Source organism: Schistocerca nitens, chromosome 5 (assembly GCF_023898315.1).
Source record: "Schistocerca nitens isolate TAMUIC-IGC-003100 chromosome 5, iqSchNite1.1, whole genome shotgun sequence".
NCBI classification, from domain to species: domain Eukaryota; kingdom Metazoa; phylum Arthropoda; class Insecta; order Orthoptera; family Acrididae; genus Schistocerca; species Schistocerca nitens.
Window position 1 is genome coordinate 213,860,480 of NC_064618.1, and position 72,089 is coordinate 213,932,568.

General features: G+C 42.5%; 1 pseudogene; it reads left to right on the plus strand.

Moving 5' to 3' along the window:
* Window positions 1-28,155: 28,155 nt before the first annotated feature.
* LOC126261210 (5S ribosomal RNA) lies at window positions 28,156-28,273 on the plus strand (annotated as a pseudogene).
* Window positions 28,274-72,089: the final 43,816 nt, after the last annotated feature.

A 72,089-nucleotide genomic window follows, 5' to 3' on the forward strand; every position in this document is an offset into this window, starting at 1 on the left:
GAGTGGCAATCTGGCAACACTGTAATCACGTGTACGGTAAGTCCCTGTCAGCACTTATAAGGTGTGTTGTACCGTCGCTAAAGTGGAAAGTTTTTCGTTAGCATGCGGGACGTATAGGGTTCGATCCTTGGTTGAGGCATATGTTTCTTATTTGGTAAATGTATCCAGGTGGTACGGCATCTGGTATCTTAATCGTCAACAGCGACTGCAGCGTGGCCTCTAGAAAACATATGCACTTACATACCACAATCGTAGAAATGGAAGATTGTTCAGCTTTGAAAGAAGCCCTTTCCACGTCGTGGGCGTGAAGTTATTCTCCCCACTTCATCTACTAGATTCGAAACCTGTTTTCTTTGTACCCCCCTCCAATGGTCCCATTGATTAGTAGCAACTATTATTCTTGCCTCGTTCAGGTCCATTACATTTCGTTAGGACGTTACATTACTAGTAGGACTAGCAACGTGCTTCGCGAATAATGTCCAAATTCGGTTACTATTTGTACGTCTTATCACCACGATCCCACTAACAATGCCTCTCGACATTGCAACATTGAGTCTGGTAACCGCATGCTGTTCAGTATGTATGTCAATGCATTATTATTATTATTGTTATTATTATTATTACCTTTACTTTCTCAGACGTTAAGTCTGGTGAGGAATGGAGTGACGCGGACCTTTATCAAGCGTCACTTCCTTTTTGCTGTACGGTATATGTTATATTGCATTTAGGAACTTTCGGGTAATTGAACATGTATCAATAATTACGGATTTCTGTAATTGTATATATATGTTTGGATGTAGCTGTATTGCATTGATGTATTGGTGGATATTGTGTGGTATGACTCCTGTAGTTGATAGTATAATTGGTATGATGTCAACTTTATCCTGATGCCACATATCTTTGACTTCCTCAGCCAGTTGGATGTATTTTTCAATTTTTTCTCCTGTTTTCTTTTGTATATTTGTTGTATTGGGTATGGATATTTCGATTAGTTGTGTTAATTTCTTCTTTTTATTGGTGAGTATGATGTCAGGTTTGTTATGTGGCGTTGTTTTATCTGTTATAATGGTTCTGTTCCAGTATAATTTGTATTCATCATTCTCCAGTACATTTTGTGGTGCATACTTGTATGTAGGAACGTGTTGTTTTATAAGTTTATGTTGTAAGGCAAGCTGTTGATGTATTATTTTTGCGACATTGTCATGTCTTCTGGGGTATTCTGTATTTGCTAGTATTGTACATCCGCTTGTGATGTGATCTACTGTTTCTATTTGTTGTTTACAAAGTCTGCATTTATCTGTTGTGGTATTGGGATCTTTAATAATATGCTTGCTGAAATACCTGGTGTTTATTGTTTGATCCTGTATTGCAATCATGAATCCTTCTGTCTCACTGTATATATTGCCTTTTCTTAGCCATGTGTTGGATGCGTCTTGATCGATGTGTGGCTGTGTTAGATGATATGGGTGCTTGCCATGAAGTGTTTTCTTTTTCCAATTTGCTTTCTTCGTATCTGTTGATGTTATGTGATCTAAAGGGTTGTAGAAGTGGTTATGAAATTGCAGTGGTGTAGCCGATGTATTTATATGAGTGATTGCCTTGTGTATTTTGCTAGTTTCTGCTTGTTCTAGAAAGAATTTTCTTAAATTGTCTACCTGTCCATAATGTAGGTTTTTTATGTCAATAAATCCCCTTCCTCCTTCCTTTCTGCTTAATGTGAATCTTTCTGTTGCTGAATGTATGTGATGTATTCTATATTTGTGGCATTGTGATCGTGTAAGTGTATTGAGTGCTTCTAGGTCTGTGTTACTCCATTTCACTACTCCAAATGAGTAGGTCAATATTGGTATGGCATAAGTATTTATAGCTTTTGTCTTGTTTCTTGCTGTCAGTTCTGTTTTCAGTATTTTTGTTAGTCTTTGTCTATATTTTTCTGTTAGTTCTTCTTTAATATTTGTATTATCTATTCCTATTTTTTGCCTGTATCCTAGATATTTATAGGCATCCGTTTTTTCCATCGCTTCTATGCAGTCGCTGTTATCCAATATGTAATCTTCTTGTTTAGTGTGTTTTCCCTTGACTATGCTATTTTTCTTACATTTGTCTGTTCCAAAAGCCATACTTATATCATTGCTGAATCCTTCTGTTATCTTTAGTAATTGGTTGAGTTGTTGATTTGTTGCTGCCAGTAGTTTTAGATCATCCATGTATAGCAAATGTGTGATTTTGTGTGGGTATGTTCCAGTAATATTGTATCCATAATTTGTATTGTTTAGCATGTTGGATAGTGGGTTCAGAGCAAGGCAGAACCAGAAAGGACTTAATGAGTCTCCTTGGTATATTCCACGCTTAATCTGTATTGGCTGTGATGTGATATTATTAGAGTTTGTTTGGATATTAAGTGTGGTTTTCCAGTTTTTCATAACTATGTTTAGGAACTGCATCAATTTAGGATCTACTTTGTATATTTCCAATATCTGTAGTAACCATGAGTGGGGTACACTATCAAAAGCTTTTTGGTAATCAATGTATGCGTAGTGTAGAGACCTTTGTTTAGTTTTAGCTTGATATGTCACCTCTGCATCTATTATCAGTTGCTCTTTACATCCACGTGCTCCTTTGCAACAGCCTTTTTGTTCTTCATTTATAATTTTGTTCTGTGTTGTATGTGTCATTAATTTCTGTGTAATGACTGAAGTTAATATTTTGTAGATTGTTGGTAGGCATGTTATGGGGCGATATTTAGCTGGGTTTGCTGTGTCTGCTTGATCTTTAGGTTTCAGATAGGTTATTCCATGTGTAAGTGTATCAGGGAATGTGTATGGGTCTGCAATGTAACTGTTAAATAATTTAGTTAGATGTGAATGTGTTGAGGTGAACTTCTTTAGCCAGAAATTTGCTATTTTATCATTTCCAGGGGCTTTCCAATTGTGCGTAGAATTAATTGCTCGGGTGACTTCATGTTGCAAAATTATCACTTCAGGCATTTGTGGTATCATCTTGTATGAGTCTGTTTCTGCTTGTATCCACCGTGCATGCCTGTTATGTTGTACCGGGTTTGACCATATGTTGCTCCAGAAGTGTTCCATGTCTGTTATGTTTGGTGGATTGTCTATTTTAATGTGTGTGTTATCTATTGTCTGGTAAAATTTCTTTTGGTTTGTGTTGAATGTTTGGTTTTGTTTCCTTCTATTTTCACTTTTTTTGTATCTTCTAAGTCGTTTGGCCAATGCTTGTAACTTCTGCTTCTTTTCGTCTAATTGCTCTGTCGCTTCTTGTTGTGAGATTTTACCTAACCTTTTTCGTTTTTTGTCTGATATTTCATTTCTTATAAATTGTGTTAGCTGTCCGATATCTTTTCTCAGTTTTTCTATTCTGATCTGTAGCCTGTGTTGCCATGCTGGTTTTGTGGGTTTCTTCTGTGTGTTGGTTGGTTCTGATCTCTGCCTAGTGTGTATATTTAGTGTAGTGAGTGCTCCTACATAAACCAGTAGTTGTAACTCTTCCATTGTTGTATTTTCATTTATTTTGTTGTGTATGATTGTGTTGATAGTTGTTATTATTGTTTCGACTTGTGGGTTATTTGGTGGTCTATGCAAGAATGGTCTAATGTCTGTATTTGTGTCTTTGTATTCTATATATGTCAGCTGAAATTTCTCTTCTATATCTAACATGTGTGTCACTTCGTGTTCAATTTGTGCTTGTTCTGGTGGCTGTCTTAAGATGTCGTTTTCCTCTGATTGTTTAATTGATGTGTGTTGTTCTTTGTTTGTTTGCTCTGGGATGTTTGAGTCCATTACTGTATTTTCTTCTTCTTCTAATTGCACATTATTTTGTTCCAGTATTTGTTGTACTTGTTGTTTGATGTTTTCTAATTCTGACTGGGGTATCCTGTTATTTTTTATTATTACACGAATCTGATCAGCTAGACGTTGTTCTGTTAAAAATTTTAATTCTGGGTATCTGGTAATAAATGTTGTGTATACTTGTGATCTGTATCCAGTTGTGTTGGTTCCTAGGTTTGTTGCTTGGTAATAACAGAACATGAGGTGTCGATTAACTTCATCTGACCATCTCATCCTCTGTCTTTGTTTTCCTTCTAGGGTGGTTGCAGGAAGCATATCCTGCAAAACACCTCTATTTGGATTTAAATCATTTTCCAGTTGGCTAGCAGTGTCATTACCATTGTGGGCGGGCATAGGGTTCAAGCGCCGTCCCCGACCATGACGGCGCTTGTCCGAGGCTTCTTTAGTTCTGTCCTGAACCAAGTAATCACACTAAAAGGGGGGTTAGCCCTATTAGTGGTTTGTTCTTTTCGTCGCCTTTTACGACTGGCAGAACATTATTATTATTATTATTATTATTATTATTATTATTACCCTATCGATGGGATTGTGGAAACATGACGTCTATTACCGTTAGGGAAGCAGTGTAATTCGAAACCGAACATTTCACAATTAGCGGTGTTGGGATGAATCATGAAGAGGGATAATGCGCTGTAAGTGTAACAGCACGCAGGACTGATGGCATGTTTATACTGTATGCGCTGTCTATCAGACAGGGGCTAGTTGCGAGTGGAGTAACGCACCCGTGACGGACTCCAATGTAAATGCACACACATATCGAATTTTCTCATTGTAAACTTCTAAACTAGTGTTGCAGACGTATGGCATACACAAACGATGAATATGTGGATCTGCTTCTGGTCATTGGCGCATCCCATAACCGGGCAGCTGTTGCCGCTCGTGAATATGCTGCAAGATATCCTCTCGACACCATCCAGATAAAAACGTGTTTCGCCGTCTGGAGCTGTGCCTTCGGGAATCACCTTCTCTCCTTCCATCATCGCGCGACAGAGGTCGTCCAAGGACTCGCCGTATTCCAGCTACTGAGGAAGCTATTATGGAGGTCATCCACCAAGAACCTCAGCGAAGTACACGTAGCGTAGCAAGGCAGCTGCCTGTCTCGCAACACACGGTCATTAACGTGCTGCACATGCATGGGCTGCACTCCTATCGTTATGCTTTCACACAACACCCGCAACCTGCAGATCGCCATCAGAGGATGCAGTTCTGTGAACGGTTCCAACAACAACGGGAAGCCAACGAGAACTTCGTCGACGCCGTAATATGGTCGGATGAAGCAGCATTTACTCGTGAGGTGTCTTCAATATGTACAATGCCCACCATTGGTGTGAGGTTAACCCGCACGTCGCCCTCGACCATGGATATCAAGTTCGCTTTGGTATCAACGTCTGGGCAGGAATATTGGGCGGAAGGTGTTTGGGTCCCTACATGTTCCCTGTCTAGTTGACTGCACGAAGGTATCATGAATTCCTCTGTATCTGCCTGATGCGCTGGGTTCAAAAAAAATGGCTCTGAGCACTATGGGACTCAACTGCTGAGGTCATTAGTCCCCTAGAACTTAGAACTAGTTAAACCTAACTAACCTAAGGACATCACAAACATCCATGCCCGAGGCAGGATTCGAACCTGCGACCGTAGCGGTCTTGCGGTTCCAGGCTGCAGCGCCTTTAACCGCACGGCCACTTCGGCCGGCGATGCGCTGGGAGATGTTCCATTACATAATCAGCAGAGGATATGGTTCCGACACGATGGTGCATCTCCACACTCTGGAATTAATGTGCGACAGCATTTCGACAGAACATACGAGGTGCGGCTAGAAAAAAAACCGGACTGATGCTGGAAAAAACATTTATTTACAATTATTTACAATTTCATGTTATCTCCTTCAATGAATTCTCCTCCTCGGTCTCAACACCGCTCCATACGAATTTTCCACTGTTCATAGCAATGCTGCAGATCATTTTCGGGAAGTCCATACATTACTTCCGTCGCTTTTTCTTTTACTGCTTCAACAGTCTCAAATCTAGTTCCTTTCAAAGCTGACTTGACTTTAGGGAAAAGAAAAAAGTCACAGGGGGCCAAATCAGGTGAGTAGGGTGGATGATCTAAGATGGGAATGTTGTTTTTTGCCAAAAACGTCTTCACTGACAACGCACTGTGAGCTGGGGCATTGTCTTGGTGAAGGATCCATGACTTTTTTCTCCACAAATCGTTCCGTTTTCTCGGTACTCGCTCACGTAGGGTAGCCAGGACGCTAATGTAGTAATGCTGATTCACTGTTTGTCCCTCTGGTACCCAATCAATGTGCACAATCCCTTTGATGTCAAAAAAACAATCATCATTGCCTTGAATTTCGATTTTGACATTCGTGCTTTTTTTGTCGTGGAGAACCAGGAGTTTTCCAATGCATCGATTGGCGTTTAGTTTCGGGATCGTAAGTAAAAAACCACGATTCATCGCAAGTAATAACATTTTGTAAGAAGGTGGGATCACTTTCAATGTTTTCCAGGATGTCAGAACAAATCATTCTTCGGCGTTCCTTCTGTTCAATTGTGAGACACTTTGGAACCATTTTTGAACACACTTTGTTCATGTTGAAACTTTCATGAAGAATCTGCCTAACACTTTCCTTGTCAACTCCTGTTAACTCAGACACTGCTCTGATTGTTAAACGGCGATCTTGTCGAACAAGTTTACCGATTTTTTCAATGTTTGCATCAGTTTTTGCTGACAATGGTCTGCCAGTGCGAGTGTCATCACTGGTGTCTTCGCGGCCATCTTTAAATCGTTTAAACCACTCAAACACTTGTGTTCGCGATAAACAATCATCGCCGTACACTTGTTGTAACATTACAAACGTTTCACTTGCAGATTTTCCTAGTTTGAAACAAAATTTGATGTTAACACGCTGTTCTTTCTGTACACTCAACATTTTCCGACGCACAGACAAAACGTCAACTACTTAAAACAGACGCCACGGGCAGACTGAGTGCAGGAGGCAGATGAAACTCGAGCAGTAGGCGGAGCGAGAGGCACGTGACAGGCCACGCGACTTTCAGCCTTATTGCATTCGTTTTATTGTTTCACCAGTACTAGTCCGGTTTTTTTGTAGCCACACCTCGTATCCAGGGAAATGGCTCAGACGTGGAGGTGCTGTTGTACAGCTACCGCATTCACCTGACCTAAATCCCTTGGACTTCTTCCTGTGGGGACAAATGAAGGAGTACGTGTACTCTACCCGGCCGACGAATGTGCAAGAATGAATAGCGCGTGTTCATGCTGCTTTTGTTACTGTGGGTCCAGAGCTGTATGATCCAGCGGGTTGCCAATGTTTGGACGTGCAGGGCAGTCGCTTTGAGCGTGTGTTGTTCTGAAGACAATGTATTCTGTTGTCATGGTTATGCGGTCATTAATATGGACATTATTATTGCCACTGGTTGCTAATGTGCGACATCTGAGCACTAATAGCCGGCCGGAGTGGCCGAGCGGTTCTAGGCGCTACAGTCTGGAAACGCGCGACCGCTACGGTCGCAGGTTCGAATCCTGCCTCGGGCATGGACGTGTGTGATGTCCTTAGGCTAGTTATGTTTAAGTAGTTCTGAGTTCTAGGGGACTGATGACCTCAGATGTTAAGTCCCATAGTGCTCAGAGCCATTTTGAGCACTAATATTACATGTAGTATAAATGATAAGTAGATGTTGTGTTACTGTTCTGTGCCATCATCTTTAGCATCTCGAAATTGATATTGTTTTTGTAGCTATTCTGTCCTATGGCTGGTCATTTGTTTCAACTGTCTATTTCTTATTTTTTTAACCACGTATTTGTTATGTTCAGCATGGATGTGTGTGATGTCCTTAGGTTAGTTAGGTTTAATTAGTTCTAAGTTCTAGGCGACTGATGACCTCAGAAGTTAAGTCGCAAAGTGCTCAGAGCCATTTGAACCAATTGCACTAAGGCACAGTTTGCCAATAAACCAAAGAGGGACATTGTGGTTAGATTTAGTTGTTAACCGGTTCAGTTCTTGGATTGTAATTGCATTTCTCAGTCATTGCTTATAATCTGAACAACCTGTTGTATTAAGCTGTTCGTTTCTGTGTTTGAAAGACCAGGTGATTATTGGTGTGTTTTAGCTGGATCTTGTGTTTATGCCTACTGAGTTCTCTTGTAATAAGTGTTCACAAGTAATGTTTTAAGACGTTCCTTCAGAGCGGTCTTAATAACTGACAATCAGTTTAACTATGAAAATATTAACAGCCAACTGTCACCAGGGCTTTAGTCAAAATAAAATTGTCAGAAGGGACGGACTGGGATCCAGTCGCACCTTGGTTGCCGTTTGAAATTAAGAGGTTGGTTGCTTTGAAGTAAGCCTTATAATTGTCACATTGTTTGCTCATCTTTTTAACCTTTGAGCACATATGCACATCTTAACCCCGAACGTTTTGACATACAACTTTCAAATTAAAAGTTAAGTCACCTGCTTTAAGTAATTGAATCACTCTTGTTATCAATGGTTCTTATATAGTTTCCATGTGTTGCAGAAGGGCACTCAATAAGAGTAACTGTGTCCAACGCGGTAGTAAACACCGCTGTTTCACCCTATAACGGACGGGCTGCAGATCCGGCCGTCTTCTAGTCATTGTCATATTGTTTGCTGTTTTGCAATACAGCGCTTCAGAGTTCTTTTGCAGAGATTAAAAGCTTATTCAAGTTAAGGTTTTAGTCCAAAAGAGTTTTGCAGATTTGTTCATTTTGTTAAAGAAAATTTCATGGTTAAATGCTTCGATTATCTGTAAAACACAGTTTATATATTGTTAAATAACCAGGTTGTGTGGAAAGAAAGTTATATTGGTGGGTCCTCCCATCCACGTTTTCCTTAATTCGAGTAAGTACCACGTATCAGATACATGTGACCTAAGAAACTGTGTATATCACAGTATGAAATGTCACAATGAAATTAGCATCATCATCATCATCATTTAAGACTGATTATGCCTTTCAGCGTTCAGTCTGGAGCATAGCCCCCTTATAAAATTCCTCCACGATACCCTATTCAGTGCTAACATTGGTGCCTCTTCTGATGTTAAACCTATTACTTCAAAATCATTCTTAACCGAATCCAGGTACCTTCTCCTTGGTCTGCCCCGACTCCTCCTACCCTCTACTGCTGAACCCATGAGTCTCTTGGGTAACCTTGCTTCTCCCATGCGTGTAACATGACCCCACCATCTAAGCCTGTTCGCCCTGACTGCTACATCTATAGAGTTCATTCCCAGTTTTTCTTTGATTTCCTCATTGTGGACACCCTCCTGCCATTGTTCCCATCTACTAGTACCTGCAATCATCCTAGCTACTTTCATATCCGTAACCTCAACCTTGTTGATAAGGCAACCTGAATCTACCCAGCTTTCGCTCCCATACAACAATGTTCGTCGAAAGATTGAACGGTGCACAGATAACTTAGTCTTGGTTCTGACTTCCTTCTTGCAGAAGAGAGTAGATCGTAGCTGAGCGCTCACTGCATTAGCTTTGCTACACCTCGCTTCCAGTTCTTTCACTATGTTGCCATCCTGTGAGAATATGCATCCTAAGTACTTGAAACCATCCACCTGTTCTAACTTTGTTCCTCCTATTTGGCACTCAATCCGTTTATATTTCTTTCCCACTGACATTATTTTCGTTTTGGAGATGTTAATCTTCATACCAGTCCTTACATTTCTGATCTAGCTGTGAAATATTACTTTGCAAACTTTCAATCGAATCTGCCATCACAACTAAGTCATCCGCATATGCAAGACTGCTTATTTTGTGTTCACATATCTTAATCTCACCCAGCCAGTCTATTGTTTTCAACATATGATCCATAAATAATATGAACAACAGTGGAGACAGGTTGCAACCTTGTCTTACCCCTGAAACTACTCTGAACCATGAACTCAATTTACCGTCAACTCTAACTGCTGCCTGACTATCCATGTAAAGACCTTTAATTGCTTGCAAAAGTTTGCCTCCTATTCCATAATCTCGTAGAACAGACAATAATTTCCTCCTAGGAACCCGGTCATATGCCTTTTCTAGATCTACAAAGCATAGATACAATTCCCTGTTCCACTCATAACACTTCTCCATTATTTGCCGTAAGCTAAAGATCTGGTCCTGACAACCTCTAAGAGGCTTAAACCCACACTGATTTTCATCCAATTGGTCCTCAACTAATACTCGCACTTTCCTTTCAACAATACCTGAGAAGATTTTACCCACAACGCTGATTAAAGAGATACCTCTGTAGTTGTTACAATCTTTTCTGTTTCCATGTTTAAAGATTGGTGTGATTACTGCTTTTGTCCAGTCTGATGGAACCTGTCCCGACTCCCAGGCCATTTCAATTATCCTGTGCAGCCATTTAAGACCGGACATTCCACTGTATTTGATGAGTTCCGACTTAATTTCATCCACCCCAGCTGCTTTATTGCACCGCAATCTATTGACCATTTTCTCCACTTCCTCAAACGTGATCCTATTTCCATCATCATTGCTATACCATTCTACCTCGAAATCTGAAACATTACTGATCGTATTTTCACCCACATTGAGCAACTCTTCAAAATATTCCCTCCATCTGCCCAAGGCATCCACAGGATTCACCAGCAGTTTTCCTGACCTGTCCAAAATACTTGTCATTTCCTTCTTACCTCCCTTTCGAAGACTGCTAATTACACTCCAGAATGGTTTTCCAGCAGCTTGACCCATAGTCTCCAACCTGTTTCCAAAGTCTTCCCAAGATTTCTTCTTGGATGCTGCAATTATCTGTTTGGCTTTGTTTCTTTCTTCAACATAACTTTCTCTGTCTACCTGAGTTCTAGTATGTAGCCATTTTTGATACGCCTTCTTTTTCCTTTTACAGGCTGCCTTGACTGTGTCATTCCACCAAGCTGTTTGCTTCATCCTACTTTTACACATTACTGTTCCAAGACATTCTTTAGCCACTTCTAGTACTGTGTCCCTGTACCTTGTCCATTCATTTTCCAATGACTGTAATTGACTATATTCAACTAACTGGTACCTTTCTGAGATCGCTGTTATGTACTTGTGCCTGATTTCCTTATCCTGAAGTTTCTCCACTCTTATCCTCCTACATATGGACATGACCTCCTGCACTTTATGCCTCACAATCCCAATTTCACTGCAGATTAAATAATGATCAGTGTCATCAAAGAATCCCCTGAATACACGTGTGTCCCTCACAGCCTTCCTGAATTCCTGATCTGTTATTATATAGTCAATGACAGATCTGGTTCCCCTGCCTTCCCAAGTGTACCGGTGAATGTTCTTATGTTTAAAAAAGGAGTTTGTGATTACTAAGCCCATACTGGCACAGAAATCCAAGAGTTGTTTCCCGTTCCTGTTGCCCTCCATATCCTCTCCAAATTTACCCATAACCTTTTCATAACCAATGAAATTAGCTAATAAAAAAATTCGCCCCAACCCAGGATCGAAACCTCGACCACCTACATGCTAACCCAAAACTCTACCTACTCCACCAACTGTACAGCACGTCTAATATGTGGTAACAGAGGTAGTTACCATACATGTGGTTACAGTGTTGCCAGATTGCCACTCTTTAACGTCGTTTTTCTGTCGGATGTACTCGCTGAACGAAATTTTGTGGCATGTTAGCATGCTGACATGCGAAAGTCGCACTGTGAAGCCCGAGTATGTGTGAACGCTAAAGGCATTCCATTGATGGATACATAAACGGAAATGTGGTGTTCGTCTTTCAAGTGCTTCCGTTCCATAAACCTCTACTTACTTACTTACTTACTTCCTCGTCCGTGTCTTGGGCCTTAGTGACCATATGCCTGCTCCACACTTCTCCTACATCGTTCCCGGTTGCGAGCCTCCTGCCACCACTCGCTCGCTCCTAGTCCCATGTCCTCGGTGTCCCTGTCAATATTGTCCTTCCATCTTGTCCGCTGTCGTCCCCGATACCTCCTTCCAGCTACAGCTCCCAGAAACACATCATGGGGTATCCTCCCTTCATTCATCCTTGCTACATGTCCAACCCAGGTCAACCTTCTTATTATTCTTTTTCTAATGTCAGGCTGTGTGTAAAGCTCTTTTAGTTCTTGTTTTTTTTTTTCGAATTCTCCATTCCCCTGTTTGTGAATCTATCACAAGACCATATATCTTTCGGAGGATTTTTCGTGCGAAAACAAGTAGTTTCTCTTCAGTTTTTTTCCTAAAGGTGAGTCTTTCACAACCATACATAACCACTGGCATAATCATACTTTGGTACAGCCTGATCTTAAAACTTCTTGACAGGGATCTTTTCTTCAGCACATCCTGAGGGCTGAAGTATGCTCTGTTGACTCTGACAATTTTTGCATTTATTTCAATTTCACAATGGTTCTGATCACTGCAGAGATTACCAAGGTATTTGAAAGTATTTGACCTTTTGAATCGAAGACTGTCCGCCGTGAGCGGGTCCCATCTCTCGCTGACTTGCTCAGGACCATGTATTCTGTCTTACCTTCACTGACTCGCAGACCTGAACTACTGGCAATCTTGCAGTACGAGCCTGCCATTCTTCTGAGCTCTTCTCTACTACCGCTGATTAGGATTATATCATCCGCTTATGCCAGTCGAATCACTGACATGTGGTCTAGGGGTATTCCAATGGGGTCAGTTTTCATAAATTCCTGGTCTATTTTTCCTAGCACAAGGTTGAATAATATAGGGGACAGGGCGTCTCCCTGTCTGAGGCCGGTTCGAACTTCGAACTGTTCTGATAGGCCGGTACTTGTCTGCACTTTACAGAGTGTTTGTTCCAGACACATTGCCACCAAGTGGACTATTTTAGATGGAAACTGAAATTCCTTTAGTACTCTGATTATAGTACCCCTGTGTACGCTGTCATAGGCTTGTTTGAAGTCAATGAAGACCATGTGCATGTCTGTATTATATTCCCAGCATTTCTCCTTTGTCTGACATAGGGTAAATAGGTGGTCCACTGTTGATTTGTTGCGTCTAAACCCACATCGCTAGTCTCCTACACCTTCTTCAGCAAGTGGTAGTATCCTACTTTGGAGGCATAGAGATAGTACTTTGTAGCTGACATCTAGCAGAGATATTCCCCTATAATTGTTAAATATCAGGGGATCATTCTTTTTCAGTAATGGACAGATGATGACCATTTTCCAATCTTCTGGGAGACTTTCTTGCTCCCAGACATCCCGTATGAGGCTTGTCATGGTTCTTACAAGGTCATGTCCTTCATTTTTATGAGCTCTTGTTGCGTCTGCGTCTCCTTAGAGTTGACACGACTAGGTGGTGATGGTTGCTCCGGTCGGTATGACGTGGAACGGCGTCCGTCGCTCACGACATCGCCACTCTGTAACTCGTAGACAATCACTAACTCCTCGCGTGTCTTTCTTTTGTTTTGAGTCCGCGACAGACTTTTCAGTTTGCGCGAACTGGCTAACTGTAGTTCTTCTTTTTATTATGCCCGGTTAGATAATGGTTGTTGAATATTATTAATATAAAGTCTTGAATCTTCAATCCATCACCAATGGAATTGCGAGGATGTTAAGTTGATAAATTGTTATTCCGTCGTCAAGACGTCGGTACATCGTCAAGATGTCTCTGCGTCGCGTGTTCAATAACTACAGAAAAATGGTTCAAATGGCTCTGAGCACTATGGGACTCAACTGCTGTGGTCATAAGTCCCCTAGAACTTAGTACTACCTAAACCTAACTAACCTAAGGACATCACACACATCCATGCCCGAGGCAGGATTCGAACCTGCAACCGTAGCAGTCGCACGGTGCCGGACTGCGCGCCTAGAACCGCGAGACCACCGCGGCCGGCAATAACTACACGACGTAATTCCAGAGATAACATATACTTAAGCAATGTTCAGAATGCGTCGTAATCTTGGCACAAATCGATGATTGTTCGCTGTTAAATAATAATGGATTCACTTTTCACTTCATGATATTCTAATAGTCAATTAATTTTCACCAGTACACATGATAACGTCTATTCAGTTATGTAGGCGACAGTAAGAATTAAAGTTTGAATCCAATTTCATTGTTCCTTGTAATTAATTGTCCCTACGCTGAGCACGCACACAGATTTCTCACTCAGAGAATTGCTTCCGCTTGCATCAGTAATCCTGCCGTTGACGACAACTTCTGACAACTCGGCGCAGTTGTGCGTTCTTCGTGTTGGCGTTTGTATGTTACCTACTCGAGACTAACAATTGTTTTTCTGTCGACGATCTTTCCTTTTCAATGTCCTTGAATGGTCGTGCTTATTCAGTACCACGAAGGCTAAGTCCCATCACAAATCTCACACGATTTAACTTCGTCGCGAATCTCCGTGTCCCGTTATCTGACTAATGGCAAAGATGACTTTGCTTTAGTATGACTTCTGAATAATGCTTCAGTCTATATCGCAAAACTTTCAAATTTTCTGGTTAGCTTAAAACAATCTAGTAGTGCTTACATGCATGCTACGATCGCAATAGTACTACAGAGCGACTAGATAGCAACTGAAGCTAACATTTCCATTTCCGAGTTACATTGTAGTCACTTCGAACTTCCTTTTCGATGGTAAATGTTATTTTTGGCCAATTTATTTATTTATTTATTTATTTATTTATGCATTTATTTTACCTGGCAAGATTAGGGCCTTCAGGCCCTCTCTTACACCTAACCAGGCATACTCAGATTCAACAAATTTCAGTTTCTACAGAACATTAAGGACATATTAACATGTTATACAGTATTAATGTTAAGAAAAAAATAGAGATTATAAACGTAGTACAATGATAATTATAACAATCAAAAATTAATTATAATAATCAAGAATAATAATAATAGTAATAATAATAATAATGACTATGTATATGAAAGTAAACATATTTTTCTTTTATGAATGTCAGTCCTATTGCTAGTTGGGAATTTTCTCGTTATATTCTTGCAGCTTGTGAGTTATTCTCATCAAGCAGAGACATAAGACGATAGAATGGGGTGAAAGAGATATAGAAGAGGTAGATAGGTTAGAGGAAGAGAAATAGAATGGTAAAATTCGAAGCTATGATGGAGAGGAGAAAGAAAGAGATGAGAGGGGCCCAACAATGGTGGCTATACCGTCCCTAATATGTAAGTCTTGAGTTCACTCTTGAATGTTGAGTGGTTCCGGATAAGACGCAGATCACAGGGGAGCGCGTTCCATAGTCGTATGGCTGAGATGGAGAATGACATGGAGAAAGATTTTGTGTTATGTAAAGGTACAGCCAAGATGCTAGACGTATCCGATCTGGTATTGCGGTTGCGGAATGATGATAGGTGTTTAATGTGAGAAGATAAGTATTGGGGGCACCAGTGGCTAAGAAATCGATGAAGTAAGCACATCGTGTGGAGATCGCGTGCCTTATGTGGGCGTATCCAACCTAGCTGGGAGTATGAAGGACTGATATGATCATACAACCGTATATTGCGTACGTATCTAACGCAAGCGTTCATCACTAGCTCGAGGCGTCTCGAATTTTCACTATTTGTATTTACCATCTGGGCTTTAACATTCGTTATTAATTATTTTGCAATTCTTTCTTTGATGTTTTTGTTGTGTATCCTATCGTTATCGTATTCTTTCATTCAGTCTCTATTTCATGATAAATATTATTATTCACATAACAGTCCTGTTGATCAAATTATCACAAGTGTAAAAAAACCATCAGCAGCTGCCGTCACTGTCAGGATGACTAATTTTCCTACTTCTTTTACAACAAGGGGTTGTTTATTAGAGTTTCTGTAGTTGGGGTGTTACACTATGCAACAGTTTGGTCTTCCTCGGCCGCTTTGTTGTTTTTTAATTTTTTGAGTATTTGTGTAATTTCATATTCAGTGGGTGCAGTCACTTCTATGTCCACAGTTTGTGGGGACTCAAAAGGAAGAAGTTCTGTGCTGTCTTTGCAATGTAGGAGCTGGGAGAAATATTCTGCCCATCTTTGTCCTATCTCTTTTCCATTCACTAGTATTCTTCCCTTTTCATCTTTAATCGACTGTTCTTTCTTTGCATGCTTTTTAGTACATTTCTTCACGTTTTGATACATTCATCTAGTCCTGTGGTGAGTGAGATCCTCCTCCGCCTCGTTAAGTATGTCATTGTAATATTTCCTTTCTTCCTGTCTAAGAACTGTTGATGTTTCTTTCCTTATTTTCTAACCACTCCTTTCTAGCTCTCCTTCTTTCCTCAATTTTTCTTTCGCATATCTGGTTGAACACCTCTAAAGTGTTGCATATATAGAGACAGACATACACGCGCTTCTTGGACTACTGACTAAATACTAAGCGTCAAAGGTGCCCTTTTTCCAAACAAAGAAAAGATCAATCGTAGAAAGAAAGGTTAAGTGGTTATGATCTTAGTTTAATGTAGTTTTCCTCGGGTGTAAAGAGAGCTTGGTAAACTTCTGCTATGTTGTTAGATTTCAGTGCAGTTACCTGGAACTGAAACTTGAAACTGGAGCAGCAGGAATGTGAACTGTCAGAGCTAAACTTGTCGCCTCGTCTTTCCATTGTCCTTTGCTGTCACTGACACAACACGATGAAGCATTACTTCGACATCACGAGTACAGTTATTAAAAACAATACTCATTGTCAATTCAGTCATCAGGTATGCCCTCACGTTGAGAAAGAGGGGTGCTTCCCCGATCGTGCATTTGAAGATCACGTACGGTGTAAACCTTCAGCTTCTCATGATGGTCTGTTTTAATGCCTTATGGGCGTAAGGAGTAGATGTTTCATTAAGAGAGCGGTTCGCCGTCAGGAGACAACAATGTGCCTGAGAGCTGATCGTGTTGCGCATGCGCAGTGGCTCTCTGCCGTGTGAATAGCGCGCACGGCGGAGCAGGCAATAACACCCTCTCCCCACCCTCCCCCCCCCCCCGCTCGCCCACTCCATCCCCCTCCCTCCGGCTTTTCTGCGCAACTATTGGAGTCCAAGCGCTTTATTACGCCCATCCGCCGATATGAGCTGTGCATGCGGCGGTGATTTAAAATCGCAAAGGCGCCATGATGGGTGCATCGACCTACGCAGAGGTGTACTTCTGTAAAAGACAGCAGTGCTAATGTTACCGACAAGCGTGCCACTAAAGCGGATGTTTCCGGAATTATTTCTGCAAAGAAGATGCATTAAATACGCAGAATTCGAATGAAGAAATGAAGAACAGTTGACAATATCGGTAATTTGGAAGTAGACACCCACAGTGTAACGGAGCAGTTTAAGCCACCTAATGAAGGGAAGACTTTCAGTCCAGATTTAATACCAAACGGGCTCCTTTCGGAGTACGCTGATGAAATAACTCCAGTTTTAGCATACGCAACTGCTCGTTCGACGAAAGATCTGTACCTAAAGACTGGAAAGGTAAACAGGTCACATGAATACACAAAAAAGCAAGTGCAAGTAGTTCCTGAATTGTAGATCATTGCCATCGATCTGTAGTAAGATTTTGGAACTTGTAGTGTGTGAGGCTTCCTGGCAGATTAAAACTGTGTGTTTTTAGGGACTCGAACCCGAGATCTCCTGCTCACTTTCCTTTATGTCTCGCCCCCGAAACTAACGGTTTACCACGATTTTTTTTTAGAAAAGTTGAACGGAGCTCGAGCGAAGGATCCACTGATTACGGAGCTTGAACGCTGACCACTCTACTTTTTTTTTTTTTTTTTTTTTTTTTTTTTTTTTTTTTTGCGGCAGGGAAGAATGGCCACAGTCAGCCTCAGGCTGGATGGAGACAAGGTAGGCAGGGTTCGAATCCCGAGGCCTGGCCACGTGCCTCCCATCCCCCCCCCCCCCCCCACCACCACCACCACCCGCCAAGTCTCATATGTCTCTAAAGGAGAAAAAAAAATTCATTTCCTGTTGTTGGCTGCAACAATCTTTTGTTTTTACTAATTAAAAAAGACGAACAGGATCACAAAAATGACATAAATTGTGCAACAATACACTTAAAAGGGACCATGACAAAACTACCACGAGAACCGGTTTTCTGCTGAGCCATGCAAGAACGGCTCCCGACTGACGCTCATAGCTTTACTTCCGCTAATGCCTTATCTTCTACCTTGCAAAATTCATAGATATAAATTCATATAGATATAAATTCATAGATATAAAATTCCTGCATGCCCTTCTGGACCAGAGCTTCTGCAATAAAAGATACTAATAAGACATGATTTAGCCACAGCATAGCGGATTGTTTCTAGAATGAATTTTCATTCTGCAGCGGATCGTGCGCTGATCTGAAACTTCCTGGCAGATTAAGAAAGCGCGGGACCAGACCTCTAAACTGGGACCTTTTTTCTTCCACGGGCACGTGATCTACCGATTGTGTCTTTCAACATTATAAAATACTCAGAAAACTATATGTTAACACGTAAGCAATTATTCAGAAAATATCGTTCTTGTGAAACACAACTGGTTCTTTATATTTAGTAATATTTAGCTACCAACACTGGATCTACAGTAGATTCCATACTTATTGATTTCTGGATGGCTTTTGACACAGTTGCTCACAAGCGGAGTCTAAGTAAACTGCATGCCTGTCAATTACCATTTCACATGTCCGAACGGATTCGTAATTTCCTGTAACAAAGCTCTCTTTTCGTAATAATTGTTCTGAAGTCATCAAGTGAAATTGAAGTGATATCTGGGGTTCCCAAAGAAAACGTTATAGTCCTCTGCTATTCTTAACCCATATAAACGATTTAGGAGACAATCTCAGCAGTCGGCTTGAACTGTTTGAAATGATACCGTCGTTTACCGTATATTAAAGCAACCAGAAGATCAAAACAAATTAAAAAATCATATATTAAGGATATCTGCATAGAGTGAAAAGTGGAAATAGACCCTGAACAATAAAATGTGTGACGGCCTCCAAATTAGTACCAAAACACTCCGTAAAATTTCGGTTACGCGATAAACCACACAACTGTAAAGACTGTCGATTAAAAGTAAATAGATATTAAAGTTACGAAAATTTAAACTACTGCTGTCACAGCTGTTTGTTTGCTTACTACCATGAAGTTAAGCGCACGGGTTGTCTACATGCAAGGATAGGCTGCAGTTAGGTGAGCGGCGGGATGCATGTCGGCACACACACACACACACACACACACACACACACACACACACACAAAAGTAGCAATGGTTACGTTTAAGTTACGAAATTAAAACCTCACACATATGGTTCCATGAATGAAACTGTGAATGTGATCAGGACATTTAAAGGCCCATCAGAAAATTGTTTCTTCTTTATTATCTTCCATGCAATTAAAACCTCACACATATGGTTCCATGAATGAAACTGTGAATGTGATCAGGACATTTAAAGGCCCATCAGAAAATTGTTTCTTCTTTATTATCTTCCATGCTTCACTGTTTTATTACTTTTTATTCAAAACAATGCAGCCAGATAGAATAGAGAGCCATAAACAAGATACGATATTCGCCGAACCTTTAAGTGAATGTAGTTCATAAAATGAAATGTCATAAAGTAGGCCCTAACAACGCAAACGTCTCTAGAACGAAGTTCACATCGCTCGTTCTCACACGTATCACTACTTACGTTAAAAATTATGAATAAACTACGTATGGAATCCTCAAGTAGAAACTAATATTAACATGTAAATGCACGTACTTCTCAATCTAAAGCGAAATACATAATTTTTTACGTCACTGGTAAGTTAGGTGTCGATTAAAATTAAATTTAAAACGCCTGTATTATCGATTAAGAACACGTGAAGACAGTGACGCTACTGGTGTAACTTTAAGGTACACTTGGCTCCTAGAACACGATTGAGCAACCCTCAAGTTAAGTGTCACAATGATATTTCCACGTCTAAAACGTCCATATTATTTGTGTTACTCTACTGATCCGGAAGGTTTCTAAATTTGAATACAATTTTTTTTCCATATCAACTGTTACCCTCTTCATGTATCATTTCACTCATCCTTTGCAAGTTATCAAGTGCCTCAGACTGATGCTTTTTGTACTTTCTAAGTATCAATGGTTACCATGAGAAAAAGATTGAATAATCAACGAAGGGATAACGTTCTACGACTCGGGGCGTGGAATGTCAGAAGCTTGAACGTGGTAGGAAAACTAGAAAATCTGAAAAGGGAATGCAAAGGCAGAAGCTTGAACGTGGTAGGAAAACTAGAAAATCTGAAAAGGGAATGCAAAGGCTCAATCTAGATATAGTAGGGGTCAGTGAAGTGAAGTGGAAGGAAGAGAAGGATTTCTGGTCAGATGAGTATCGGGTAATATCAACATCAGCAGAAAATGGTATAACAGGTGTAGGATCCGTTATGAATAGGAAGGTAGGGCAGAGGGTGTGTTACTGTGAACAGTTCAGTGACCGGGTTGTTCAAATCAGAATCGACAGCAGACCAACACCGACAACGATAGTTCAGGTATACATGCCGACGTCGCAAGCTGATGATGAACAGATAGAGAAAGTGTATGAAGATATTGAAAGGGTAATGCAGTATGTAAAGGGGGACGAAAATCTAATAGTCATGGGCGACTGGAATGCAGTTGTAGGAGAAGGAGTAGAAGAAAAGGTTACAGGAGAATATGGGCTTGGGACAAGGAATGAAAGAGGAGAAAGACTAATTGAGTTATGTAACAAGTTTCAGCTAGTAATAGCGAATACCCTGTTCAAGAATCGCAAGAGGAGGAGGTATACTTGGAAAAGGCCGGGAGATACGGGAAGATTTCAATTAGGTTACCTCATGGTCAGACAGAGATTCCGAAATCAGATACTGGATTGTAAGGCGTACCCAGGAGCAGATATAGACTCAGATCACAATATAGTAGTGATGAAGAGTAGGCTGAAGTTGAAGACATTAGTCAGGAAGAATCAATACGCAAAGAAGTGGGATACGGAAGTACTAAGGAATGACGAGATACGTTTGAAGTTCTCTAACGCTATAGATACAGCAATAAGGAATAGCGCATTAGGAAGTACAGTTGAAGAGGAATGGACATCTCTAAAAAGGGCCATCACAGAAGTTGGGAAGGAAAACATAGGTACAAAGAAGGTAGCTGCGAAGAAACCATCAGTAACAGAAGAAATACTTCAGTTGATTGATGAAAGGAGGAAGTACAAACATGTTCCAGGAAAATCAGGAATACAGAAGTACAAGTCGCTGAGGAATGAAATAAATAGGAAGTGCAGGGAAGCTAAGAAGAAATGGCTGCAGGAAAAATGTGAAGACATCGAAAAAGATATGATTGTCGGAAGGACAGACTCAGCATACAGGAAAGTCAAAACAACCTTTGGTGACATTAAAAGCAACGGTGGTAACATTAAGAGTGCAACGGGAATTCCACTGTTAAATGCAGAGGAGAGAGCAGATAGGTGGAAAGAATACATTGAAAACCTCTATGAGGGTGAAGATTTGTCTGATGTGATAGAAGAAGAAACAGGAGTCGATTTAGAAGAGATAGGGGATCCAGTATTAGAATCGGAATTTAAAAGAGCTTTGGAGGACTTACGGCCAAATAAGGCAGAAGGGATAGATAACATTCCATCAGAATTTCTAAAATCATTGGGGGAAGTGGCAACAAAACGACTATTCACGTTGGTGTGTAGAATATATGAGTCTGGCGACATACCATCTGACTTTCGGAAAAGCATCATCCATACAATTCCGAAGACGGCAAGAGCTGACAAGTGCGAGAATTATCGCACAATCAGCTTAACAGCTCATGCATCGAAGCTGCTTACAAGAATAATATACAGAAGAATGGAAAAGAAAATTGAGAATGCGCTAGGTGACGATCAGTTTGGCTTTAGGAAAAGTACAGGGACGAGAGAGGCAATTCTGACGTTACGGATAATAATGGAAGCAAGGCTAAAGAAAAATCAAGACACTTTCATAGGATTTGTCGACCTGGAAAAAGCGTTCGACAATATAAAATGGTGCAAGCTGTTCGAGATTCTGAAAAAAGTAGGGGTAAGCTATAGGGAGAGACGGGTCATATACAATATGTACAACAACCAAGAGGGAATAATAAGAGTGGACGATCAGGAACGAAGTGCTCGTATTAAGAAGGGTGTAATACAAGGCTGTAGCCTTTCGCCCCTACTCTTCAATCTGTACATCGAGGAAGCAATGATGGAAATAAAAGAAATGTTCAGGAGTGGAATTAAAATACAAGGTGAAAGAATATCAATGATACGATTCGCTGATGACATTGCTATCCTGAGTGAAAGTGAAGAAGAATTAAATGATCTGCTGAACGGAATGAACAGTCTAATGAGTACACAGTATGGTTTGAGAGTAAATCGGAGAAATACGAAGGTAATGAGAAGTAGTAGAAATGAGAACAGCGAGAAACTTAACATCAGGATTGATGGTCACGAAGTCAATGAAGTTAAGGAATTCTGCTACCTAGGCAGTAAAATAACCAATGACGGACGGAGCAAGGAGGACATCAAAAGCAGACTCGCTATGGCAAAAAAGGCATTTCTGGCCAAGAGAAGTCTACTAATATCAAATACCGGCCTTAATTTGAGGAAGAAATTTCTGAGGCTGTACGGTTCAAATGGCTCTGAGAACTATGGGACTCAACTGCTGAGGTCATTAGTCCCCTAGAACTTAGAACTAGTTAAACCTAACTAACCTAAGGACATCACACACATCCATGCCCGAGGCAGGATTCGAACCTGCGACCGTAGCGGTCTCGCGGTTCCAGACTGCAGCGCCAGAACCGCGCGGCCACTTCGGCCGGCTCTGAGGCTGTACGTCTGGAGTACAGCATTGTATGGTAGTGAAACATGGACTGTGGGAAAACCGGAACAGAAGAGAAACGAAGCATTTGAGATGTGGTGCTATAGACGAATGTTGAAAATTAGGTGGACTGATAAGGTAAGGAATGAGGAGGTTCTACGCAGAATCGGAGAGGAAAGGAATATGTGGAAAACACTGATAAGGAGAAGGGACAGGATGATAGGACATCTGCTAAGACATGAGGGAATGACTTCCATGGTACTAGAGGGAGCTGTAGAGGGCAAAAAATGTAGAGGAAGTCAGAGATTGGAGTAAGTCAAGCAAATAATTGAGGACGTAGGTTGCAAGTGCTACTCTGAGATGAAGAGGTTGGCACAGGAAAGGAATTCGTGGCGGGCCGCATCAAACCAGTCAGTAGACTGATGACAAAAAAAAAGTATCAATGTTGCTACAAGCATTGAAATGTGAATGCATTTTGTCAGATTAATTGACTTCTTACTATTAAAGAAAACCGCAGAGGCTGTAGAAGGGAATTTTCAGAGGAAATAAAATAAATAACATTACTGTATTATATGTTTTATCGCCGTGCAAGGAATCAGTTACAAATCAAATTTTATGTGTTATGAGTTTTTATTTTCATACAATAAACAACTTACAAATCACCTTCGATGTTTTTACATTTTCACTCTCACACACACTCTCACTCTCTCTCTCTCTTTCTCTCTCTCTCTCTCTCTCTCTCTCTCTCTCGAACACACACACACACACACACACACACACACACACACACACACACACACAGTCACACACTCTCACTCACTAATAAAACTGTTTTGCAACTGGTTGGCTGATTCTTTTTTTTTTTTTTCATTCTCTTCAGATTTACATAGTTCCTGTTTCGCAGAGATGTTTAACACTTTGAAATTCACCGGAGCTACAATTTACCGAATCCCCCACACTTGCGCAACCGCATGAGCAAAAGCCTATCTTGTCACCAGGCGAATACCTAAAAGACAAGGTGCAGCTCGCAAAGTCGAGAACTAATCCATCTTTCTGAATAAAATCACCCCCGAGCAACAAATTGAGAGCTAGATATTTAGCAAGCAAGAGCGTAAAAGGCCACGAGAAATTACAAATGGACAAACTACCGTGCACCTCGCCAACCAGAGACAACTCTTGCCCGTTGGCCACACGATGTCTCTTGAAGGCAGGGGGTACAGACGATAATTTACACAAATGCCCAAACTCCAAATACCAATTATAAGTCGACACGGATATACCAGAATCCAATAGCGCCCACAATGGTTCTTGTCCTAGACCACTAGACGGGTACAGATAAGAGAGAGGGTGGATCGGGGGGGGGGGGGGGGGGGGGGAGCTTGAATGCCCGCGCATCATGGCGCGCGCCTCCAACGGAAACAATACCCCCTCCCTAGCCCCTTTTTCACCCGACATCATTTGGCAGGCCTAGGAGTTCTTGCTAAGGGACTCACCAAGTGATCGAGGGCGCCGCACCGGAAACAACCTTGACACAGTATTGAGTTCCAAAACCGACATACTAAGAGCCAAGGCGGCTAGGCGCTCTCGCTCGACTTACTGGCTCAGCTGTTCAAATGATACTTGCATCCGCTAGAAATATTTGCGTTCAAGCTTATTCTGCATCCGCAGCGAGAACTTCGTATCAAAAATCAGTCCCCTTAGTTGTCCTATTGAGCCCTGCCACTTCAGGACTTCAGATACAAAATCAATCAGAATACCTTCCGTCATGAGGTAAAGTAATGTTAATATCACATGGTGAGGCGCCCCCAAGGCACCCGCATAAAATTCAAATTGTACCAACAGCCACAAAGAGGTATTGCGTGAAAGCTCTGAAATACCGATGAACAGGCACATAATTGGATTGAGTAGAGGGCTACCTAAACCTTGGGCCCCGAATACCTGAACAAAGAACTGATTTGTGCGGGTATCTGCTGGACTTACTTCAACTTCCTGACTTTCCAAGCTTAAGGACGCTACTAGGACACGCAAATCCCTCGCTCGATCAATCAACTGCCCCAACCTGGCACCATGTTAACTTCAGACTGGCTAAGTCTGTGCTGGGTGGGCGTGAACTCTACCATTTTGCCTAACAGTAGGTTGACTGTCCTGCAGAAAGGACAGGTTCCGCCGCACCTCATACAACGCCAAGGAAATATTATCGAGAGAAACACCTACCCACCCAGTGGTGCTCGCAGAAACTCAAAAGGGGTGCCCAACGCCGCGCGCAACCTGCATCCAAAGCAGGCTAGCTCCGTGCGAACAACGGGATAAATTAATACAATGTTCGATAGACAGTAAGGGATCCTTACGCACTAAGGAAATGATTACAAGAAACGACAAGTGACCAGAAAAAGGGTAGACAATTCTAACCACCACCACCCCTCCCTGCCTACAGAACGCAATCACGCTCTGCTACCAGCTGAAAACTACAATTACGGATAAAGGAATGTAACGCGAAAGGTTAGGGCCCATGTACCATCATCTGTCATTTCCTGTTACTGCCTTGTTGACATAAATACTTCTGTAGCAGGTGGGCATTTTGGCAGTTACGATTTCCGTTCATTACAACACATATTGAGTAAGATTTCAGATCTCAATAACAGGTCAACAAAAACTGGTAGGTCTTGATTATAAGAGTTTCAGCTAACCCAAATTATGAAACAGCTCTTAATGTAATTAATAGGGAACGTGCAGGCCTTCAATAATAACAGCTTCAGTTAAGTAAAAAAATGGCTCTAAGCACTATGGAACTTAACATCTGAGGTCATCAGTACCCTAGATTTAGAACTACATAAATCTGACTAACCTAAGGACATCACAGACATCCATGCCCGAGGCACGATTCGAACCTGCGACCATAGCAGCAGCACGGTTCCGGACTGAAACGCCTAGTACCGCTCGGCCACAGCGGCAGGCAGTTAAGTAAAATTAACAAATATAAAATCTTCGTTAATAACTGTTTCAGTTAAGAAAATTACCAAATAGAAGACAGGCAGACCTTCAGTGATCAGTTAAGTAAAATTAATCAATACCAACAGGCAGGATTTCAATAATAACAGGTTCAGTTAAGTAAAATTACCAAAATAGAAAACAAACAGGCCTTCTTTAATAACAGCGAGAGTTAAGTAAGACTACCAAACAGAAAACAACCACGCCTTCATGAATAACTGTTTCAGCGTAGTAACCAAGAGTTTGAATTGTCTCCTCAGAATGGATGCACCAGAAGGCATATACACAAGGAGCACAAGACTACACCAAATAGAAAGACTAAGAAAGGTTACAATGCAAGAACCGGCCTTCCAAGGCCCCTTTTTATTGGGTACATATCGGCAAAAGAAATATTAGCACAGCAATGTTAATCACTTGACAGCAACAATAACTAGCCGAACGGTGTACCCGCGTCAGTGCAAAATATCGCTAAAACGTCTTTATTTAAATGAGTGTGGCAGTACTTACATTGCTGAATGACTGAGACCCACAATATCCTAGCGCAACTCAGTCTGACTGTTCAAAAAAAAGACAACCTGTCTTTGAGTAATTAATTCAAAAGAACAGCCCTGACTAAAAAGAAATCCTAACAATAACCTACACATTTCATTAAGCACATACTTCATAAAAATCTTCATTACACGAACTACTGCAATACAGCGAGCGTCAATACTGCCAGCTAAATAAAAGATTCTAACTACTACAGTCACTAACTACTAATAGGCATGTAGTTAGCAAAGGAAAGATTTTGTAGCAAACCAAATAACGTATTTTTTTTTTACCTTAACAATGTGACATCCAGTTCAGACACGAATATAAATCGTCATTGACATCTAGTACAATGTATATAATCATGAATAATATTCAGTCCCCAAGTCGAACATGTACAGATCGTTAGCCTGCGCTAACACTTCAGACCTCTACCCTCCATCAGTGCTAACTTCTCACATCTAACATCCATCACTGCTGGCTGTTCACCTCCAACTGCCCAACATCCATCACAGCTGGCGACTAACTTCCAATTGCCCAACAGTACTGGCGATTAACTTCCAACAACGAGTCCGACCGGCCACAGAGTCTGTTACAAAGTGCAGTCAGAGATCCAATGCCAAGCGCTACACAGCGCTGCCAACACAGAAGCAGCCCATTTACACCACCTCTACAACGACGGCGAAACGTCTGAAAGAGAGCTAGGCTGACAAACCCAGTTACGTAGTCCCAGCAATTGCAAATTTTGGGACTCAAGCACTTGAAATCAGCCACGGATTCAAATCGGCCCACAAATATGGCCAGCAATCACTCGCGAGGCTGTGTGCCAAAGACGCTTGAGCAAGTGCTCGCCTTATTTGCCGGGCGGACCTCTTACACAGTCGTCCTCGCTCTGTTACCACTCCCCAACTCTCCGGGCCACAACATGCCCCGTCCCCATCAACAACCTCGAGCAAAGGTCTTAGTGGACGCAAACCAGAGGGACAACACACGACAGATCGAGCTAGTGACGCTAGGAATTCGAAAGGCGACGCCAACAACCCCGCCACGGCTCCCTTAATATGCTAGCATATTCCAAATATTTCCAGAATGAGACTTTCACTCTGCAGCGGAGTGTGCGCTGATATGAAACTTCCTGGCAGATTAAAACTGTGTGCCCGACCGAGACTCGAACTCGGGACCTTTGCCTTTCGCGGGCAAGTGCTCTACCAACTGAGCTACCGAAGCACGACTCACGCCCGGTACTCACAGCTTTACTTCTGCCAGTATCTCGTCTCCTACCTTCCAAACTTTACAGAAGCTCTCCTGCGAAACTTGCAGGACTAGCACTCCTGAAAGAAAGGATATAGCGGAGACATGGCTTAGCCACAGCCTGGGGGATGTTTCCAGAATGAGACTTTCACTCTGCAGCGGAGTGTGCGCTGATATGAAACTTCCTGGCAGAAGTAAAGCTGTGAGTACCGGGCGTGAGTCGTGCTTCGGTAGCTCAGTTGGTAGAGCACTTGCCCGCGAAAGGCAAAGGTCCCGAGTTCGAGTCTCGGTCGGGCACACAGTTTTAATCTGCCAGGAAGTTTCATATTCCAAATATTTAGACATATGTTCTGTATGCATATCAACATGATACAAACTGGTTCGAATATACCACTTGAAACAGGCACAGTCTTTTGAGTCAAAATTTCTTACTGCTTACTTTTTGCATAAAGCCCTTTGTGCATAAAACCCTTTATTTTCACTTACATTAACGTGCAGTTGAAATATTTACTTCGAAGCCCAACCAGAATCTATCTCTTTAAAAGCCTGAAGTTCCTTTAAAAGTTCGTCACTAGCAGTGATTCAGTATCGTTCTTGAGTATCATTCATCACTAACTTCTGACAGCAATAAAATTGCATTTTCTGTATTTATGCAAATTTCTTTTACTACTGTGAAAAGTTGATTTGAAGAGATTGGTTAATTTTATGCACTCTGTTCTCGACGACACCAACGACCTCGCCGCAGTGATAACACCGGTTCCCGTCAGATCACCGAAGTTAAGCGCTGTCGGGCTGGGCTAGCACTTGGATGGGTGACCATCCGGTCTGCCGAGCGCTGTTGGCAAACGGGGTGCACTCAGCCCTTGTGAGGCAAACTGAGGAGCTACTTGATCGAGAAGTAGCGACTCCGGTCTCGGAAACTGACACACAGGTGTGCTAACCGCGTGCCCCTCCTTATCCGCATCCAGTGACGCCTGGGGGCTGAGGATGACACAGTGGCCGGTTGGTACCGCTGGGCCTTCGAAGGCCTGTTCATTATCTAGAACCCTTAAACTCAACCTGATATGCAGGGTGATTATAATTAAAGTTAAACTTTTAAACCTCTGTAGAAATAACACCACTGGTCAGAATGACGTCAAATTGGAAAGGAATACAGGGTGATTCAAAAAGAATACCACAACTTTAGGAATTTAAAACTCTGCAACGACAAAAGGCAGAGCTAAGCACTATCTGTCGGCGAATTAAGGGAGCTATAAAGTTTCATTTAGTTGTACATTTGTTCGCTTGAGGCGCTGTTGACTAGGCGTCAGCGTCAGTTGATGCTAAGATGGCGACCGCTCAACAGAAAGCTTTTTGTGTTATTGAGTACGGCAGAAGTGAATCGACGACAGTTGTTCAGCGTGCATTTCGAACGAAGTATGGTGTTAAACCTCCTGATAGGTGGTGTATTAAACGTTGGTATTTCAGCCAATAAAGTTTTTGGTCCCTTTTTCTTCGAAGGTGCTACTGTAACTGGACTACAGTATCTGGAGATGTTAGAGAATTGGCTGTTCCCTCAGCTCGAACAAGAAGCACAACAATTCATATTTCAGCAGGATGGAGCGCCACCACATTGGCACTTATCTGTCCGTAACTACCTGAACGTCAACTACCCGAGGCGATGGATCGGCCGCCAGGCAGCCCGTGACAGAGCACTTCATCACTGGCCTCCAAGAAGCCCTGATCTTACCCCCTGCGATTTTTTCTTATGGGGGTATGTTAAGGATATGGTGTTTCGGCCACCTCTCCCAGCCACCATTGATGATTTGAAACGAGAAATAACAGCAGCTATCCAAACTGTTACGCCTGATATGCTACAGAGAGTGTGGAACGAGTTGGAGTATCGGGTTGATATTGCTCGAGTGTCTGGAGGGGGCCATATTGAACATCTCTGAACTTGTTTTTGACTGAAAAAAAAACTTTTTAAATACTCTTTGTAATGATGTATAACAGAAGGTTATATTATGTTTCTTTCATTAAATACACATTTTTAAAGTTGTGGTATTCTTTTTGAATCACCCTGTATTATCGGAGAAGGGGGAAAACGTATGGCAGAAGAAAAATAAATAGTTACAAAATGTAGCAATACATAGTGCTCTAAGCATCATAATTTAATAATGAATGACGAATGAATCATACAACAATGCCTTATGTTTGACGTTAAACAAACTATACTACTCAGTGTGCTTGGGCATACAGGTGTGATACCATCAGTTACGTAAGCCCATCCACCACGGCGAGGTCATATCACATCGGATGGGAAAAATCGGTTTTTAATTGTACTGAGGTCAAAAACCGCATAAAAAGCATCAATCAAAATCAAATTGGATTACTACTTTCCGTGTGATTCGCGCAAAACATGTTCAATTTGCTGTCCACCGTTTTCAGCAACAAGTTGAAATCGAGAAACAGCATGTTTCACAACTGATCGAAGTGTTTGCGGGTCACTTTCAGAATGTGTTGCGCAGTGCGTGCCTTCAGTGCAGCTAAGTTTGCAGTCGGAACACTGAACACAACATCTTTCAGATAGCCCCACAGCCAGAAGTCACGCGGATTAAGATCAGGCAATCGGGACGGCCAGGCTGCAGGGGAATGGCGGATGATAAATCTAACATTTCCGAAATGGCGCTTCAGTAGCTGCTTAACTGGGTTTGCAATCTGCAGAGGTGCGCCATCTTGCATAAAAATTATCCCATCCACACATCCACGCATTTGGAGAGCTGGAATGATGTGATTGCGCTAAAGACACTCATAGCGCTTATTAGTGACGGTACAGGTAACAGGACCGGAAGCACCTGCTCTTCGAAAAAATATGGCCCTATGGTAAATGATGCCGTAAACCCGAACCGCACAGTGACCTTTTCAGGATGAAGTGGTACTGGTTGATTTGCGTGTGGATTTTTGGTTGCCCATATTCGAAATTCTGTGTATTGATATATCCTGTCAGATGGAATTAAGCTTCGCCTGCCCACTAAATCTTCCACGACCAATCATTGCCCACTTCCATGCGAGCAAGAAATTCTAAAGCAAAGGTCTCTCTTTCTGGCAGGTCAACAGGAAGCAATGATTGGTCTCCCTGTTTCATCAAGGTAGACTTGACTGTATTCAGATTAAATCTGTAGACACCTGCAATGTGGAGAGTATCTACGAAATTCCTCTTGGGTCTTAAAGATCACAGTCTTGTCACCACTCTGGAGTACTGCTTCAATTCCAACGTTGCACAGACCTTGCCTACAACGTCGATGACGTTTCTCGCATAAGGTAAGCGGGCAACAGCAAGAAGTTCTTGTGTTACCTCATCTTTTTTATCTTCACTGTACCTCACAGTTCATCATATGTTCTTGATGCTCTATCCAGTCGCACTGAATGTTATCTCGACCTCGTTCAGTTCGTGATGGACGTTGTCAGTGTCAAGAATCCTATGAATTCGGACTGTCAGCGTACGTAGCGCACCGTTATTTCGTGCTAGATGGTGGTGCGACTCATCCAGCAGGTATCTGTTGATTTGCATCAGTTTCCTGTACAGTTCATATCCAAGTTTGCCACTAGTTGCTATGTGTACTTTTACGTCCAGAAAGGAATCGCTCTGTTATTTTCCATTCCTAGCGTCAACTCTGTTTGTTTATGTAAGCTGTTGAGATGCTTATGATTTGCAGAACTACCGAGATTTCATCAGCGCCTTAACAGCTGACATAAACACAGACAATTCACGCTAGGAATGGAAAATAAAGGAGCGATTCATTTCTTGGATGTAGGAGTCTACGGAATATGTAGTGGCAAACTAGGACATGAAGTGTACAGAAAACAGATGTACACCAAAAACAATTCTGCATGTGAGTCGCACCACCAGCCAGCACAAAAGAACGCTGCCCTACGTGCGCTGACAGCCCAAGCTCAATAAACTAGTGACACTGACATCCTCCAGCATGAGATGAATGAGTTCCAGACTATAGCCCTTGCGAAAGAAGAAACCTACAAGAGCATACAATGAGTTACGAGGTACAGTGAAGGAAAAATAGGGAACGTAACAGAAGAACTTCTTCCTGTTGCTCGGTTACATTATTAGAGTAGCATAAGCGACCACATAAGCAAGATGCTGTGCTGCAGAGGTTTGAAACCAATATTTCATAATGACAGTAAGGTCTGAGATTAATGAAATGCCAGAACAGAGAGGATGGCTACCAACTACTAACGACCTGGTTGCCAGTGATCTCAACAGTTCGGGGCCCATGTGTTTACCAGTCAGGTGCTCCGCCAACGCCACGTACCCGGGTTCAACAGCATAAAGAAGCAGCCACAACAGAACTGTCATGCTGCATCAACGTCTTGCTGAAGGAAAACACTATCCCTGAATACAAGCTGCCCATTCACGAATGCCAAAGTAGCGCAGGCTTACCGTAACATACAGCCAACCCTCCATTGCAATCCTTGTTTTGGATTATCCAGTGGCATATTAGATGTAGCTTTCATCAGAATCCAACAGTTAGTAACTCTGAAGGTGACCGCTGCAAAGTGAAGAAAACCATCTGAATTCTAATTGTGTTTCATTATGACACAGCCTAGATCACCAAATGATTTTATTGAAATTTATTAGCATAGCTCACACAAACAGAATTGCTGAAATGCAGTGCAACACCTCAAAAAGTTTGACTCTTTGCTGAGATCAGTAACTCGAGCAAGGTGGATTCATTGTAGCTTCGTAACATACACGCATCAAAAAAATAGTTTTGCATCGCCTCGGTTCCGAGAGTTCTGGAACCTGTACAGAAAACTGGAATAGAGATCAACATAAACATCTCTTCCGCCCTTTTTATTGCTCATAAAAATCACACATTGCATGTTGTAGCACCATATAGCAAGACCTTCAGAGGTCGTGGTCCAGATTACTGCACATACAGGTACTTCTAATACCAAGTAGCACGTCCTCTTGCATTGATGCATGCCTGTATTCTTCGTGGCATACTATCCACAAGTTCATCAAGGCACTGTTGCTTCAGATTGTCCCACTCCTCGACGACGATGCGGCGTAGATCCCTCAGAATCGTTGGTGGGTCACGTCGTCCATAAACAGCCCTTTTCACTCTATCCCAGGCATGTTCGATAGGGTTCATGTCTGGAGAACATGTTGGCCACTCTAGTCGAGCTATTTCGTTATCCTGAAGGATACGCCCTACATCATGCTACAAAGTAAATATCTTTGTCACAAAGAGGCCTTAGATACATCATCAGCACCAGAACAAAAATTTCGGTGACATGTGAATGCTTTTTCAAATAATACATAAGCCGTATTTTTCAGAATTTAAATAATGCACTACATTTTACAAGATGTACATATATACATACATAACTACGAACCTGCAAAGCTTTTGTAGCTAACACTGACATCAGTTCTGTGATCCATCAAGATTCTCGTGCTCAGCAGTATTTAAGAAAAGATGAAAGGAAAGGCACGTTTATTACGACAACCTATAAGGAGCATCATACGTGTCATCATGAGGTAATGTTAAACGGTTGGAATGCCGCTCATAGATTAAAATGGAGTGCGGCGCAGATATTTCCCATATTCCTCAGGGATTTGTAACTCAGATATTTCTATTATTTTTCAGACATTTGTTATCCTTACCAAAGTGAAAAAATGCATGGGTTCTTCTATGGAATAAAACAATTTAAATTCAACTACTTAACAATTCAGACCAAGGTGATACCTATTAGATGTTAACTGAATAAATATTTGCAGAATTAATGTCATGAATTAAAAATGACATGACATTACATAATTTTTACAGATTAGATGATGAGTTCGTATCAGTATGTTACTGGTAGCTAAATGGTGGCCATAGCAGTTGCGACTCAAGCTAACGAAGGTATAAGGAATAAATCGCATCAAGACTAGTTGGCCGACTACAGTTGAGGCAGAGGGATGGGTTGTTTGGGGCAGGAGACCAGAGATTGAGGTCATCGATCTCATCGGATTAGGGAAGGACAGGGAAAGAAGTCGGCCGAGCCCTTTCAAAGGAACCATTCCGGCATTTGCCTGAAGCGATTTAGGGAAATCACGGAAAACCTAAATCAGGATAGCCGGACGCGGGATTGAACTGTCGTCCTCCCGAATGCGAGTCCAGTGTGCTAGCCACTGCGCCATCTCGCTCGGTAAATCACATCAAGAACATGGGCTGTAAAATGTTATAAAAGCATATAAAAAGCAAAATAGTCACCCTGTGACATCATAATAATTCACATTGAGATGACAGAGGTCATGGGATAGCGATATGCACATAATATACAGACGGTGGTAGTATACCGTACGCAAGGTATAAAAGGGCAGTGCAGAGCCGTCATTTGTACTCATGTGATTCATGTGAAAAGGCTTCCGACGTGATTACGGCAGCACGACGGGAATTGAAAGACTTTGAACGCTGAATGGTAGGTGGAGCCAGACCTGCGGACCACTTCATTTCGGAAATCGTTAGGGAATTCAGTATTCCGAGATGCACAGTGACAAGTGTACGCCGAGGATACCAAATTTCAGGCATCACTTCTCACCTCGGGCAACGCAGTGGCCGACGGTCTTCACTTAACGACCGAGAGCAGCTGCGTTTGCATAGAGTTTTCAGTGGTAACAGCCAAGAACACTGGTTGAAATAATCGGACAGTGCGACGAAATGTGGCGTTAATAGGCTTTGGGAACAGAAGACCGAAGCGAGTGCCTTAGCTAACATCACGACATTCGCCTCCACCGCCTCTCCTGGACTCGTGACCTTGTCGGTTCGAACCCAGACGATTGGAAAACCGTGGCCTAGTCGGATGAGTCCCGATTTCAGTTGATAAGAACTAATAGCAGCGTTCGAGAATGAAGCAGACCCCACGAGGCCTTGGACTCAAGCTCTAAACAAGGCACTGTGTAAGCTGGTTGTGGATTCGTAACGGTGTGGTCTGTGTTTACATGGAATGGGCTGGGTCCTCTGATCCAACAGAACCGGTCACTGACTGGAAATGTTTATTTTCGGCTACTTGGACACCATTTGCATTCATGGAGTTCATGTTCCCAAATAACTATGCCACCAGGACGCAATTCTTCGTGATTTATTTGAAGAACATTCTGGACAATTCGAGCAAATAGTTTAGCAATCCAGATCATCCGACATGAATCTCATCGAATTTTATAGGATATAATCGAGAGGTCATTTCGTACACAAAATCCTGAACCGGCAACACGTTCGCAGTTATGGACGGCTATATTTTTGCAGGGTACTTCCAACGACTTTTTGAGTCCATGCCATGTCGGGTTGTTCCACTACGACTGTCACGATATTAGGAGGTAACCCCTTACTTTTGTCACATCAGCTTATGCCTTCCAGTGATAACGGTGCAATTAGAGTAGTAAAAGCCAAGGAATTGCGTTGTGTATGTCACATGTGGGAGTATTAATTTCAAAATACAAAACACCGGTACGTAGCTTGTGGGAAGAAAATTAAGTGTGAGGCACGTGAAACAACACGCCCCTGATACGCCAACAAACCTAACCAATGTACGGTTCATACGAGGAAATATTCACGTTCAGCATCCCGATAATAAACAGACTATCCCACAGCAACAATTATTGTTGGATGTTGGGCTCTATAAGGTCCCCTTTCTGTGCAGCGACCGTGGAATATAAAATTATAAAGAATTTAGCAACCAGTAGCAGAAACATAATTTATTTATATTGTTGCAAATCGATTTCGACTGTTATCAGACATCATCGGTGCTAAAACAAATAGCAGAGACAGGGCATAAACAACAACTGCTTTAACAAATGAAGAAATTGACAATAAAACATAGTTACATCAATTACAAAATATACAGAGGTCTGAAATTAAAATTCAAAGTCATAAAATACCATTTTTCTAACCGACACATGCCGTAAGTAGAAGTGCTGTCGTTGGCAGATTTCTATTATGAAATGACACACCATAGGTCAACACTACAACAAGACAACATGAGGTGGCCCCACGCTGCAATAAGCGCCCTCTATGTAAAATACCAAATTAATGTAAAATACAAGCAATAAGGAATATATCACATTGCAAGAAAATTATTATTACAGTGAAGGTAATTGATAACATCAATTGAAATAATTACAAGTAAAAATATCTGACACATTGTTTCTCAGATGATAATAACAAATTAAATATATACGTCAAAAATACGATCATCAAAATTTTAATGTCAGACATCTGTATATGTTGTAATTGATGTAACTATGTTTTATTGTCAATTTTTTCGTTTGTTAAAGTAGTTGTTGTTTATACCCTGTCTCTTGTATTTGTTTTAGCACCGATTATGACTGATATCAGGCGAAATCTATTTGCAACAAGATAAATAAATTATGTTTCCGCGACTGGTTGCTACATTCTTTATAATTATTGTTGGTGCTCGCAACGACACCTACAAGCCACACTTCTTCTCCACAAAACCGCGCGCGGACAGAGCAGCGCGGCCGGCCGCGGTGGTCTCGCGGTTCTAGGCGCGCAGTCCGGAACCGTGCGACTGCTACGGTCGCAGGTTCGAATCCTGCCTCGGGCATGGCTGTGTCTGATGTCCTTAGGTTAGTTAGGTTTAAGTAGTTCTAAGTTCTAGGGGACTGATGACCACAGCAGTTGAGTCCCATAGTGCTCAGAGCCATTTGAACCATTTTGAACCAGAGCAGCGCGCCACGACACAACACATCCCGCTCAATGTTCAAAAGCCAAACAGTTGACAATGGAATAAAAGTATAGTTCACAGTTCGAAAAACAAAAACAGAACATCGTACGTGAAAATTTAATTGCAATACATGTAAAATAATACGTACCTTGAATAATCTGTCTTCGTTTTAACCTAGCCTTCACTTCTCAAAGATCTGAGGAGTGACCAGAAACAACAAGTACGTTGCTCGGATTCCCCTTTAAATAGTACGTCCCCTTTCCCCGGTCAGATGACTGAGGTAGGTTAGAGACACGGAAGTCGCCGAAGCAGCTTTCAATAGAACTATTTCCACCTATCCACTGAGCCACATGAAATTATTATTATTCTCTACATACATAATTAGGTTTGTATGGATCCCTCAGAGCGCGAGGTCAACTCGCACTTGTCCGGTTTTTAGCATTCCGTACCTCAGTCGGTAAAAATGGAAGCCTTATAGAATCACTTCGTTGTCCGTCTGTCTGTCCATCTGTCTGTCTGTCTGTCGGACTGTTAAGTCCCTTTGTCTCAGGAGCGGGTAGAGATATTAAGTTAAAATGCATGTCAAATACTAAGGACTACGGTCTCTTGGCGTGTAAATAATTGTAGCTTCTAAGTCAACGCCATGAAATGATACGGCCACATATGAAACAGCTTTGATACTCGCAGACTCACTCATCAAAACTTATAGGATACTTCCCGTTGACCTAGAATCATAAAATTTAACAAGAAAAAAGGTTTCAAGTCAAATAACGAAAATATGTATAATTTTTAATTTGTAATTCCATCACACACAAAAATAGTTTTTCTCATTTTTTGTCCGTCTGTCTATCTGTCCGCCTGGTAAAACCTCTTTTTCTCAGGAATGGACGTAGATATGAAATGATATTTGTTTAAGGTACTGGGGCATACGATCCCTTGGCGTTGTACGGTCTTTAAGCTTCGAAGTCAGCAACAAAAGATACGCCTATTTATGTCACTTATTTTGATACATGCAAACTCACCCATCAAAACCTATCGGTTATTTCCCCCTCACCTATAATTATAAAACTGGAGGACTCACCAGAACCAACATGTGGTTCGGACCCCAAGTTAAACTACAGGACTCCTTATTCGGTTTTTAATACATATCGTTAATACTCTAAATTTTTATTTAATTAATTTATAATAGGTACATATCAGTTTGAAATGTTCAGTACTACAGCTCAGACTCTTTTATTCTTTAGAACAGACCAGCATTTTATGACTTTGTTGAGCAGCGCGGGATTAGCCGAGCGGTCTGGGCGCTGCATTCCTGGGCTATGCGGCTGGTCCCGGCGGAGGTTCGAGTCCTCTCTCGGGCATGGGTGTGTGTGTGTGTGTGTGTGTGTGTGTGTGTGTGTGATTGTCCTTAGGATAATTTAGGTTAAGTAGTGTGTAGGCTTAGGGACTGATGACCTTAGCAGTTAAGTCCCATAAGATTTCACACACATTTGAACATTTTTGACTTTGTTGAGGATAGCAAATGTCTGAAAAATAAACGAAGCAATTGTGGTACAAATTCCTGAGGAATATGGGATATACACAACTGGCCATTAAAATTGCTACACCACGAAGATTACGTGCTACAGACGCGAAATTTAACCGACAGGAAGAAGATGCTGTGATATGCAAATGATTAGCTTTTCAGAGCATTCACACAAGCTTGGCGTCGGTGGCGACACCTACAACGTGCTGACACGAGGAAAGTTTCCAACCGACTTCTCATACACAAACAGCAGTTGACCGGCGTTGCCTGGTGAAACGTTGATGTGATTCCTCGTGTAAGGAGGAGAAATGCGTACCATCACGTCTCCGACTTTGATAAAGGTCTCGATCCCTGAGTCAACAAATGGGGACATTTGCAAGACAACAACCATCTGCACGAACAGTTCGACGACGTTTGCAGCAGCATGGACTATCAGCTGGGAGACCATGGCTGCGGTTCCCCTTGACGCTGCATCACAGACAGGTGCGCCTGCGATGGTGTACTCAACGACGAACCTGGGTGCACAAATGGCAAAATGTCATTTTTTCGGATGAATCCAGGTTTTGTTTACAGCATCATGATGATCGCATCCGTGTTTGGCGACATCGCGGTGAACGTACATTGGAAGTGTGTATTCGTCACCGCCATACTGGTGTATCACCAGGCGTGATGGTATGGGGTGCCATTGGTTACACGTCTCGGTCACCTCTTGTTCGCATTGACGCCACTCTGAACAGTGGACGTTACATTTCAGATGTGTTACGACCCGTGGCTCTGCTCTTCATTGCAACCCCTGCGAAACCCTTCATTTCAGCAGGATAATGCAGGACCGCATGTTGCAGGTCCTGTACGGGCCTTTCTGGATACAGAAAATGTTCGACTACTGCCCTGGCCAGCACATCTCTCACCAATTGAAAACATCTGGTCAATGGTGGCCGAGCAACTGGCTCATCACAATACACCAGTCACTACTCTTGATGAACTGTGGTCTCGTGTTGAAGCTGCATGGGCAGCTGTACCTGTACACACCATCCAAGCTCTGTTTGACTCAATGCCCAGGCATATCAAGGCCGTTATTACGGCCAGAGGTGGTTGTTCTGGGTACTGATTTCTCAGGATCTATGCACCCAAATTGCGTGAAAATGTAATCACATGTCAGTTCTAGTACAATATATTTATCCAATGAATACCCGTTTATCATCTGCATTTCTTCTTGGTGTAGCAATTTTAATGGCCAGTAGTGTATCTGCGCCGCACTCCATCAAAATCTATGAGTGGCGTCCCAGCAGCTTTACTCATAATAACACTTATAATGCCCCCTATCTATTGTAATAAATGTTTCTGTTCCCTTCTTATTTAGTCAAAATTGGCTATATACGTGAGCATCTTGGTGGCTCGACAAAGCACTGTATTTTCAAACAGCTACAGTTAATGTTAGTTACACATTTGGGTAGATCCTTATGTATGTGTTTACGCAAAGACTGAAAAATGAAGTGCATTACTTAAATGCTGTAGAACACATAATTCCGATCTAGATATTATTTGGCAGACGATTCACATGTCACCGATATCTTTTTAGTTTTGTGTAAGATGATACCTCTGATGCCACCTTATGATAAGGATATTTAATTTGTAACTATGTAAGGAATGAGCCAGTTTCGGCTTTGGTGGTAGTAAAGAATGTTCACGATTGACTAGATAGTGTGTATCGATTCAGGTACGTACCTCAACTTCCTGCGTCGTTGTACAGAGAATTGTTCTCCGCCTTATCTCATAATTTTGAGTCACACATCTAGTGATGGTGATATCGCAACACGTGGTAAGCAGTGAAATAAAAGAAATATTTTAGAGACCAAGACAAAAGTAATTTATTAGTGAGAAACATCATCTCTTAAATGGTTTGTTGTCTGAAGTTATGAACGGCGTTTTTTGTTGCGGCAAGATCTTTTCACGAAATTACAATTTTAAACTTTCACCTCAGAGTGTCAAAATATTTCGTTGATACGTACATACGTACGGTGCACTGACCATCGTGATAAAATAAAAGAAACCAGCATTCGAACGAAAAGATTTATGTGTTCAATTTTTTCACGTACTTTTCGAGAGCGAAACGAAAGGAATAGTCTTAATGTGGTTCATTGAATTGCTGGTCAGTCATGTAGATGTAGATGTAGATGTAGATGTAGATGCAGAAGAGGAAGACTGCATTGCCTTTGCGGTTCCCGCGGGGAGTCTATTGTCTCACTCCCAAACTTCCTCCATCAGTACATTTCTGTTGGTTATTCATGCCGTCCTAGATTCTAATAACTGGATGTTTGGCCAAGTTGTTGTTGTAGTCTCCAGCCCGGAAATTGATTTGCTGCAGCTCTGCCAGCCTCTTCATCTCTGCATAACTCATATAACCAACATCCATTTGAACTCGCTTGCGGCACTGAAGCTATGATCTACACCCACCATACCTACTTCTATTAGTGAATTAACTATTTCGTTACGCCACAGGTTGTGTTCTACCTCCTTATACGCTACCAAAGTAAAGCTAATTTTTCCTTGATTTGTTTTGGTACCCATTCTACAGTCATGAAATATTCATCGTTCTTCTATAACAATACTTCGAATGTCTAGATTCTGTACTGCTTTCCACGCTTCACTTCCATACAATGCTAAACTCCGTCAAAAATGCACAAATTTTAACACTAAAAGGCTTTTATACACAAACAAATGTCACATATAATTACAAGCTATGTAGGAAAGTTAATCCAACAGCAATAGAGAGTTTTTTAAACCCCGTCAAGGAACAAGTGTGGCAGGATATTTATGGTTCAGATAACATAGATGACAAACATAATGCTTTCCTTAACACATTTCTCATGTTCTTTGAGAGTTGCTTTCCAGTAGACCGTTCTAAACGGGGTACTAGCAGTATAAGGCAGCCCGGGTGGCTGACTAGTGGGATAAAGATATCATGTAGAACAAAGCAGGAATTATATCAAAATGTTAGAAGTAGTCACAATCAAGCTACAGTAACCCATTACACACAGTACTGTAAGATGCTTAAAAATGTTATTTGGAAAGCAAAGAGTTAGTGATGTGCAAATAGTATAGCTAATTCACAGGATAAAATTAGAACTATATGGTCAGTTGTGGAGGAAGTGTCTGGTCAGCAGCACAAGGTCGACGATATTAAGCCAGTTCGGGGTAAAAATACTTCTGCTACTGAAAAATCAGATATATGTACAGTATTTAACAATCGTTTTCTGAGCATCGCTGGTGAATTAAATAAAAATTTAGTTTCTACATGGAATCATATAACTGTCTTGGCAAAAGCCTTTCCGATATTGATGTCTGAATCACTCCTCTGTGATACAAACAACGAGGAGATTGAGTCAATAATTAAATCACTGAAAACTAAGAACTCTCATGGATATGATGGAGTACCTAGCAGAATATTAAAGTACTGCACTGCACTTGTTAGACCTGTATTTGGCCATATTTGTAATCTTTCCTGAATGATTAAAGTACTCAGTATTAAATCCGCTTTATAAAAAGGGAGAAAAGGATAATGTAGATAATTTAGAACTATTTCTATGCCATCAGTGTTTAGTAAAGTTATTGAAAAGGCTGTGTATGTAAAGATAATTGATCATTTTATATCACACGATTTGCTATCAAATGTACAGTTCGGCTTTAGAAGTCGGTTAACAAGTTAAAATGCTATATTCTCTTTTCTCTGTGAGATACTGGATGGATTAAACAAAAGGTTTAGAACACTAGGCATATTTTTTTGATTTAGCTAAGGCGTTTGATTGTGTTGATCACAAATTATTGCTGCAGTAGTTGGGCCATTACGGAATACAGAGAGAAAAAGATCATTATTCACAATGTTGAGAATGGCTGTGATGTGGCGTCTGAGTGGATTACTGTCAAGTGGGGGAACCACAGGGATCAGTGTTGGCGCCACCCCCGTTACTTATTTATATAAATGATATGCCCTCTAGTATTATTTCTGTTTGCTGATGACACTAGCTTGGTAGTAAAGCATGGTGTGAGCAACATTGGCTCTGTTTCAAATAGTGCAGTTCATGACGTAAGTTCACTGTTTGTAGAAAATAAACTAACAATAAATCACAGTAAGACTCCGTTTTTACAGTTTCTAACACACAATTCAACAAAACCTGACGTTTTAATTTCACAGCATGGGCATATGATTAGTGAAACCGAACAGTTAAAATTTCTAGGTGTTCAGATAGATAGTAAACTGTCGTGGAAATCCCACGTTCCGGATCTTGTTCAAATACTTATGCTGCCATTTTTACTGTTCGAACGGTATCGGAAGTGAGTGTTCGTTCGACACGAAAATTAGTCTACTTTGCTTATTTTCATTCGCTTATGTCGTATGGTATTATATTTTGGGGTAACTCTTCCGATTCTAAAATTATAATTTTGGCTCAGAAACGGGCGGTTCGGGCAATAAGCGGTGTAAGTTCACAAAACTCTTGTCGACCCCTCTTCACGAGTCTGGGTATTTTGACATTGGCCTCTCAATATATATATTCCTTACTGTCATTTCTTGTTAACAATATTAGCTTATTCCCCAGGGTACGCAGCTTTCACTCGGGTAATACTCGGCAGAACTGAAACCTGCATTTGGATTGGACTTCCTTAACTCTTGTGAAGAAAGGTGTGCAGTATACTACTGCATCCATTTTCAGTAAGCTACCACTAGAACTCAAAAATCTTAGCAGTAATCCACGCGCTTTCAAATCGAAACTGAAGAGTTTCCTCATGGGTCACTCCTACTATTCTGCCGAGGAGTTCCTTGAAAAATTAAGGTAGCTCTTGTTGTATTGTTGACTGAGTTTACTCAAACTAATGACTTGACTTTTTTCGGGTTTATAAACATTTTATTTTTATCTCTTATTATTTTTATGTCGTAATTTCATGTACAGACACGTTCCATGACCTTGGGGATTTGCTCCTCAGTTTGGTCCTACGGAACTTGACATGTGAATAATATATAAAAATCTTGCAGAAAGTTTCCTGTTCATAACCAATGTACCTTGTTAAGCAGCAGATGATCTCCGTACCCACTTCCATTATCTCTGAGCATTCTTCAAATCGGTGATGAGTAACAGATGCAGTACTGTACGTGTGCTCCCGCACGTGGTATTATGTGGGAAAGCCACAGAGGCCAAAGGGCCATAAGTGGCTCGCGAGCCGCAATTTGCCGACCGCAGTCCTACACGAACTTCGCAAAAGGGGCACTGAACAACAACGGAATATTGATGAACTCATACAAAAATTACTGTAGAATATGGATAAACCTATTATCATTAAGTTACAAAGAGATAAAGAGGTAAGTTTATCTGTTGCTGCTGTCCGCACTGTGCTTAATGAAATACAAAACAGTGGCGTTGTATCTTGTTCTAATCCAACTAGTATTCAGGTCCGGAGGCTGAAAGCTAGTCTACATCATCGTGAGTAAAGCTCAGAGGACTTTGAAGGCCTGGCTGTTGTTGACATTGATAAATTTCAATCACAAATATCGGAACTTACTGGCTAGGCCGGGTTGCTGCTTCACCCAAGAAAGCGAGTGATACTACCAAAGCGGAGCCTTTGGGCAGCGTACTCTTCAACGGTAGAAGTATGTTTGCCAAATTATCTAAACCCTAGCAAGCGTACTTGTCAAAATGCGGGACCATCTCATGTCATTCCACCGCAGAGATAGTTAAGTTATTGTATGTATGACCTGCAAGACCAAACACACGAAGCTGGAATGACTGAGCATGACCTATTACGAATTTTATCATTAAAATAATAGGATCTGTGTCAGATTCGGCCTTATAAGCTGTTCAGCAAGAATATGGGATCAATGAGTGACGATTCATACTTTGCAAGAATATACCACCCCGAGCGTTATGAGAATTAGTATATTCTCGATAAGGCCATGAACAGAGTACGGCGGAAACAGTTGCTAGTTGTGACGACATAATAAGAAAGAGAGCACGGCCATTGTGCCTAACGTGTACCGAGAAAGAAATTGTGCAGAGTCTACTCGATGGGTTACAACCAGAATATAGGCAGGGGACAGTCTATCGTAAAGCACTAAAGAATTTTAAAGAATTGAATAGTTTAGTATGTCATGTAAAGCGGACAACGTATGTGGATAAGAAATGAGGTAAAGGCTTACGATAGCGCCATCTAACATGCTGATGACACAAACGTAATTTCTGGCTACTGTAGTTTTTTTTTTTTTTTTTTTTTTTTTTTACGGTAGTGCTGTTAACAAGTTGACTCTACCGGCACTGTGGCCTTTTTTTATAACATATTTCAAAGAGATGCCACAAAGCTAAGCTGAATTTGTGAATATTTTTGTTGGTGTCACTATGGCTTCATTATATTAGGATAGGTTGTAGAACAAGTATGCCTCGTCATATTTTAAGCCCATGTTTCTACATCTATGAAAGTCTACTTCTCATTATGGCATATTTTATTGTTTCAATATGTAAACTACCCACTAGTTGTATTTCATTTTCCCATGTTTTGCTGCAGATCTGAAGATGGTCTTTGCTGACAGAAACCGGTCTCTAAGATTCAAAATGGCTCTGAGCACTATGGGACTTAACTGCTGAGGTCATCAGTCCCCTAGTCTTAGAACTACTTAAACCTAACCAACCTAAGGACATCACACACATCCATGCCCGAGGCAGGATTCGAACCTGCGACCGTAGCAGCCACGTGGTTCCGGACTGAAGCGCCTAGAACCGCTCGGCCACAGCGGTCAGCCCGTACCTGCATCTGCATAATAATGACATTAAAGCTTTGGAACATCTGTATAAATACTGCATTCCCAAATGATCGACTATGTGGCGTTCAGCAGAATAAGACATAAACAGCTAAACAAACACCGTCCAAACAGGCCTTGAAGCCCAACGGAACCGACCGGTCGCCATGGCATCCTTAGCTCATCCGCGCCACCGGATGCTGATACGAAGGGGCACATGGTCAGCACACCACTCTCCCATGTCAGTTTTCGTGACTGCTGCCGCCACTTCTCAATCAAGTGGTTCCTCAAGTGGGCTAACGAAGGCTGAGTGGACCCCACTTGTCAACAGCACTCGGCAGGCCGGATGGGCACCCATCCAAGTTTTAGCCAAGCCCGACAGCAATTAACTTCGGTGATCCGAAGGTAACCGGGGTTACCACTGCAGAAAGAGCGGTCGCAAGAGTAAGAAATGGCCTGGAAAATTTAATTTACAATCAGTCGTCGTGTGTTTACTTTAGACCCAATATATAAAATACAGAATGGTTCTGGGGACATGTTTCAGCCGCAACTTTCACATGAGCATAGAGAACGGAAAGAAACAGATACGTTTCATTAAAAACCTATCAGGTGGCCAAGGTTAATTTAAAATTTGATATATATGAAGTAGAGACAAACAAAGGACCTCTGATTTGGGAGTCAGGTACTTAAAGGCCTAAGCCACTTGACTAAGCAATGAATTTCAAATATGTAAAAGAGTTTATAACTGTATAAATTAATAATCGTATAAATTAAGACCGAAGACTCTAACCTTCAGTATCTATCTGGGACATCTACTTAATGGAGCAGTTTTTCATCTACAAACCTCCTTCCAGTTCCGTACTTTCATTGCAACTACAATTCTATGGTGCACAGTTCAAGAGATAACGTTTGATGTTCAAATTTAACTGCAAGTCCTGCATTCGCACTAACAGTGAGTAGTTATACCGATCTCACAGCTTTCTATTACTATAATCTGCTTATCAACAGTCGAAATTCACTCTTTTTGCAACATGTTTTTTGTGCTCGCTGAAAATGCTAGACTTTTGTTACTTATTTTCTAATATAAAGTCTCTAAATGACATCTGAGAAATATGTCATGTGGACTTGCGACATGTAGTACAGAAGGCTAGTTGCATTTCATCAGAACAATCAGAAACGGCCGGCCGGGGTGGCCGAGCGGTTCTAGGCACTACAGTCTGGAACCCCGCGACCGCTACGGTCGCAGGCTCGAATCCTGCCTCGGGCATGGATGAGTGTGATGTCCTTAGGTTGGTTAGGTTAAAGTAGTTCTAAGTTCTAGGGGACTGATGACCTGAGACGTTAAGTCTCATAGTGCTCAGAGCCATTTGAACCAATCAGAACCGTCATACAAATCGGATATCATTGTACATGTCCACTTTTGACGAGCCATGACCTCTTCTTTTCAAATCGCAATTTTTACATTTTAACAAACCCATTAGAACCACTGCCCACACAACCCTAAGCACTAGTGACTCGGTTACGACTCACTGGTACTCTAGCACGTGCAGCACACCTCCCCGGCTGCAGAACGCGGAAATGTGTTCGTCTCTGATTGGCTGTTTCTAGTGGTGGCCAATACGAGTTGTATCTGCTCTCATACAACTACTAAAATCCCCCAACGGGCGAGTCATAATCCTTAAGTGGAATTTATGTTAATTATCAAAACATTATTTCTAAAATGATAAAGGAACTTCGTATAACTATTTTTATTCATCTCATGCACTAGTGTAAGGATATTGCTTTTCCTATAATTTTACCAATCGGTTTCACAATGTTCCTGTCACTCTGTTGTGACATTACTGTCACATATTAATAAACAACATCAATTCATTTTTCGTTCATTAGTGTGCAGTCACATTTTGCTGGTACAGAAGAAGTGCACTCAGTGAGGATGCTTTGCGCCCTCCTTTTTTATGGTAGAGGTGGGCCCCAGTATGGTCTTGGTCTCCTTTGTCGGCAAATGATAGTGTGTGAATCACATTAGGTTAAGCACGCCATCCTAGAGTGTTGAGCAACTTTCTTGAAAGCCTCAGTTGGCATTGTGCGAACATGACCGGCGCCAGTCCACGAACTAGACAGTGAATGGCATTCTCAGCTTGCCACCCCATGGAGATATGAGCACGACATTCATCCTTTTCTGAGCTATTTCAGAGGCGCAGCCTTCGTGATGCCTCTCAGCGAGCTTGCTACCTTCGGTTCCGTGTCACTCCGAAAATTTGGTTTATCTAATCAGATTGTGTCACCCCATCCAACACTTGGCATGCACAGGCTGACCAATCAGAGTAACACTGCTTCAGCTTAGCACCAATCTTGTAAAATTCCGGTTTGTACGTCACAACTGGGAAGTATGCTTTCTTGCTCCTATTTTTCGAAAATGTTGTTACTTTACTCGTCTATCAGATTGGCAATAGCTTGGAGTCCTCCCTTCTATGTTGAATTTGTAGAAAATTGAGCAGGAAGGAGGTATTCCTTTTGCATTTGGGTACGAATGGTGAAAAAGTCGGAAGGGATTCAGGCGCAGAGCGTCGGAGGCGGCGGTAGCTGATGGCCATTTGGGCCTGCTTGGCACACGTCGCTGTTCTTGAGGCAATGTAAGTTTTTCCTATTCATAGCAGCGCAGTCCTTAGTGTGAGAAGTTTGTTTTTCTTACAATTTTGGTATGTAACGTGTTCCTGATTTAGTTAAAATTTTTATTGTTTTACGATAATGTCGTACCTGCGAGTGAACACATAGGGATATCTTAGCTCTTCTTTCTCCATCCAGTTTCATTTCATTTGGTACCTTCCACTTTTTCTTAACTCAATTCTTAATTCAATTAACTTTATTTATTTGATATATTTTGATTAACTTTCCCGTACATAAGGGTAAAAAAAAATTCTGTTAAAGGCAGACTTGACTTCCGTTTCAAGATCGTAAAATTGCTCTTCAAGTTTGCCATTTAGACGACCCATTAAAAAATAAATATAACTGAGTACACAACCAAGTTGTGCTTTGCTGTCTTCACGTTGTTCTTGCATGTAGTGACCAAGTACAAGAAGAATTCATCTATTACATGCATCAAAAAAAGTTTTGCGTCACCTCGGTTCCGAGAGTTCCGGAACCTGTACACAAAATTCGAATAGAGATCAACATAAACATCATTTCCACCCTTTCTATTGCTCACGAAAACCACACATTGCATGTTGTACCACCATACAGAGAGACCTTCATAGGTGATAGTCGAGACTGCTGTGTGCACCGGTACCTCTAATACCCACTAGCACGTCCTCTTGCATTGAGGCATGCCTGTATTCGTCGTGGCATACTACCCACAAGTTCATCAAGGCACTGTTAGTCCAAATTATCCCATTCCTCATCGGTGATTGGTGTAGATCCTTCGGAGTGGTTTGTGGGTCACGTTGTCCATAAACAACCCTTTTCAATCTATCCCAGGTATGTTCGATAGGGTTCATGTCTGGAGAACATGCTGGTCGCTCTAGTCGAGCGATGTCATTATCCCGAAGGAAGTCATTCACAGGTTGTGCACGTTGGGGGCGCGAATTGTCGTCCATGAAGACGAATCCCTCGCCAATATGCTGCCGATATGGTTGCACTGTTGGTCGGATGATGGCATTCACGTATCGTACAGCCGTTACAGCGCCTTCCGTGACCATCAGCGGCGTACGTCGGTCCCACATAATGCCACCCCATAACAGCAGGGAACTTCCACCTTGCTGCACTCGCTCGTCAGTGTGTCTAAGGCGTTCAGCCTGACCGGGTTGCCTCCAAACACGTCTCCGACCATTTTTTGGTTGAAGGCATATGCGACACTCATCGGTTAAGAGCACGTGACGCCAATCCTGAGCGGTCCATTCGGCATGTTGTTGGGCCCATCTGCACCGCGCTGCATGGTGTCGTGGTTGCAAAGATGGACCTCGCCATAGACGTCGGGAGTGAAGTTGCGCATCATGCAGCCTATTGCGCACTGATTGTGTCGTAACAGGACGTCCTGTGGCTGCACGAAAAGCATTATTCAACATGGTGGCGTTGCTGTCAGGATTCCTCCGAGCCATAATCCTTAGGTAGCGGTCATCCACAGAAGTAGTAGCCCTTGAGCAACCTGAGCGACGCATGTCATCGACAGTTCCTGTCTCTCTATATCTCCTCCATGTCCGAACAACATCGCTTTGGTTCACTCCGAGACTCCTGGACACTTCCCTTGTCGAGGGCCCTTCCTGGCACAAAGTAACAATGCGGACGGGATTGAACCACGATATTGACCGTTTAGGCATGGTTGAACTACAGACAACACGAGCCGTGTACCTCCTCCCTGATGGGATGACTGGAACTGATCGGCTGTTGGACCCCCTCCGTCTAATAGTTGCTGCTCATGCATGGTTGTTTACATCTTTGTGCGAGTGTAGTGACATCTCTGAACAGTCAAAGGGACTGTGTCTGTGATACAAAATCTACAGTCAACGTCCATCTTCAGGAGTTCTGGGAACCGGGGTGATGCAAAACTTTTTTGCTTTTGAAAAAGCAGCGAGCATTGCACACGCTCGGATTAGTTAGCACAACGCAGGTCCTAGCACTTACAAGACTTAGATACTTTCAGAGCGTACAAGGCCCATTGCACTACTGCATAACATTATTTCACACACTCGGAAAGTTCCTATAAAAATAATTCTTTTCACTTGATTTTCGGCTGTACTGGCTCGGTTGGTTGGTTGTAACTTCGCTGTTTCTATGTTTGGTTGACTTGGTACATTTCGATCTGCGAGGGAATCCAAATATATCTGCCTGTGAGAACATAACAAGAATTTGGCCCTGTTTTACCCACAATTCATTGATAGACTTCTTTAAATAAAAATGAGTTGGTTCGAGGAGTGCTCTTGGGTGAAATATTCATTTAACAAAGTGTTTTTAAATTATCTGATATACTGTTACTTGTACGAAGTTCATGTTGCAACACTCATTAACATTGACAACGGGCAACATTGGTATCAAATTCTTATCTCACAAAAGTCAGACAAATAATTGATAAACATGAAAACTACCTTACAGTGAAAATTACTCGAACTTTAATGAAAAATCTAAACGTCCCTGATATGGATGTCTCATTCAACAATGATTCTAACTACTTGCGACTGCAGCGCTAATTTAAAAAAATTACCTACATTCCTCTTCATACTCTTTTCATTCCAATCACTAATCAAATATTTCTCCTGTGTTTCACAATATTCAAACACATATCATTTTACTTAAACACAGATGCACTTAATCTTACGTCTACGTCGCCACGAGTCCTCTGCTCGACGTCTCTGTCTCACTAATACATTAACTATAGAACTCCCGCGTTCCTCGCTGCCAAGCAGCGACGACAGAACAAATACATCATCCAGCGGCAGAGCTACTTTGACCAAAGACTGCGCGCGAATGATAAGCGATTCAAAATAGTCGCTTAGCGTTTCAAACATCCAAAGTATTTACAGATTCCAGAAATGAAAATAACAAATTCCCAATACAGTTATTTCAACTCAAAAATTCTTAACTGTTCACATTATCAAAATTCTTTCCAAACACGTAGGCTACTTTCCATTCATTTCGCACACACACCAATAATATGAAAACTGTAACTCGTTTTAATAACTGAAATTATGTGTTTTCTGTGAATTTCCATTTCTTAAAAATTATGAAAGATATTGTATTGAAATTTATATGGTGAACTTGTATTTCTATGTAAAATCATTTTGTAAAGTTTCATTAACACTAGGTCATTGCAATGTATATCATTATTATCACTCATATGATTCATGTCGTCCTTTTACATACTTATATAAATGGTTAAATACACATAAAAATACAAGGTATAAACACAAACTTAATATAAAAAATAAACACTCAAAAATTTTAGAAGCTAATATTTAGGTCTCTTAACCAGTCCACAGATCATGGTATCAACAAATGCAGTTTACTAAGTCCGCAAAGAAATTTTCCTAAAAGATGCCCTTCAGTCAGATGCTTTGTAGTTTGCACAGCGTCCCCACAGTCACACGTCGGGGTATCCTTGAGCTCCCAGTCACTCAAACAGGCAGAGCTGTTCATAGTCTCCAGAGAACAGCAAATCCATTTGCACGTTTTGTAAGCTCAGTAAGAAGGCGACAATTTGCTGGAGAAAACTTTTGCCAGCCTCCCTCCATTCGTGACACACATCACACAGTGACGAAGAAAATCGCAACACCAAGAGTTCATTAATATAGAGTAATGAAATTTTGGCATACCTTTGTCAATGTAACATATTTAAGTAATTAATGATACGTGAACGCAGGTCAATGTAAGCACGAGATAAGCCATTGCAAATGTGAAATGCTGTTACATTAATAACCGATGTAACCATCGAAATCTTAATGCAAGCATGCAAAAATGCATCCATTGTGTTCTACAGTTGCCGGGTGTCTATTCGTGGGCTGGAGTTCCATGCCTGTTGCACTTGGTCGGTTAATTCGAGGACTGTTGATGCTGTTGATGACTCTGGAGTTGTGGTATCTCATATGTACTCGACTGGATACAAATCTGGTGACCCATCGGACCAAGGATACAAATCGATGCTCTCTAGACCATGTTGGATTACAACAGGCGGTATGTGGGCGAGCGTTGTCCTGTTAGAATACACCTTCTGGAATGCTGTTCATGAATGGTAGAACAACAGACCGAGTCACCGGACTGACGTACGAATTTGTAGTCACGGTACATGCTCTCATACGAAATCGCACCCCAGACCATAAACTCCAGGTGTAAGTCCAGTAAGTCTTGCACGCAGACAGATTGGTTGCACGCCCTCAACACGTCTCCTTCTAACAAACACACGACCGTCAGTGGAAGTGAGGCAAAACCAGCTTTCATCAGAAAACACATCAAACCTACTCCCAGCTCTCCAATGAGCTCTCGCTTGACACCACTGGAGTCGCAAAGGGCGGTCGTTTAGGGTCAGTGGAATGCATGCTACAGGGCGTCTGGCTCGAAGTTTGCTGTGTCACTGTGGTGCCAACTGCTGCTCAAATTGCTGTTGCAGATGCAGTGCGATGCGCCGGAGCCATACGCCGAAGACGATCGTCTTCTCTCCCGGCAGCGCCACGTGGCCGTCCAGAGGCCCGTCCTCTTGCGAAAGTACAGGGTGTTTCAAAAATGACCGGTATATTTGAAACGGCAATAAAAACTAAACGAGCAGCGATAGAAATACACCGTTTGTTGCAATATGCTTGGGACAACAGTACATTTTCAGGCGGACAAACTTTCGAAATTACAGTAGTTACAATTTTCAACAACAGATGGCGCTGCAAGTGATGTGAAAGATATAGAAGACAACGCAGTCTGTGGGTGCGCCATTCTGTACGTCGTCTTTCTGCTGTAAGCGTGTGCTGTTCACAACGTGCAAGTGTGCTGTGGACAACATGGTTTATTCCTTAGAACAGAGGATTTTTCTGGTGTTGGAATTCCACCGCCTAGAACACAGTGTTGTTGCAACAAGACGAAGTTTTCAACGGAGGTTTAATGTAACCAAAGGACCGAAAAGCGATACAATAAAGGATCTGTTTGAAAAATTTAAACGGACTGGGAACGTGACGGATGAACGTGCTGGAAAGGTAGGGCGACCGCGTACGGCAACCACAGAGGGCAATGCGTAGCTAGTGCAGCAGGTGATCCAACAGCGGCCTCGGGTTTCCGTTCGCCGTGTTGCAGCTGCTGTCCAAATGACGCCAACGTCCACGTATCGTCTCATGCGCCAGAGTTTACACCTCTATCCATACAAAATTCAAACGCGGTAACCTCTCAGCGCCGCTACCATTGCTGCACGAGAGACATTCGCTAATGATATAGTGCACAGGATTGATGACGGCGATATGCATGTGGGCAGCATTTGGTTTACTGACGAAGCTTATTTTTACCTGGACGGCTTCGTCAATAAACAGAACTGGCGCATATGGGGAACCGAAAAGCCCCATGTTGCAGTCCCATCGTCCCTGCATCCTCAAAAAGTACTGGTCTGGGCCGCCATTTCTTCCAAAGGAATCATTGGCCCATTTTTCAGATCCGAAACGATTACTGCATCACGCTATCTCGACATTCTTCGTGAATTTGTGGCGGTACAAACTGCCTTAGACGACACTGCGAACACCTCGTGGTTTATGCAAGATGGTGCCCGGCCACATCGCACGGCCGACGTCTTTAATTTCCTGAATGAATATTTCGATGATCGTGTGATTGCTTTGGGCTATCCGAAACATACAGGAGGCGGCGTGGATTGGCCTCCCTATTCGCCAGACATGAACCCCTGTGACTTCTTTCTGTGGGGACACTTGAAAGACCAGGTGTACCGCCAGAATCCAGAAACAATTGAACAGCTGAAGAAGTACATCTCATCTGCATGTGAAGCCATTCCGCCAGACACGTTGTCAAAGGTTTCGGGTAATTTCATTCAGAGACTACGCCATATTATTGCTACGCATGGTGGATATGTGGAAAATATCGTACTATAGAGTTTCCCAGACCGCAGCGCCATCTGTTGTTGAAAATTGTAACTACTGTAATTTCGAAAGTTTGTCTGCCTGAAAATGTACTGTTGTCCCAAGCATATTGCAACAAAAGGTGTATTTCTATCGCTGCTCGTTTAGTTTTTATTGCCGTTTCAAATATACCGGTCATTTTTGAAACACCCTGTACATTCTCGTGACTGCCACTGCCAGCAGTCATATACAGCAGTCATATACTGTGGCTACATTGCTGCCGAGTCTTTCTGCAACTTCTCTTAGCCCTGTTGCACGCTCTCGTTCCATCTCAGTGGCGTACTGACAACCGCGTCTTTGTCGCCTTATAAGCATTCTTGACTAACATCAGTTCATCACGACTAGTCTCAAAGGCAACTAACGCTCATGATCATTACAGCGTGTATTTAAGGCAAACCTGAGGCGACTGACCCGAATTTTTGATAGACATCAGCTTTCAGATGTAGAAACACGACTACCAACTTTCGCTGATGTCGCACAAGTCCTCCTTGGTCTGCGATATTTTTTCCGTCAGTGTATTTAAGAAGCGCATGAAAGTGGAAGTACAGGTTGAAATACGATTTAGCTGCTCGCCAGATGTTCAAGAGCTATACCACGCCACACGACCCATTACTCCACTGTGAACCAGTCGTGTAGGACAATTGTATACAGCATCTAAAGAAGCAAAAGACTGCCTCTAAGGGTGGGCGCACACGGGAGACTTTTTGTCGCGAAACTGTCTCGTCTTTTCTACAGAGTCTGTACAATCATATGTAAGAGCGCACACGGAGCGACGCGACAGCGACACAACTTTTCAGTTGATCTGGCCGCCGACAGAAGGGCGACGCAACTGTCTCCGTCCTGTCTCCCGTCCCACAAGTTATGTGTGGGCGCGCACAAGGGCGACAATGTAGTTGCTGTGTCTGTTGTCAGCAACTGGAAACTTTGAAGTTCGTAAAATTGTTGTTGTAAGAGATGAAGATTGAAACGTCCGCTTAGAAAAATTAATGAATGACTGTGCTGACAAACCTCTACGTTATTTGATTTTCAAAGAGCTGAGCAGAACTGAACGTACTCAGACATTTCGCTCTTTACTTATTCTGATCAACACTAAACTGACACACAATATTTTTAGCGCAACGCAATCTGACTTTCAATAATCTCTACAAAAGAATGGCCCTGACTAACAATAACCTATACCTTTCATGGATCACCTACCTCACAAAAATCTTCATTACTCGAACTACTGCAATACAGCGAGCACCTATACTGCCAGCTAAATAGAAGATTCTAACTACTGAAGACACTAACTACTGATAGGCATAGTCAGCTAATGAAAGATTTTGATAGAGAACAAACAATGTATTTACCTTAATAATGTTCCAAAGTCATCATATATATATATATATACACTCCTGGAAATGGAAAAAAGAACACATTGACACCGGTGTGTCAGACCCACCATACTTGCTCCGGACACTGCGAGAGGGCTGTACAAGCAATGATCACACGCACGGCACAGCGGACACACCAGGAACCGCGGTGTTGGCAGTCGAATGGCGCTAGCTGCGCAGCATTTGTGCACCGCCGCCGTCAGTGTCAGCCAGTTTGCCGTGGCATACGGAGCTCCATCGCAGTCTTTAACACTGGTAGCATGCCGCGACAGCGTAGACGTGAACCGTATGTGCAGTTGACGGACTTTGAGCGAGGGCGTATAGTGGGCATGCGGGAGGCCGGGTGGACGTACCGCCGAATTGCTCAACACGTGGGGCGTGAGGTCTCCACAGTACATCGATGTTGTCGCCAGTGGTCGGCGGAAGGTGCACGTGCCCGTCGACCTGGGACCGGACCGCAGCGACGCACGGATGCACGCCAAGACCGTAGGATCCTACGCAGTGCCGTAGGGGACCGCACCGCCACTTCCCAGCAAATTAGGGACACTGTTGCTCCTGGGGTATCGGCGAGGACCATTCGCAACCGTCTCCATGAAGCTGGGCTACGGTCCCGCACACCGTTAGGCCGTCTTCCGCTCACGCCCCAACATCGTGCAGCCCGCCTCCAGTGGTGTCGCGACAGGCGTGAATGGAGGGACGAATGGAGACGTGTCGTCTTCAGCGATGAGAGTCGCTTCTGCCTTGGTGCCAATGATGGTCGTATGCGTGTTTGGCGCCGTGCAGGTGAGCGCCACAATCAGGACTGCATACGACCGAGGCACACACGGCCAACACCCGGCACCATGGTGTGGGGAGCGATCTCCTACACTGGCCGTACACCACTGGTGATCGTCGAGGGGACACTGAATAGTGCACGGTACATCCAAACCGTCATCGAACCCATCGTTCTACCATCCCTAGACCGGCAAGGGAACTTGCTGTTCCAACAGGACAATGCACGTCCGCATGTATCCCGTGCCACCCAACGTGCTCTAGAAGGTGTAAGTCAACTACCCTGGCCAGCAAGATCTCCGGATCTGTCCCCCATTGAGCATGTTTGGGACTGGATGAAGCGTCGTCTCACGCGGTCTGCACGTCCAGCACGAACGCTGGTCCAACTGAGGCGCCAGGTGGAAATGGCATGGCAAGCCGTTCCACAGGACTACATCCAGCATCTCTACGATCGTGTCCATGGGAGAATAGCAGCCTGCATTGCTGCGAAAGGTGGATATACACTGTACTAGTGCCGACATTGTGCATGCTCTGTTGCCTGTGTCTATGTGCCTGTGGTTCTGTCAGTGTGATTATGTGATGTATCTGACCCCAGGAATGTGTCAATAAAGTTTCCCCTTCCTGGGACAATGAATTCACGGTGTTCTTATTTCAATTTCCAGGAGTATATATATATATATATATATATATATATATATATATATATATATATATACGAGGCCTGTTCAGAAAGTAAGCTCCGATTGATTGCCAAATTGAAACCACAGTGAACATCAGAAATGTTTTACTTGTAACAATTAGCTACACCTTTCAGCTACTTCTCTACGTAGTCGCCGTTCTGACTTAGACTTTTGTCATAGCGTTGTACCAACTTTTCAATAGCCTCATCATAGAAGGCAGCCGCCAGTGCTTTCCGCCAATTCTCCACGCTGGCCTACACCTCGTTGTCTGTGTCAAAATGTTGTCTTCAAAGACAGCGGTTCATGTGACCAGAGATGAAACTCAGGGGGAGACAATTGCGGACTGTATTGTGGGTAATCTCACATTTCCATTTGAAAACGATGCAGGAGCATCTTCATTGCCCCTGCAGAATGCGGCTGAGAATTGTCTTGAAGAAGAAACAGCACGACAGTTATGTAATGTTAGCTGCATAGCTTCAGGCGACATTTCTCACCAGGCCCTCGTACTTGGCGGCAGACACTATTTTCTAGACATCTTTACGCACTCACTGCGAGCTCAGAAATGAGAAGAGCGACGTGATGCTAACTGGGGTTATACTAGAGACACTACCCAACACATCTGTGCAAAGCTTTATCGGATTTTCATAGTCGTTTCCATTTCGCGACCGATCGGAGCTTACTTTCTGAACGCCCCTCGTATATATATCAGTTCATGATATCCAATATTACAAATTTACTCTTTCTGATAGACACACGTACAGATCGTCCGCTCTCAAAACTTCTGCCATTCCTCTCCCCACAGCCGCCACTGCTGGCGGCTCACCTCCAACTGCGCAACGCTACGCGCTGTTCACATCCAACTGCCCAACACTACATTGGCGAATATTCCAACAATGCGAACCAGCCTCAGACTGCACACAGCACAGTCAGTGATTTTCATACAGAGCGCTGTGTGGTGTTACCAACATAAAAACCTAAACAGCCTACTTACAAGGTGTCGACAGTGAATTTCTCATAAATGAAGTAGAAAAGAGGCCAGCATTGTTCAATAAAACTTTAAAAGATTATTCTGGCGGTAATTTGAAAAGCAAACTGTAGGAAGAGGCGTATGTAAACGTTGCAGTACGATCTGGAGATACCTCTCTCTAAACAAAATAAATAAATAAATAAAAGTTTTTCAGTGTTGTTGAGTATAGCGAAATCAGAGTCCATCGCACTGCCACGGAACAGACCCTTCAGCGGATGTAAAATAGGTTGCAAAATAGTTGCGTATATTGACAGCAGCCTGGTGTTCAATGACTGTACTCTGCAGTGGAAATTCATAAGCCATATCTGTAAAGTTGATTCCATCTCTTCTGCGCACAAAATTGTGGAGCACACAGCATGCTTTGATTACTGTGTTTCAGAAATTCATGGTAACATCAAGAGATCTATGGGAAACACGCCATTTGTTCCCCAGTATGCCACATGTACATTCAACCATATGGCGAGTAGTTGTACGCCTACGGTTGAAAATTTTCTGTAATGGGGTTAGCGTTTTTTAGCAAATTGGCGCAAACTGTGCCTCGATAAAACAAAAGCTTCATCAGTAACCAAAAAAAGAGGCACTGGTTTGTCTTCTGGATCGTGAGGCAATGTTCGGTCGTTCGGTACTTTCAGAAGGTTACGTAGCAGCTTTTTGTCCATATTGGAATTACTAAAAACTGAGGAATCACCTGCTGCTCCATTTGCACCAATATCTATGAAGACAAATAGATATTCATCATCGACTCATTCCATCAACACCACAGAAAAGAATTTTTTATAATTAAAAAATTCTGAGACAGAATTTTGAGGTTGATTATTCGAATATGTTTTCCGTCTTTAGCACCTATGATGTTGGGGAAATGGATATTTTTATAGAACCGTTCAGCAATGTGCAACCTCTCTTCTTCACATTTCTCTGGCATTACCATAGGTTCCAAAACATTCCACATTTCAGTGCATGTTTCTCTCACTATTTTGTGGATTGGGCTAGCACCAATCAAGTATATGTATTATTAGATCGTTGAAACTTGATCCAGCTACTAGATACCTGAAAATAAGTTATAATAATTTATAAAGTTTTGTAAATGATTTAAAGTAATAAAATTACAGTACTTTCATTTTTATTTCATGAAAATAAATTAAAATATTTCATGAAAATAAATTAAAATCTACAACAATGTCAAGCGTTTCAATTTATTGTCTTTGTTTCCTTGGAACGATGGTACAACGAAGATGGAAAAATCTAAGGACATGCTTTGCAAGAGAATTACGTGAGCAAAAGTCGGCCAAGTCAGGACAACCAGCCGGAAAGCGCCGAAAGTACAAATTTTACGATCAACTTTTATTTCTTCTACCAACCGTAGAAGTACGTGAAACAAGTGGAAATACTGAACCAGTAGTAAGCGATGAGGAACCTGAGTAAACAGAGAACGTTCAAAGGCCACCCGTTGTTCGTTATCCACATACGTCCGACAATCGAAATAAGAAGAAGAGGAGTTATAAAGAAACTTTACTCGATATACACTACTGGCCATTAAAATTGCTACACCAAGAAGAAATGCAGGTGATAAACGGGTATTCTTTAGACAAATATATTATACTAGAACTGACATGTGATTACATTTGCACGCAATTTGGGTGCATAGATCCTGAGAAATCAGTACCCAGGAAAACCACCTCTGGCCGTAATAACGGCCTTCATACGACTAGGCATTGAGTCAAACAGAGCTTGGATGGCGTGTACAGGCACAGCTGCCCATGCAGCTTCAACACGATACCACAGTTCATCAAGTGTAGTGACTGGCGTATTGTGACGAGCCAGTTGCTCGGCCACCATTGACCAGACGTTTACAATTGATGAGAGGTCTGGAGAATGTGCTGGCCAGGGCAACAGTTGAACATTTTCTATATCCAGAAAGGCCCGTACAGGACCTGCAACATGCGGTCGTGCACTATCATGCTGAAATGTAGGGTTTCGCAGGGATCGAATCAAGGGTAGAGCCACGGGTCGTAACTCATCTGAAATGTAACGTCCACTGTTCAAAGTGCCGTCAATGTGAAAATAGGTGACCGAGACGTGTAACCAATGGCAACCTATACCATCACGCCGGGTGATACGCCAGTATAGCGATGACGAATACACGCTTCCAATTTGCGGTCATCGCGATGTCGCCAAACACAGATGCGACCATCATGATGCTGTACACAGAACCTGGATTCATCCGAAAAAATAACGTTTTGCCATTCGTGCACCCAGGTTCGTAGTTGAGTACACCATCGCAGGCGCTCTTGTCTGTGAAGCAGCGTCAAAGGTAACCGCAGCCATGGTCTCCAAGCTGATAGCCCATGCTGCTGCAAACGTCGTCGAACTGTTCGTGCAGATGGTTGTTGTCTTGCAAACGTCCCCATCTGTTGACTCAGGGATCAAGACGCGGCTGCACGATCCTTTACAGCCATGCATATAAGATGCCTGTCATGTCGACTGCTAGTGATGCCAGGCTGTTGGGATCCAGCATGGCGTACCGTATTACCCTCCTGAACCCACCGATTCCTTATTCTGCTAACAGTCATTGGATCTCGACCAACGCGAGCAGCAATGTCGCGATACGATAAACCGCTATCGCGATAGGCTACAGTCCGAGCTTTATCAAAGTCAGAAACGTGATGGTACGCATTTCTCCTCCTTACACGAGGCATCACAACAACGTTTCACCCGGCAACGCCGGCGACTGCTGTTTGTGTATGAGAAATCGGTTGGAAACTTTCCTCATGTCAGCACGTTGTAGGTGTCGCTACCGGCACCAATCTTGTGTGAATGCTCTAAAAAGCTAATCATTTGCATATCACAGCATCTTCTTCCTGTCGGCTAAATTTTGGGTCTGTAGCACGTCATCTTCTTGGTGTAGCAATTTTAATGGCCAGTAGTGTACTTCGAGAGAAGAAAGAAACTGCATCATCAGTGGATGACCCTGCAACACATTTTGCATTGCCTGTTGTACCTATGTTGAAAACAATACCAACACACCGAATTATCGATGCACAAATCGAGATTCTTCAGCTACTAAGACGTTTCCATAACGCACGTGATGGTTTCAGTGGTGGCGTTCGGTATTCTAGCTTCTCCACCCTTGCGCGAGTGTTTACTGCAACACCTGTGACTGACAATCAACCTACCGCTGGAAACAGCTCGTACACCATCCTTACTTCTCCTCATGATTGCGACAGTGTAAACCCATACCTGACTAATTTCTCTGTGCCTTCAGATGGATCAGAAACTACGTACGATGTCACTACCCGCAACAGTGTTCAAACTTTACAAAAATGTTCAAATGTGTGTGAAATCTTACGGGACTTAACTGCTACGGTCGTCAGTCCCTAAGCTTACACACTACTTAACCTAAATTATCCTGCGGACAAACACACACATCCATACCCGAGGGAGGACTCGAACCTCCGCCGGGACCAGCCGCACAGTGAACTTTATACCTGCACTCATTTTCTGCCGTTACAATCAGTTGCTTTGGACATATTTTATATAAAATGTAACGATTATTGTTACTAACTCGTTTTCTCGAATAATAAATAATATCAAACTAAATGTGTAATTTCATGCAATCTACCTTAATGTAACGCCGAGTCTCTCTTCTGGTGGGATCTCCAGTCACATATTCGTATTTTGGGATGTGATGGCAGGTCCCAGAAAAATGGCTCTGAGCACTATGGGACTTAACATCTGAGGTCATCAGTCCCCTAGAACTTAGAACTACTTAAACCTAACTAACCTAAGGACATCACGCACATCCATGCCCGAGGCAGGATTCCAACCTGCGACCGTAGCGGTCGCGCGGTTCCAGACTGAAACGCCTAAAACCGCTCGGCCACACCGGCCGGCAGGTCCCAGAATTGTGAGTAGCTCGTCAAATGACGTTACACTCAAGCGGAAATAATTGAAGAATTTCTCTGGGTAACATCTTAGCTCTTGAAATATTAAAGCGAATTTCCCTTCATTTAGTCTGTCAGACATAAGTGGGTGAATCCAAAACTTTCTTTTCCTTTGTTTTGTCCTTTGTCGAATGATAAGTGCACAAGTCACCGCAGTCTCAAAACAATGAATCTCTGTATACTGGTCGACTGCACTACAAAAACCCTTGAAAATGGGTCCGCCGTCAGAGAACAGTTGCTCATCGTGTGCGAGCTCTCAATAACCGAAGCAACAGGAAAGCAACCAAGACGAAATGGTCCGCCCACCATAAGACTAAAACTATGTGTTGGTACGCGTAGACAGAAATCAGACTGAACAGTAGTAAAATTTGCTGTTTTGAAGAACGCGCCGCAGCGCGTAGTGCAAAGCAGTCGCCTTCCGTTTCTGGCGGTAGCGCCGGTGTGGCAATCGCAGCTTTGGTGTCTGCCTCTGGTGGGAAAGGGGAAAAGTTGCCTGTTCACGTGCATTTAAGGGGCGTGTTAGTCTATATTTTTTACCTCCATTTTCTCCAGTTACTCTGTTTTAAGTTCCCCTTTATCGCCTTATGTATGTAACATTTTATTCTTATTTTACGTTTGTCATGCCACTCGGCTGAAGAGCGGCGGATTGTGCAGGGGAATGAAATAACAACACAGAAAAAAAACTCGGCAATAGTCAGTCTGAGTCGGTGAGTCTGTCAGTCTCGGAGAGTCGGCCAGTTGGTCAGCCAAGTTAGTCTGGATCTGTCTCTCGTCCGCATTGGTGAGGCGGTTAGTGTCTGTCTGTTGTCCGGAGTGCTAGTATGTGTTAGGCCGCCAGTCTGCACGAGTTTGCTCAGGCAATGGACATTGGCGGTTGGATCGATCGGTTGGTCGGTCGAGCACTGGAACACAAGATGACTTGTCCGCCTGTAGCGTCGGCGTATGTGAGGTCGCCACGTGAGTCCAGTGGCCGCGCCGTATAGCGAGGCAACTTCGCGGCCGACACGAGAGCAACAGGAGTCAACCCACGACGTCGGTCTGGCCGGCGCGAGCTGCGACGCCGTGAGACGGGAGATCGGCGCGCCTTCCTGCGCCCGTTGAAGCGGCTGGCAGCGGACGGTTGTTGTTGTTGTTGTTGTTGTGGTCTTCAGTCCTGAGACTGGTTTGATGCAGCTCTCCATGCTACTCTATCCTGTGCAAGCTTCTTCATCTCCCAGTACCTACTGCAACCTACATCCTTCTGAATCTGCTTAGTGTATTCATCTCTTGGTCTCCCTCTACGATTTTTACCCTCCACGCTGCCCTCCAATACTAAATTGGTGATCCCTTGATGCCTCAGAACATGTCCTACCAACCGATCCCGTCTTCTGGTCAAGTTGTGCCACAAACTCCTCTTCTCCCCAATCCTATTCAGTACTTCCTCATTAGTTATGTGATCTACCCCTCTAATCTTCAGCATTCTTCTGTAGCACCACATTTCGAAAGCTTCTATTCTCTTCTTGTCCAAACTATTTATCGTCCATGTTTCACTTCCATACATGGCTACACTCCATACAAATACTTTGAGAAATGACTTCCTGACACTTAAATCTATACTCGATGTTAACAAATTTCTCTTCTTCAGAAACGCTTTCCTTACCATTGCCAGTCTACATTTTATATCCTCTCTACTTCGACCATCATCAGTTATTTTGCTCCCCAAATAGCAAAACTCCTTTACTACTTTAAGTGTCTCATTTCCTAATCTAATTCCATCAGCATCATTCGACTTAATTCGACTACATTCCATTATCCTCGTTTTGCTTTTGTTGATGTTCATCTTATATCCTCCTTTCAAGACACTGTCCATTCCATTCAACTGCTCTTCCAAGTGCTTTGCTGTCTCTGACAGAATTACAATGTCATCGGCGAACCTCAAACTTTTTATTTCTTCTCCATGGATTTTAATACCTACTCCGAATTTTTCTTTTGTTTCCTTTACTGCTTGCTCAATATACAGATTGAATAACATCGGGGAGAGGCTACAAACCTGTCTTACTCCCTTCCCAACCACTGCTTCCCTTTCATGTCCCTCGACTCTTATAACTGCCATCTGGTTTCTGTACAAATTGTAAATAGCCTTTCGCTCCCTGTATTTTACCCCTGCCACCTTTAGAATTTGAAAGAGAGTATTCCAGTCAACATTGTCAAAAGCTTTCTCTAAGTCTACAAATGCTAGAAACGTAGGTTTGCCTTTCCTTAATCAGTATTCCCTCACGTGTTCCAGTGTTTCTACGGAATCCAAACTGATCTTCCCCGAGGTTGGCTTCTATTAGTTTTTCCATTCGTATGTAAGCAATTGGTGTTAGTATTTTGCAGCTGTGATTTATCGGGAGAGCGTTTTGGGAGTGCTGCGCCAGGTCTTCGCCAGACATCGCAGTTTATTAGAAGTTAAGTGATTCGTGATGTCTTGTTTCATTTACTTGTTAAAGTCAGCTTGTTTTCTTGGTCAGTCTCTCGTCCGCATTTGTTAGGCAGTTAGTGTCTGTCTGTCTGTCAATCTGCCATACGTCATTAGCTGCCTCTGTCATGTTTGTCGGATTCGGTGTTAACGAATTTATTGCTTAAAGGCCGAATTCTTGAAATGTATTTTTTCTTGCCTCTCCTCTTGCGAGGTGGTATATGTGTAATATAGAGCATGTTGTATATTTTATTTAAGTCTGCAATTTATGGGTTTTATTTAAATAGTCATTTTAGGTTGTAAGGTTGCCACCCTTCCACCGTAAGAGTCCTTTAAAAAAATTTCACTTTTGGTGGCAAATAATTTGAGTGTTGTACTATTTCCATCCCTCTTACGGGGTGTTTGTTGAGCTGTTAAATTTTTTTTTTAGTTTAAAGTAATCTGGTGTTTTGCAGATTTGCGCCAGTGTACTCTTTCAGAGGTTTTTGTGAGCGGTCATGACTACGGCCGTGTTGAAAGGGAGCAGGCAAGCTTCTCAGCTCGAAGGCTCCTACTCTAAATAAAATTGTAACTTGATATTTCGAGGGTGCTTTCCTGCTTATAATTTTAAATCTGTTTTTGAAAAAGCTTTTAGGAATAAAATTCACATTTGTTAAAAATTATTTCATTTTCCATCAGTTACTTCCTGGCAACTACTTCCACGCTCACCTAGTGTGATTAAACGTGTTAATGTTCTTGATGAATCGCTAGTAGCCGGCCGTTGTGGCTGAGCGGTTCTAGACGCCTCAGTGTGGAACCACGCGCCCGCTACGGTCGCAGGTTCGAATCCTACCTCGGGCTTGAATGTATGTGATGTCCTTAGGTTACTTAGGTTTAAGTAGTTCTAAGTTCTAGGGGACTGATGACCTCAGAAGTTAAGTCCCATAGTGCTCAGAGCCATTTGAACCATTTGAACCAATCGCTAGTAAATAAAGTAAATTCTTTAAGAAAAGGTTTTGAAAATAAATTCACGGTTCACACACAATGCACGTTACAGGTGTACCTAGAGAAATCTGGTCGTTGTACTTCATGCGTGTCTTTATGTCTGTCTTTGCTGCATTTAAAAAACCATAACACAAACCTGAGACGTATGATCTTCGTCTTCCTTGTCACTAATTCCTTGGGAAACGTTGTACCTTTGTGTGGTTGAGATACAGTTAGCAGGTGATACACAGCGGACTAATTGTCAGATCAAGCCCACCGACCTAGTTCACTCGGCTATTTTAACTTCCACAAGCGGAAGATTCTGTTGCCATGTTCCTTTTGCCGCCACCACATGCTCGTTTAAGCCAAGCTGCGCACCAGATTCCGCGAAACAAAAGAGATCGAGCTTAATTAAAGATAAATCGAGAGCACATTTTCGCAGATCCTTTTGTCGCGTGTGAGTGTACTGCGCAGAATGCGCATTCACACCCGGCTCTAATCTCTTTAATGCTACGCCTTGTGCGGGCTCTTTGTTTAAAATCAATTATTTTCGCAATTAGGGGTACTTGATTACGTCGGACCGGTAACGTAATTAAATATAATTGCGTTAGGAGGCGGCGGCGGCAGCGGCAGCGGCTCCGGCTGAGAGGCCGTGGTGATAATTGCGTTGTACTGCGCGCGTCTCAGACAATTAACGTCGCGCGAACCCTTTGTGGAGCACGCGGGCGAGCGCCGTACAGGAATTTCCCGGCGCCCGCGGAGACGTTGAACTCCCCGTAAGGAGGGCAAGCGTGCGACAGCGGAAGGAGATCTTCCTCCACGGCACACACGCTCCCGGAAAGTCATACGCTGAACGCTCGAGAAGTGACGTAGCTGCTTCGGCAAAAGTAATCTCTGGCTGATGATAATATATACACCGATCACCGATAAGGCAGAGCATTAACCACGCGCCACTCATTGCGAGATTAAACATTTCGCTGCTACAGGCGTGATCTCTGCCTTCAGTGCTGATACTGCTTTGGTATTGGTGTACTGTTCGTCAAATACTGGGACTTTTGCTGAGAGACAACGCTGGGGCCGCCGTGAACTACTTATCGTTCGATTTTTAAAAAAATTGTTATGAGAAGAAATTCTGCACTACTGGCCATTAAAATTGCTACACCACGAAGATGACGTGCTACAGACGCGAAATTTAACCGACAGGAAGAAGATGCTGTGATATGCAAATGATTAGCTTTTCAGAGCATTCACACAAGCTTGGCGCCGGTGGCGACACATACAACGTGCTGACATCAGGAAAATTTCCAACCGATTTCTCATACACAAATAGCAGTTGACCGGCCTTGCCTGCCGAAACGTTGTTGTGATGCCTCGTGTAGGGGGAGGAGAAATGCGTACCATCAGACTTTGATAAAGCTCGGATTGTAGCCTATCGCGATTGCGGTTTATCGTATCGCGACATTGCTGCTCGCGGTGATTGAGATCCAATGACTGTTAGCAGAATACGGAATCGGTGGGTTCAGGAGGGTAATACGGAACGCCGTGCTGGATCCCAACGGCCTCGTATCACTAGCAGTCGAGATGACAGGCATCTTATAAGGATGGCTGTAATGGATTGTGCAGCCACTTCTCGATCCCTGAGTCAACAGATGTTGCAAAACAACAACCATATGCACGAACAGTTCGACGACGTTTGCAGCAGCACGGACTATCAGCTCGGAGACCATGGCTGCGGTTACCCTTGACGCTGCATCACAGATAGGAGCGCCTGCTATGGTATACTCAACGACGAACCTGGGTGCACAAATGACAAAACGTTATTTTTTCGGATGAATCCAGGTTCTGTGTACAGCATCATGACGGTCGCATCCGTGTTTGGCGACATCGCGGTGAACGCACATTGGAAGCGTGTATTCGTCATCGCCATACTGGCGTATCATCCGGCGTGATGGTATGGGGTGCCATTGGTTACACGTCTCGGTCACCTCTTATTCGCATTGACGGCACTTTGAACAGTGGACGTTACATTTCAGATGTGTTACGACCCGTGGCTCTACCCTTCATTCGATCCCTGCGAAACCCTACATTTCAGCAGGATAATGCACAACCGCATGTTGCGGTCCTGTACGGGCCTTTCTGGATACAAAAGATGTTCGACTGCTGCCATGGCCAGCACATTCTCCAAATCTGTCACCAACTGAAAACGTCTGGTCAATGGTGGTCGATCAACTGGATCGTCACAATGCGCCAGTCACTACTCTTGATGTGGTATCGTGTTCAAGCTGCAGGGGCAGCTGTACCTGTACACGCCATCCAAGCTCTGTTAAACTAAATGCCCAAGCGTATCAAGGCCGTTATTACGGCCAGAGGTGGTTGTTCTGGGTACTGATTTCTCAGGATCTAATCACTCAAACTGCGTGAAAATGTAATCACATGTCAGTTCTAGTATAATATATTTGTCCAATGAATACCCGTTTATCATCTGCATTTCTTCTTGGTGTAGCAATTTTAATGGCCAGTAGCGTATTTTTGCACATCTTACAGTTTGCTATCTTTGCTCAATAAAGCACTGAATTTCTCTTAGTTATCTGTCTTAGTTAGTATAACACTGCACAAAATTTTAAAGAGTTTGCAGAGCCAAATGCGCATTGCGTAAACGTTGTATATGGTTGATTTTAGCTCATACACTGAGGTGACAGAAGCAATGGGATACTTCTGAATACCGTGTCGGACCTCCTCTTGGCCGAGCTAGTGCAGCAACTCTACGTGGCGTCGGCTAAACAAGTCGTTGAAAGTCCCCTGCAGAAATACTGAGCAATGCTGCCTCTATAGATGACCTACAAAAGAGTGTAGAACGATAATCCGAGGGTCGCGGGGCCGAGTCCCAATGTGGAAACCTTTTTATTTTCAATTGTTACTACAGATAAACCGATATAATGCTCAGTGTATTATATTATTGTTGTGGTCTTCAGTCCAGAAACTGGTTTGATGCAGCTCCCCATGCTGCTCTCTCCTGTGCAAGCTTCTTCACCTCCCAGTACCTACTGCAACCTACATCCTTCTGAATCTGCTTAGTGTATTCATCTCTTGGTCTCCCTCTACGATTTTTACCCTCCACAATGCCCTCAAATATTAAATTGGTGATCCCTTGATGCATCAGAACGTGTCCTACCAACCGATCCCTTCTTCTTGTCAAGTTGTGCCACAAACTCCTCTTCTCCCCAATTCTGTTCAATACCTCCTCATTAGTTATGTGATCTACCCATCTAATCTTCAGCATTCTTCTGTAGCACCACATTTCGAAAGCTTCTATTCTCTTCCTGTCCAAACTATTTATCGCCCACGTTTCACTTCCATACATGGCTACACTCCATACAAATACTTTCAGAAACGACTTCCTGACACTTAAACCTATACTCGATGTTAACAAATTTCTCTTCTTCAGAAACGCTTTCCTTGCCATTGCCAGTCTACATTTTATATCCTCTCTACTTCGACCATCATCAGTTATTTTGCTCCCCAAATAGCAAAACTCCTTTACTACTTTAAGTGTCTCATTTCCTAATGTAATTCCCGCAGCATCACCCGACTTAATTCGACTACATTCCATTATCCTAGTTTTGCTTTTGTTGATGTTAATCTTATATCCTCCTTTCAAGACACTGTCCATTCCATTCAGATATTATATTAATCCGAAAACAAGAGAAAAACATGACAAAATGTAACACAGTAGCATACTGTAACTATTACATGATACATTCATTATATGCATAAAAAGAAACATGTATTACAAGCCACTGAAGACTCTTCATAAATAAAAGAAGCGAAACGCATATGGCAAAAAACCAGCTGCCTTTCATTTAGTTTCATGGACGGAACTTGCCTCCATTAATTTTGAAGCAACTAAGGAACGACGGAAACTGTGAAAAAGGCGAAAAATTTTTTGACGGATGTGATGAAGCCTTAATTGCAGAACACCTTTCTTCTGTTAAGTGACTGGTGGGAAGGACAAACAAATCCTCAATACTATGCGAGGAAATTTCTCAAGATGGATTGTCATCAAGTAATAATAAAGTAATTACGGACTGGACTCCACAGTCCGCGGATTACCACTCTGCACACTTTATGCTTCGCGACCCGCTACTGGGAAACTATATACGATTTGAAACTTCCTGGCAGATTAAAACTGTGTGCCCGACCGAGACTCGAACTCGGGACTTTTGCCTTTCGCGGGCAAGTGCTCTACCATCTGAGCTACCGAAGCACGACTCACGCCCGGTACTCACAGCTTCACTTCCGCCAGTACCTCGCCTCCTACCTTCCTATATACGATTTACCAGTAACCTATGAAAATTTGTGCGGACAGGGACTCGAACCCGGATTCCGCTTTACGCACGCATGCATGTCCGAAGGAACATTGCATCAAACTACACAGACATTCTAAAATACAGACACTGTCCTACTATACTTGATGCCAAAGTTAGGCAATCTATTGCCTCATCCTGTGTGGGCATCATACGATTTGTACCCGACCACTGCGGTACGTATTTACTTAAGTTGTACTGTACACTTGTAATGAATATATGCATTCCCTTCACGTGTTTAAGCTAAGTATTACGCACATTTATGCGATCGGGAGTGCTCAGTAGCAGCCAGGCTACATGTACATATAACAATTAAGCGTCAGCAAGGAGTATTAGTGATGAAATCATAGGAGGCAATGTTGTGCAACCTTAGTAGCGACAGGATCCGACTATTCGGGAGTAGGATCTTACAATCTGAGACAGTGTTCCAAGACAAACTTCCGTCACAACGTCCGCAAACGTCAGATCCGCCTAGCAACAGCGATCTGAACGCCTATTGGCTGAAAGTTTGGATATATATATATATATATATATATATATATATATATATATATATATATATATATATATATATATATATAGGGAACGAGAGAAGTGTCCTTATTGGCTGAGGGAGAAAGGTGGGGTGGTCTCTCTTGTCCTTCGGGAAGACAGGGCGAGTTAGTCGCGAGGATCCACTCAAAACGCACGGTCGAGTAACCGGAGCGGCTTTAAAAGAACGGTCGCGAGTGCGTATTTCGGATGTTAAATGAGATATAAAGTGAGGTTATTAGTTATAAGAACGCCACGTGTCGTGGGCAGTGTCTACCATTATGTAAAGTCAGAAAACTGTGTTAATGTGTGTAAAGGGTCGAATATAACGGCGTAGTCCAGAGCCGCCATATTGCAAATACTGATTCTGTGACGTGTGTGACAAAGCAATTTCTGTATTAAAACAAGTATAGTTCAAACGTTGTTGACAATTAACAACTGGCATTCCTGAACACTCCACTTCAGCAGGATCACCACCTACATGGAACCTGGCGACTGAGCGCTACTACTGTGCGACAAGGGACTTACCGAAGCAGCAAGACACCAGGTTAGTGATACCGCCCAGAGAAGCACTTCTGGCTACATTGCCAATGAGGGTGTTGTACACTAGGTGGCCCCACGCCGCTGACATCGCATCAAATCGGTCACCCATTTTCACGTTCACTGGTGCTGGAGCAGCTGCAGATTATAGTTACGCTGCGATGCACGGTGCTATTTTAAATCTCCGGTGCTCACGTGTCTCAGTGAGTTAAAAAAAAGAAAACCTGGGAAATTAAGCCCTGATTGGCACCTAAGGCGATATAGGTTGCCTCTTATTTTCATCTCTCTTTCAACCCGCAACTTTTCGATTGTATCCGACAGCGGCCTATGGTGGGTTCCCCATGTGAACACTAACACTGCCTCTGCTGAAAGAAGTATTTACAAATGAAGTCCAAATTATAAAACTGTTGCTTATACAAAACGGTCACGAAACTGAAACTATGAAAACAATGATAAAATAATGTGGTTTGTAAGACATAAAGTCCGCCGCTGTAGCTCAGTGGTCAGCGAGTCTGACTTCCTTGTGGAGGATCGGGTTTCGAATCTCGGTACTGCCAGGGATTTTACCTGGGTCGAATGGGATCCACTCAGCCTTATTATGTCCACTTGGGAACCACTTGAATGAGAAGTAGTGGCTCCAAGGTCTGCTAAGCCAGGAGAGCGGTATGCTTACCTCATGCACCTCCATACCCCATCCAAATGACACTATTTGCTGTTGATGACACGGCGGTCGGCCGACACCGATGGTTCGGATGAGGCCGTAAAGGAGGAGCTTCCTCATTTATATGACCCAAAAGAACAAAACTAATGAAAATCATAATCAAATCATGTCTGATGGCATTAGCATACTATTCATTGGTAAATTTCATATGAGATGGGAAAAAACTTTTGAGAAGTATAACATAATCATCAGCTTTTCCACCATAAATAAATGACGAGAACCCCTGCCACACGTATCTCATAAAAATACAGATTTATGGAACTGTGGTCAAAAAATGATGTGCACTTATGGGAAGTACTATGTTGTATTGACATTTAACGTTAGATTTAAAAAACAAAAAGGAAAAAAAGATAGAAAGATAGTGCTTTAAATACTTACAGTAAGTCAACAGGTTACAAAACACCTGCATGAAATAGCACATGAAACTGATGAAGGGGGGAATGCAGTCACCATTCATGCAGTTTAAATAGCCACAGAGTATAAAGCCAACTGTCCTTGAGCCTCTTTGCAGAAAGGAAAAGCTACCGTCCCATTTGATTCTGAATGAAAAGATATAATGAATAGACAAAGACCATAAGGAACTTAATGAGAAATGACAAAATAAGCTCCTGGGTAGCTGAACCATAATATAGTAGTATAGATTACTTTCTATAAAATAGTAATACAGATTAAGTGGATATCCAACAGATCTATCAAGACAGATTTGTTGGATATCCTCTTAATCTATAATACTATATTACTGAAAGTCGTTTAATGTTGCTACCAAAAATGTCGAGAAGTACTTGACCGGTTACTTCAGATTTTTACACTATACCTTAATGAACATTTTGACTGACATCGACTATATATAATTTAATGTATATATAAATACTTGATACATAAAGGAGAAATGTTGCCCCAAAAACCTCGAAAGTTCTAGAGAGACGTACTTCAGATTTTTGCATGACATTAATAACATTCGAATGGACACCAGCTACATATATTTTAATATGTATAATATATAAACATACATGTAATACATAAAGGGGAAATTATGTTACCAAGAATCACGGAAAGTTCTACTTCAAATTCTTACACGAGGCTCTAATGAACAATGCAGTGGACACAAATGATGTATCCTTAACACATACAGTAAATAAGTATAAATGTAATACATAAAGGCGAAGCGTTGTTAACGAAAACCCCCGGATATTTCTTGATCAATTTACTTCAACTTTTTACGTGATACTCTAATGAACATTAGGATGGACCCAAGTGAAGTATCCTTAATATCCTTATATGTAATATATAAAGGAGCCACTTTTTGTTACCAAAAAACCCCGAAAAGATCTTGATCAGTTTACTTTAACTTTTTTATGATACTCTAATGGACATTCGGACGAAGAATCTCATTCATGTCAGCGTGTATACCTCTGGAAAATGTCAGGTTTCTTGAGCAATAGTCGAAAACTCTCGCAGGCCGGTGTGATTTTTCAGTAACAGAATGTGTGAAATTGTGGTCCCCTGCTACAGTGAATGTTATGATGCAATATAAGAAAGGTAGGTTAGGATTTATCTTACCATCGTCGGAAATCACGGAAACCTAAATTTCGATAGCTGGGTGCGTTTTTTGAAACCTGCCCTTCTTTCAGCCGAGTCCAGTGTGTCGCCATTGTAGCACCTCATTCATTCCCATTACTCATTCCATCGCGAAA